At 40.4% G+C, this 64,341-nt stretch overlaps 4 protein-coding genes across 6 annotated transcripts in view; 2 read left to right on the top strand and 2 right to left on the bottom strand.

The window, feature by feature from the left end:
- Positions 1-4,716: 4,716 nt before the first annotated feature.
- On the bottom strand, positions 4,717-14,813 carry cwc22 (CWC22 spliceosome associated protein homolog). Its single transcript, XM_062402836.1, has 20 exons — positions 14,697-14,813; positions 13,563-13,619; positions 13,243-13,466; positions 12,758-13,014; positions 12,022-12,276; positions 11,729-11,857; positions 11,389-11,557; positions 11,096-11,149; positions 10,869-11,004; positions 10,482-10,688; positions 10,339-10,401; positions 10,153-10,248; positions 9,742-9,823; positions 9,229-9,289; positions 7,228-7,305; positions 6,678-6,830; positions 6,418-6,545; positions 6,211-6,312; positions 5,739-5,911; positions 4,717-5,449 (listed from the first exon to the last, which is right to left on the bottom strand). Exons 2-20 carry the CDS (start codon positions 13,615-13,617, stop codon positions 4,965-4,967), a joined length of 2,907 nt encoding a protein of 968 aa, XP_062258820.1. The 5' UTR covers positions 13,618-13,619; positions 14,697-14,813; the 3' UTR covers positions 4,717-4,964.
- An 896-nt stretch (positions 14,814-15,709) lies between these two features.
- Positions 15,710-47,953, bottom strand: itprid2 (ITPR interacting domain containing 2). 3 transcript variants are annotated; one of them, XM_062402390.1, is made up of 23 exons: positions 47,855-47,953; positions 41,948-42,075; positions 40,794-40,958; positions 39,697-39,739; positions 37,595-37,644; positions 37,321-37,374; positions 34,273-34,315; positions 33,672-33,767; positions 30,878-31,025; positions 30,620-30,680; positions 24,521-24,628; positions 23,907-24,354; positions 23,601-23,817; positions 22,935-22,986; positions 22,203-22,285; positions 20,533-22,105; positions 20,267-20,427; positions 19,700-19,759; positions 19,276-19,400; positions 19,059-19,155; positions 18,690-18,755; positions 18,270-18,578; positions 15,710-18,161 (listed from the first exon to the last, which is right to left on the bottom strand). In XM_062402390.1, the coding sequence occupies exons 2-23, from the start codon at positions 41,988-41,990 to the stop codon at positions 18,054-18,056; spliced, it is 4,110 nt and encodes a 1,369-aa protein (XP_062258374.1). In that variant the 5' UTR covers positions 41,991-42,075; positions 47,855-47,953; the 3' UTR covers positions 15,710-18,053. The 3 variants fall into 3 exon arrangements, with proteins under 3 accessions (XP_062258374.1, XP_062258373.1, XP_062258375.1); XM_062402389.1 differs by having other exon boundaries at positions 20,267-22,105; XM_062402391.1 differs by lacking the exon at positions 40,794-40,958 and having other exon boundaries at positions 20,267-22,105.
- A 5,139-nt stretch (positions 47,954-53,092) lies between these two features.
- Positions 53,093-57,466, top strand: neurod1 (neuronal differentiation 1). Its single transcript, XM_062402060.1, has 4 exons — positions 53,093-53,222; positions 54,865-55,115; positions 55,922-56,151; positions 56,359-57,466. Exons 2-4 carry the CDS (start codon positions 54,877-54,879, stop codon positions 56,913-56,915), a joined length of 1,026 nt encoding a protein of 341 aa, XP_062258044.1. The 5' UTR covers positions 53,093-53,222; positions 54,865-54,876; the 3' UTR covers positions 56,916-57,466.
- Positions 57,467-60,568: 3,102 nt separating this feature from the next.
- The window catches only part of cerkl (ceramide kinase-like), a gene marked incomplete in the record, with an annotated part of 27,269 nt that continues 23,496 nt past the window's right edge, over positions 60,569-64,341 (top strand). The window contains 2 exon segments of the mRNA XM_062402058.1: positions 60,569-60,918; positions 61,463-61,572. Coding sequence (XP_062258042.1) covers positions 60,746-60,918; positions 61,463-61,572 — 283 coding nt within the window.

Here is a 64,341-nt window from a genome sequence, read left to right as displayed (position 1 = left end):
AGGACTAATCTGCAAACTGAAAATATTCTCCCCAACAAATGCAGCCATGCAGTCACCCAGCTGTTTCAGGAAATCATCAGGAAATAATAACTGGAATGAATCTGCAGGATGATATATCAATGAAAGTTAGTTTGTTTGTTGAAAACTTTTGAAAACTCTTATTTTACTCTTAAAATCTTATTTTATATGTAGAAAATACATTTTGCAGCTATAGCATTGTTGAAATGTTTTATTTTTAAACGCTGAAATACAGACTTGTATACTACTTCAAAAATCCAGTTCCAGTCAGGCCTTGGCAAAACAAATACAGAATTTTATGTTTCTGACTCAAGACAATTTCAGATTTATTTACGAACCTACGGAGAGTAATCTGAATTTAATGTTTTTCAGTTTATGGATTTTTGGCCACAACTCTATTGCCCTGGATAACTCATCGCTCTCATAGCAACACTTTTGTCTGCAGTAGAAAAACGAGCTGCTGTGGACGAGCTGCTCAGCACCAAACAGCAGACAGACACAACAGGGAAGGTGGAGACCAAACTGGAGCCAAAAAAGGGAGAATTTTGGGCCTTAGATTCATCACATGGACACAGACACAACTCCATACGTCCAAATGAATATAAGTTAATCACGTCCTATAATTTACAACACTTCTCATTGTCTGACACTTTTATATACTGTACATTGACAGTACTGAAGTTGTTGTTTACACTGCTGGAAATATTCAAGTCCAAAGGTAAGAAAAATAACTAAACTCAGGATTAGTTCAAAAGAAAATATGAATTATTGATATCATGGTATTGATGCCTATATATACAGTCTATGATTGATACCTAGGTGTATTCAACAGTATGTTTCCAACAATAAAGCCAATCTTACAGGGTGCCGCATGGCCCATGTGTTAGATGTGAGCATTTTACTTAACGGACATACAGCCCCACCCCCATCCTCTATTTGGGCCTTGCTGCGGTTTCCCAGAGTTCCTTGCAGCTCCAAGGTCCCAATGGGTCTATTCCTCCATTTCTGCTGCAGCAGACCAATTGGACTCCTTTGCTCCTCAGGACATCCAACCAATCAGAGTTGAGTACTGCAGCGCCCCACTTACACTCACACATGCCCGTAACGTACACTAACACACACACAGGCATCTCCCCCTCTCACCTTGAACATCATATCAAGGTTGTACAAGGATACAGCCATGAGAGTGTGTGTGTGTGTGAGTGGGTGTGATCAGGTGGGTGTGTGGGTGGGTGTATGCTGGGAGCTTGAAGACAGGAATAACCAGGACAAACATACACACAGTGAATAAATAAACAAGTTTGGTGCACACTTACAGTGGAAGGAATGAGAGAAGGATGATGGATGGATGGAAGGAAGAATAGGTGGAAGGACAGATGATGACTGGATGGATGGAAGGATGGATGATGGATGATGGATGATGGATAGATGGTTAGATGGATGGATGGATAGATGGATGTTAACCAAATTTGTATATTTATTGAACGTGTAACTCATTAATATTTTACATGACATATACATACATAGGGGAATTAAATATTGTATATAGCTGCACAAACATCAACCGATCAGATCAATCTGATAAACAAGATGTGAACATGTAATAAATTAAAGTTGAGCAGTCCTTCACTCTCCTGTGTCATCGTAAAGAACTGATCAGTTTGATGCTACAGCCAAGGTCAATTCGCTTAGATTAGCATAATGACAGGAAACGGTTTGGCTATGTCCAGAATAACCTTCTCTGAATTTCAATTATCACACGTTAAACCTCCTTTGTTTAATTTATACAACCAGCGGGGGCTCCATTGAGTCGCTGAAAGGCCAAGAAACAGTGATGAGTGTGTGAGGACAAGTTACGGTTCAGGTCACTTTGAAACAGTGATACCTCCAGTAAGAAGGTTCACCCAATCTTTGTTGGTTGGTTTACACGAAAACAATTGAATCTATTTCCACAAAACTTGTTGTAAGGAAGGGACATGGGCAGAGAAAGAAACCGTTCCATTTTGGCATGGATCAGGACAAAGGGGAGGATTTTCTCAGATAATACTTAGATTAATCTTGATGGAAAACTTCAGATCTGTTTAGCGGACCGATATCTTCAAGTCTTTACAATTTGGTGCAGAACCAAATAAAAACATGGATCTCGCAGATTTACATGTGGTTTCCAACGGGGTAGACATTTCATTCAGCTGCTGTACAATAACAATTTGAGGTACAAACCTGTGACTACCAATGTGTAGCTGAAATAATGTGGATTCAGTTGGGAATAAACAGTTTATATATTTCCAGCATGACGGATTTGAAGCTAAATTTAGTGGGACTGTTGGGCCCAGGTGGAGGAACTATACATCTATTATTATATGCATGTCTTGTTACAGTTAAAGACACAAATCCCTTGTTCTTACAGTCGAAACACCACAAAACACTGTGTGTCACAGCGGAGACTCACAACATTAATAGTTGTTCTTTCAGGTCATAGTGTGCGGTGAAGCAACCTCATGATAATGTAGGAGAGAGAGATGGAGCCAAAGTTAACTTCAACCTCACTAATCACAGGAGCACGTGGAGAAAACCAGGCAGGTGAGAAAGTTCAGACACGGAGGAGACGTCAGTGAAGTGCACATGTCAGCAGATTCCGAGGCGACACCATCACAGAGACGTTTACTGTCAACAAAACACAACCTGGGTTTTTCAGTTCAAAGGGATAAAACCTGAAACTGAGGAGACATTACAAGCACAACATAAATGCTCAGTACACACCTGCGGTATGCAGCAGGGTGGAAAGTAACACAGTACATGAGTTAATTATTTACTATACTTCAAAGATTATACGTTTTACTTCTGATGGTAAGATGCTAAACAGTTTATTAGATTAAAGAGTTTAAATAGGTAAAGTGGCATTGTGAGGGAGGAGTTTCCAGAAGCTCGTAAACGCTGTTCTTAACACACTGATAAATAAGAAATTTATTAACCAGTAATAAAGTAATCTGCTCCTAAAATAAAACACATGATCCAGTGCACAAAATCAAGTTTTTAAAGTCGTATGGTCTTAACAGTATGTAGAAAAACTCTCCCAGTCTTTGTGCAGAAACCTGCCTCATATAGTTTATTAATCAGCTTAATCCAACAGTAGACACTTGTTGAATGATATCCTTCCAAAAATTTGTTTGGGGTTGTTGCAGCCAAACAGTAAATATAAAACTGATTAAACTTACTTAGCAAAGCCACTAATTACACATGTAAGAATCTGTAATAAAAGTTGTGAATGTATGTGTCATGCAACATCATCAAAGTAGCTTTTTCTGCAGGATGAGTACATTCACATTTGGTACCTTTAGTACATTTAGTTGAAGGTCTTGCTATTTTTTATGATATAACTTATACTTGTAGTTCATGAACTAGTGTTGTATTAACTAATTTTAATGAAGTTAAGAGCCAGAGGTCTTCTTCCATCTATGGTACCAGAGGTTCTTCTGGTCGACACTGTGAACTGGTTCTGTTGGTTTCACTGCTGTTTCTAGATATGAACTCACATCTGCTTTAATACTAAAGGTTATGCTACTGAAGCTTCATGTGCTGAAACAGGACAAATGTGTGTCAGTGTGTGAGGGAGAGTTTCATCTCAAGGATATTTTGAACAGCTGCTTCCATCTGTTCAGGAGCCCAATGTCCAAAGGAAATTATGTTTTTATAAATCAATCCTGAGGAAAACATTAACATCTTGACCACGACGAGGAAAACTTTATAATAGATGTCAAGATATTTGAAACCCATAAATAACGTCTTAATGATTATTAAAGCTATTATTAGCGCTTTTGATCAGTAGAAGTATTAGTGGAAACAGAATATTAGCTGGCAACTATTTGGATGACTGATAAATAGGTCAAGCTTTCATCGGACACGGTCTCAGGTTTTCATTCTTTTATGTTATGTATGAAAATAAATGGAATAAAACATACATTTTGCCTCTAGTGGTTGGCAAACTGAATTAAGATTCGTTTATTTATACCAAACACATGCACAGAGCAGTGAGCAGCCATGTACAGTGCCCAGGGATCAGATGTTGGGGGAGTAAGGTGCCTTGCTCAGGGGCACTAGACAGGGTTGGGAGACTCTTGGATTTTTGGACAGATCAATCCAGGTTCGTCTTTTGTTGTCTCTCCGTGGAGTCGAACCAGAGACGAACCAGAGACCTTTTCTGCCCATAGTCCAAGTTTCTACCACTAGACCACCGCATGCTTCTCACTTTTGCTTGTGTTTGCCATTTTTTGTATTCTTTGAATGTTTTGTTTATTTTCAGTACAGTAAATGATGTCTCTACCTTGATATAGTTCAATTAAAGGTTGAATAAATGAATGAATCCAGTTTTTAGGGTTTGGGGTTATCAACACAGTTAATTTTCAGTTTACTGTTGTTTCATTAGCCAAACTATTTAATGTTTTATCATGACAGTAATCATTAGCTGCATATTATTAGTATTCATAAAACAAAGGTGGTTATATTTCACTGGAGTGAAGAGAAGTGACATAAGCAGGAGCAGCATCTATAAGTAGAGGAGGAGGCAGAGGTGAAGTTTGTATGAATCATATCTCACTAGAATATAAATATAAACTCAAACTCTCTGCCTGCTTTTACAACATTCACCAATATTATTGTTCCACTTCTTGGGATAAAAAAGAACAAACAGAAGTCACAAGATTAAAAAACATCTAAAGCAACTTTAATGTTTTTTTCCTTATTTCATCAACAACAAAAATTAACAATAGAAAATACAGACTGACAGAAAGACGGGTAGTGAAATGTAGAGAGAGAGATGGTACCGGAAACTTAAACAGCAGAGGAGATAGGAGAGGTCGAAGGAGAGAGGAACGACAGGGGGAAAAGATTCACTTGTCTGTCAGTTATCAGTCCATCACTGCTGCTTCAGGATGGAGGGATGAAGAGTTCTATCTCCTCCTCCTCTCCTCTCTCTCTCTGTTCTTGTCCCTGTTCTCTTTATTCCTCTCTCGCTCCCTCTCCCTCTTCTCCTCGGGCTCTCTCTCCCTCCCTCTTTCCCTCTCTCTCTCCCTATCCCTCCCTCTGTCTCCCTCTCGCTCCCTTTCACCATCTCTTTGCCTGCCTTGAAAGTCCATTTTCCGACTTCTGTCCTCTTCTTTTCGCTGCGGCTCCTCTTCCTCTGGTCTTTCGTCTCGTCTGCTCTGGTGTGTGCCCTCACGTGCACGCTCGTGTTCCTCCATCTCACGTGCACGGCCTTTCCCGTGCTTCATTGCCTGCTTCTCATCGTTACTGTCATCCTCAGCTATCTTGTGTCTGCTTTGCTTCTTGTCAGAGCTTTTGTCCTTCTTTTTCTTCTTGTCCTTCTCTTTCTTTTTCTTCTGCTCAATTGGTTCATTTCTCTTCTTCTTCTTCTTCCTGTGTTTGGCATCTGAGTCTGGAGAAGAAAAGGAATAAATAATAACTGTTAATCTGTCACTCTCTGACTTTCCTGTCCATTTCTCTGTAACCAGGGTTTCTTCAGATTCACTAAATTAAATTTAAGAGCATTTTAATATCACTCAAAAAACAACAAAAGTATGAAATACTAGGAAAATTATTATAAGATCTACCTTCAGAACTTTTTCAAACACATTTTGGATAAGCACAGGATTTTATTACCCAGAATTCCTTAGCGTCTTGCACACCAGGACACAATGAAATACAGAAAAAAAATACAGACGTACCTGAGCTGCTGCTGCTGGAGGAGGAGTCTGAATCGCTGGAGGAGTCTGATGAGGAGGAGTCAGATGAGGAGGAAGAGGATGAGGAGGAGGAGTCAGAGTCTGAGGATTCCACTTCCTGTCTCTGTGTCATGATTATCTTTGGAGCGTTCTTCAGGTGTTCCCTCAACTCGTCCCTGAGAGAGAGAGAGAGAGAATTATGTAAATATAAACTGAGACGATACAGTGATGTTGATCAATGACTGTAACTGTAGACTTAAATTATAGCACAATAGAGACATGAACTCTGCAGTTTAGAAACCCTGTCACCTTACACCAGCGTTCAAAGCTCTTTGTGGATAAATTAGAGAAAATCTCTCTAACGAGTTTCAGAAACCTGACTAATGCACATGGAATCAAATATTAAAACTATCATCTTTGTGTCCATATACTTTTGGCACAATTGTTCAACACTGTGTGTGTTTGTGTCTCTTACGTGAGTCCTCCCAGTCCGATGGAGGTGAAGAAGTTTATGGCGAAGCGAGTGTTCCTGGGATTATCACGAGGAAACAGACCTTCAAAGAAAGGCTGCAGAGTCCTGGAACACACAGACGTTACAAATTAACACAATTTCGTTTTGTTTGTTTAATTCTTCATAACCAACGGGAAACCCTCTGCAATCATCATGTGAGTGCGTTCGTACTGGTCTTTGAGCCTTTGGTTGAGTCTGGGGAGGCCCATGTAGGCACAGAGCTCCTGGAAAAGGATCTTCACAAAGATCCTGCTGGACGAAGTCGTGGTTTCCTCACTCATCCTGACACACTCCAACACCTGGAGAGAGACATCCGCCGGACACAGCAGAGAGAGAGAATAAGAAAATTCAACTAGAGAGAAAAATGTGTTTTAACCGTAGATTGGTTAGACTCTATTGAATTTAATGTGAGTAAGTGTGTGTACGCTTACACTCCAGGGAACAGAGTCTGTGTAGAGCAGGTGAGCGAACAGTCGGGCCACGTTCCTTAATTTGTTGGTCTCCAGTCGATGAATCGTGTCATACTGCTCCGCAAAAATACCCTCAAAACTTTCCATGTACTCTTTCTTTAGCAGACAGAACCTCTGCAAACACACACACAAACAAACACAGAGAAAGTGTTATTTTTACATTTTGCTTAACATCAACATCGGAACTTGACAGTAAGTTTTTGAAAATTTCAAAAATAAAACTCTTTTGCAGACTTTACATAGAAACAGACAAATTGTGTTTCAGCAGAATTTCTAAAATGTAAATACAAATTACGGAAAGCACCACAAACTAAGACTCTGACTATGTTACCACAATATCCGGACATATAAAACAAAAACTATCTGACAGATACTAGAAGTGCAAAGAGAGAAAACGTGCTTTAAAAATAGGGTGAACAGACCCTTGGAAATGCCCCTCAGATTAATGTATGAGAATACCAGCAGAGGTGAGTGTGATTGGTGTGTGAGTGTGTGTGTTTGTGTGCCTCACCCCGGCCAGCAGACCAAAGAACTTCTCATAGGTCCTCTGTTGAGCGCAGCAGTCCAGGATCATGTTACACAACTCTTTCTGTTAACACACACACAAACATCTTATTAATACAGAGGGTTATACATTTCTACTTGTCACAAATGTAAGTCAGTGTGGATCTTAACCACGATCTTAGATCGTGGTTAAGGTTTGAAGTTACTGTTATGACTTCAAATTTTGGTCCAGATTGTGCAGTAAGAACCTAAAACTAAACAAACACACTTTATATTTGTGCAGCTGTCGGTTTCTGTTGCCACCTTCCTCCTCTTTCACCTCTTCTCGATTCATATTTTTTGGCAGACAAGGTCTTTGTCGTCATTCTTTTTGTTATGATTAGTGAACATGAGATACTTCAGAAAAGTGTTGTCATTTGTGCAAGTGCGGCTGTTCAGTACGTCTGAGAGAAAAATATGTTCAAAGGCAACCATCTTAAAAGGTTGTGTGTGTGTGTGTGTGTTGGTTATCCAGCTGTTATGCTGAGTGATTCAGTCCTGATGCTGATGAAACTATGTCTGGCAAGGTCATCACCTCTGACCTAACACACATTCTCACACCACTTTCACATGAATCTTTAGAGAAGGAAGAGGTGTACATCGTGTGACTGACCCACAAGTTATTGAAGTTGGGAGATTTTCATCCTCATTGCTAATAGACCGAAAATAAAAGTGTTTTTGCTCCACTTTCAAAGACGGTGAATGATTTACAGCATTTCAATACCACGAAGAACAAGAAGAGGGAAGGCGACTACTTTAACAAGTAAACAGTAACAAGCTTAGTGATGAGTTTAAACCGTTTAAGAAAAACAAACTGCATTGTTATTAGTTTTAAATTCTTACAGCAGTAACACAGTTACTTCAAAACACGCTGAGCTTAATTTACTGACTACATCGCTCCTCCCCCTATCTCTCTCTCTTTTCCAACAATCTCTCCTCCCCTCCCCATTTTTCCCGCTCACCCCAACCGGTCGAGGCAGATGATTGCCCACGTCTGGTTCTAGTGGTTTCTTCCAGTTAATGAGGGAGTTTTTTCTCTCCACAGTCACCAAAGTGCTGCTCATTGTGGGTACTGTTGAGTTTGTCTAAAAACTTAAATAACTTGACCCTCTATGGAAAGAGCCTTGAGATAATGTATATTATGATTTGGCACCAAAAAAATTTAATTGAATTATTTTAAGGGGTTTTGGGCTACATAACATTACTGTTCACGTCATGTCCTAGATACTAGTGAATGTTAGCAGCTCCATCCTGCTCCTAATTGGTCTCCTGAGTCACTGAGCTGGCACAGACACGCGTAAGAGCCTCTGTTTGAAAAGGCTGTTGAAATTTCGTCAAAAAACGAATCGAAAGACACAAAATGGCCATAAAGACTTAAAATCAAAACTACAATTACTTGATGACCTTGATGTCCATCGTCTCTGGGGAGGGTGAGAGGCCTTTTATGAGACTGTGCTACGGGGCCCATCTTGTCCGAACTTGTCTGAGTTTTGACTGACTCTAGAAACACAGAGCTGATTGTCCTCTGACACATGATGTTTCTCAAAGCTTTTTTTCTCCACAGGCTCACACACAGCTGACCTGCAACTGTCAGCGTGGGAAACCAGCTATTATTGTAACATAACCTGACCTTAAGACCACATGAACACACACACACAAACTTGAGCTATGAACAAGCAACAAACACACACAACCCACAGCAGCATGTTCACACTGATCTGGAAATAACCTTTTTCTAATGCTAATCTTTATCACCTCAAACTAAAATAAATCTGGAAAAATCTTAATTTGGGTATCAGCGCCACCTTCTGATCAGAAATGTGTTTGGATGACACAGAGATGTGCTATTAAGGAATAACTTGGTAAGTACCTTACATGTAGATATATATTATTCTAACAACACAATCATTCATGTGATTGTATCAGTGTGTGTGTGTGTGTGTGTTTGTGTGTGTGTATGTACACTCACCGTCTGGCTATCAGGAAAGTCCATCTTGATCAGTTTGTGGGCACACTCCTCAAAGTCCAAACTACAGAAACAACCAGTCAGTCAGTTACTTTGAAATCCCTTCAATTAAAGCATGGTAAGTAGGCCACTCACACATAGACACATATTTAAATATTAGTCCAAGTTCATCAAATTTAGCAGGAGCTGTAAATAACTGCAAACACCCTCAGAGACAACTGAGTCACTGATCACTGTGTAATTTCAAGTGTGTTAGTGTGTGTGCGCATGTCTATTCATATTTATGAGGGCCCATTTTGGTTCAATACCATCATTATGAGGACATTTTGAGTGGTCCTCACAAATTCAATGTGCTGTTGGAGGGTAAAGACTTTGTTTTAGGGTTAGGCTCAGAATTAGTTAGGGTAAGGCATTTTAGTTGTGATGGTTAAGGTTATGGTAAAGGACTAGGGAATGCATTACATCAATTAGTGTCCTCACAACTAGAGGCGTGAATGTGTGTGTGCACGTCTGTACCTGGACTGTATAGCGAGGTAGATGGTTCTTCTGAAAGCAACCAGGTTGACTTCAGTCTTATCGAAGATGGTGACCTTCTCATCTGAGACAAACAGAGACAGAGAAGACGATGGAAGATGTTGTTTGGCATTTTGTGTATCATGTAAAAAATATTAGATGATTATTATGACAATATATCACAAATATGTAATATCACAAAATTAAAGTGATGCAACTACGGTAGCATTTTTTTGTTCCTGCCTTGTACACTTTAACCCTTCAAACACCTCAGGTCAAGCAACACAGACTTAATGTATAACATTTAAAACCCAGATGACATCACAAAAACATCAGTGTTTACATTACACAGCTTTGGCAGAGACGACATTGTGCATCTGTTTTTATAAGCTGAGAAGTAAAAACCTGTCTAACCTTCTCCAACTTCCTCATTCTCTTCTTCCTCATCTTCATCTTCGTCGCTGCCGTCTCCCTCCTCTCCTGAATCGCTGCTGCCCTCGTCCAGGATGTCTGTAAGGAGGAGGTTGCGGCGGATTGGTTAAGATTGTGAAGGCGATGACAGCTTATTGGGCAAAGTGCAATGTTTAAGCAAGTTCTGACCTCTTTTGATGGTTTTGTATTTCTCCTCATTCTCCAGGAAGTCCGGGTCCAGCTTGAACACATCTGAGTGAACACAAACACACATGTTAGGATTAACATGTATACACTTATTTGTGAAGATGGTTGTAGTCTCCAGCGCTTACTGATGATTTCCTCCAGGTTGTACTCATCGTCCAGTGGCAGCATGTGGGTGAACTGGTCGTCCTCCTCCACCAAGTCCAGGCCATCTGGGATCACTGGGTGATCTTTGAAACCGTCCTTCCTGATTGCAAACATCACCTCAATCATGTACTGAACCCTCTTATCGATGGCCGACTCGTGGAGGACGTTCCTGAGACGCTCAAATATGGCTGAAAAAAAGAGAAAAACAATTTTATTTGATTTTTTTCCTGATCAATTGTGCCAACTTGCGATATATGTAGAATTTTTTTGCCTCTTAAATAGAAAACTGATTGGTAGAAATAAAGATACCACTATAACAAAGAAAAAAGTAGAAGATCCTCCAGTTTAATGTTGTAGCTGCTGTTTACCATTGATTCCTCTGGGGGAGACCTCGGTCAGTTTAAGTCCACATTCTTTCAGGAAGGAGATGGTGACCTCGACGCTGTCGTCTGTCGGACGCTCCAACAGCAGAGTGAGCATCTCCAGACACAAAACCTCATGGGCCTGAGGGCGAGACAGAGAGAGAGAAAGGTAAAAACACTTCATAAGAGCTGCGCATCAACACTCAGACCGTCCATCAATGTTGGGAACTTACCACATTCTGGTTGATGAGGTGAGCCACAAACTTTGAGGCTGTCAGGCACTGAAGCTGGAAAACAAAACAGACGGATGTTAATACATCACTGATACTAATGCGACTACTTTTGTAACCTTCAGTCATAATACATCTTAAGATGAAGACATGTCAGAGGTTAAAAATAATTGGAAGCATGTATCGCCTCAACTGTGAATTTTACATTTTGAGCATGAATCCATTAATATTGTGTATTATCTCCAGGAGGTTCATTCTCGACAGTCACAGAGTTGAACGTGCACTCAGACATGTACCTTGATGTTGCGGCGGTAGCTCCTCCTGAAAGCTAAGATGAGACGCTTGAGGATCAGCTCTCCAATCTGAGGGAACTTGGAGTTGATAATGGCAACGACAGCGGCGTAAACATGGGTGAAGGTGGGAGACGCTGCCTGAGCCTGCAGGATCGAGCGAGCCAAGAGACCCCTGTGGGGAGGGGGGAGTCAGTCAGACAAAACATGGCCTCCATTGTGTAACATAAAATATAACAATTTATAAAAAATTAACCCTCAAATGTTACTGATGTTATATTAGTGATTCTTCTATTTGATTATTGAGTGTAGACATGCCGTTGTTTATGAGTATGTGATTATTCACCTCCCCCTGATGATGTTCTCCTGTAGCAGCTCCTGGATGATGTTGACAATGTTTGACACGTTGACTTTGTTGATCAACCCGTTGATGGACTTCTTTAGAGCCTCCCAGCTCATCCTCTGATAGGCCAGGCTGCACAGGAGGCGGGGCATCAGTGACAACACAAATTATAAATATCCGATTACATTAAGATTAAGTCTAGACTGTGGTAGCACATCTCAGATCAAGCATCAGAACAGAGTCGATCCGAGCTGAGCAGAATGAGTTCGGTAAAAATGAAACAAACTCGCTCGTACCTGCTCTTGTCAGTGATTTGCTGCTGCATCATACGCAGCTTGGCGGGGGGAATGTAAGCGCCACCGGTCCTCGTCAGGATTGGGTCAATCTCCTCCTTCTTCTTTTTGACCGGCGGCTCATTTGCCGCCAACGGCTCCTTGTCAGTCGGAGAATCAGCAGAGCGGCCACGCCTCCTGTGATCCGACTCTGCATCTCGATTGGGCCCCCGTTGAAAACGCCCGTTCCTGTCATCACGACGATCATCATAGCGATCTCTGCGTGGAACCGAAGGGGACAAGGATAATAGCAGATAAAATATTTTGAAAACACGTGTTACTACTTTCAAAATCATGATTCACTTAGGCAACCGTATTTTGCGTGAAAGGTAAAACTGAATCATCATCAAGCCCTACTCATAATTATCTCGTAGTGTTTGTCTTCTTCGAAATGAAATGTTTCATATCAGTGTTGTTAATTACACTCTGACACTCGGCCTGTGTCAGTTTTATTTTACGTTAATTTAATATTCATTATGTTTTGTATTCATGCATTTACACGTTTGATGTTGAATTGAGTGTGTATTTTTTTTTTTATAAATATATATGGACAAGTATGTGTAGGGTTTTTATTGAGAAAGGGGTTTTTATGAGCCAGTTTCACTACAACATTATGAGATATTTATCCACTAAATCACAAAATGATTAGAAGCCAATCGCCAGCTATGAGGCTCGGTGTGTGTGTGTATGTGTGTGTTACCTAGCATAGCGTCCTCTGTCGTAGCGCTCCCGGTCTCTCTCCCTCTCTCTGGACCTGGATCTGTCTCGTCCCCTGGAACCAGATCTGTCTCTTCCTCTGGACCTTGACCTGGATCTGTCTCTGGACCTTGACCTGGATCTGGATCTGTCTCTTTCTCTGGACCTTGACCTGGATCTGTCTCGTTCTCTGGATTTGGACCTGGATCCGTGGGATCTAGATCTGGATCGATCTTGTTCTTTGGACCTGGATCTGGATCTCTGAAACAAACAAACAAACAAAACGAGTGTGAGTAATATGTCTCTCGATATTCCTGTTAAAATGATCTGGATCAATCTGAATGCAGGAAGAATTGGACATGTCACTCTGTAAATCAAGAACAATTTTGTACCCAGAGTAAAAATACACTTCAAAACGTCACAGTTGTTGGTAGTAACCAGTGCATTTAAATACATAAAATTACAGTAATAACCTTAGTCTGAACTTACTTTGATCTGGGCCACGCTGCTCCTGAGCCTCCTCAGCGCCCCATTATGTTGATCATCTTCATCACTGCTGGTGCTGTCGTCTGAGCTGCTGGAGGCCGGGCTCCCAGAGCGGCTGCGGCCTGCAGGACTGGCCTGCGGGGAGGGCCCGTCTTTGGGGCTCCTCTCCACCAAGTCGGCCTGTTGGGGCTTCACTGCTGCTGGACTGGACTCATCTTCTGAAGATCCTGAAGACAAGACATGAAGATGAATCTTAAAACTACACCTACTAAGTAGTACTTATACTGCAATAACAAAAATTAATGACAGCAGGTTTTACTCACCACTGTGTTCCTGCTGTGCAGGACTGGGACTTTGACTTTTGCCTGGAGAGTCCATACCTTAAATACACACACGGTCTCATTATGACAGAAAGGCATAATAGTCACTTAGGGCTGCAGAGAAGGACTATTTCCATTAGAAGTTTCCAGATTAATTAATTGAACCATAACAGAAAAATATACTCACAAAAAAAAAGTTGACATTACAATCTATTGAATTATCTACTTCGTTTTCCATCATTGGATAACAACAGCAACCATTCAAACTTGTGGAGCAGGAAACTTCTTTTACAAAGTGATTCAATTGAATGGTAATTAAAAAGGTACATTATTGTGGATCTGCTAATTTCATCCCTACACCCATCATATGTCAAATCATACATAAAGAGAAACATGATTCTGATGATAATAAAATGGAGTCATCTTCTACACTCTACAAAATCTGAGATATCTTTAAAAAAAAAATCTAATTGACCATTAATCCTATGAAAACCTGAATTTGAGTTGTACGTTGTAAGTCTGTGTCTCAGTATTTCGATATCTTACCATGTCTGTGATCGTGACGATCATTTAAAATAAACAACATACTAACATTTATTAAAGCAGAACATCATCCAAATGAAATGCTTGAAATTCATCTGCTATCTGTCGTTCAAATGAGAATCTGCTCTGTTTAAACTCTGGTTGTTTAACATTTTCACGGTGTTGGTCTGAACCTCATCTCAGAAACGGTAATATGATACGTCTACAAATATTATACAGACGATCTAAGCTCTTGTTTCAAACTTTAAAAGACAGTTTTTGTTTCACTGTAGCAAACCTCCAGCAACACGTATCACAACATTAAGAAACCGGAAGCGGCTCCTACGGGTACATTTTTAATTAAGAAGTTATCTTAGAGAAGTTAGGTAGGTAATAATATGACTTGAGAGAACAAAACCATTTCCACAAATCGACAAACGTCTCAGTCGCATCGCCATGTGTGTTTGGATGTTGTAGTTAGCTAACCTGCTAATGCTACATAGACTCTGCCCAGTTAAAGTGTTCAAAAGCAGGAAGTGAAAGACATCAACCGTGTTTTTCATCGATAATATAGTACTGCTACATTCAGTTTTTTACGTTTTAATCTTCTCTTACCGTTTTGTTCCCGGACTTTTTGTCCCTACGTCAAATCAGAGTATTTTTAGTGGCGGCGATATCCCGAGAAATGCTGCCGGGTCAGGTGCAGCTTCCGGATTTCACAATAAAAGTTTGAAAGGTGATCTCGTTCGCTACCGCTCTCTAGCGGTGATGATAATAACCCTAGATATATATCTATGATGATAACTACCTCCTCACTCCCGAGCTTCTTTATGATCCGCTTGTTTATCAGTTGCGGAGAGAAAAACATATGATGTTATTTCATCATATATATACAAGCAGTGCCCCACAGGAACTATCTTCAGAGAAAATAAGAAGAGATGGTCGAAGTAGGGGTGCCTCAAAAAGCCCTGATCCAAAAAAGCATTCATGACATGATTGCTTTGGCATTAAATGCAGACATACAGACAGAAACAGCCTCGATTTGCCGAGACACTATGGAGAAAACAGATTACACCTGTTCTAAAGATGTTCTGTCAGTTTCTGTATTGATTCAATTTTTTTAAAGCATGTCATGGTCTTGCAGCAGCGTGTCTAGGGTACTTTGGGTCATCTTTATTCACTCTTTATTTTATTTCTCCTTATGTTTTTTCTAGTTTTTGTCTTATTTTGACCTACTTTATCCACTTTCTTAGTTTTAATCATATTTTCTCCTACATTTTAACCTTTTTATATGCGTATATGTGAGATCATTTTCATTTTTCACATTTTGTATTTTATTATCTGCTTGTTGGTCAGCTGTATAGTTTTTAAGATGGCATGAACCATTAGTTACTGAGCTCTAGTACTGCAGCGCTTGCAAGGGAATTGATCTCTGATTACTATCTCCGACTTTGAGCTCAGGTTTAGGTTGGAAAGTGCTGCAAAACCAAGTAGTGTTTTACCATTACACACACACACACACAAACACACACGCACACGCACACACACACGCACACGCACGCACGCACGCACGCACGCACGCACGCACGCACACACGCACACACAGGAGGTAAGCACTAGCACACATCTTTACTGAAAATAAATACATCTTTATTATTCTTATCTCTACAGAGTGATCCCTCCCTGCATCCCACAGACAATACATCAGTACAAAATACACATTATTATTAATAGACATCAATAGAAAGAGGCATCAATGGAAAGTAATCAACACCAACAGTGAGATAGTAAAGTGTAATTAGACGTGTGTGATGATTGATCAGTGGAAAAAAAGACAGAAGTAAAAAGCATGAAGAGCTCACAGTGAGTGTTTGTCCAGCAGAGCAGTTTGTGATCAGAGAAATAAAAGTTTTTTTTACAAACACAAAGTCAATCAACGATGAAGAGAATCGATGATCAAAGGTCCAGTAAATAACGATCTGGAGAGTTCACATGATTGAAAGTTCACAATAAGGTGGTGACACCTACAACACCTGCTAAATAAGGACTCCATTTTGTTGGTAAGTCGAACTTTGAGTCTGATTCTCTTTCTATTGCTCCCAAAGATCAAGAACGAATGTCAAAGTACACAAAGTTCAGCTATCAGTAGATCATATCAAAACATCTAATGTGAGTCTTGGTGGAATTTTTCGCAACTATTACAAAGATTTAAAAAAAGGCACATGGGGTGTGTTTGCCCTGATTGACTAGTCTTACAGCAAATCCCGCTCAGCCATGGAGGTTGCTGAGAGCTTGTTTCACCTCAGCTAGGAAGATTTTTTTGACCTTCGGTAACTGATAATAATAAACTTTGAGTAAACACGAAGACAATACACAGAAAACAGATGTTCATGAGTGGTTATCAATTAATCAGCGATCAATCAATTCTGTGGATTCTGTGTGAAGAGACAGAAAATCAGTTTCTCCTGATAAAAAACGTCAAGTTTAAGATTAACTTGTGTTAAAGGTGCAGGTAGACAGTTTGTGCTGCGGGATGTCTGATCACATCTGAAATGTTCGCAGTGAATTCTTGGTCATTTATTCACAATATCTGAGGAATCAGATTATAGTGTATGTTCATATTATTGCACAGATTTGTCATCAGAAGCCTGAAGCTAAAATGCTAGCACCGCTAAAGTTTGGGCTATACTTGCCGGCTCACTAAGCCCCTCCCCCAACCTGTCAGTACATCATCATCACCACTGTTACCATGACAACTTACCAAAACCTGCTGCAACCAAAGAGCAACCTTTGACCTCTGAGCCTGACCTCTACAGGACCTCACACACTAACCTCATAACTTGCTCATCAACAGCCAATGAGAGTTAACGGAACAGCCAGAAATATCCTCAAAGACTGGAAATGGGGGTAAATTCCTAGCCTAGGTCCATCAAGACAGAATAACCCAAGCTCCAATCAAAAACAGTATGCATCAGGACTTTTAGTTTCAAAAACCTAAACTCCATTTAAAATGTTGAAAAAGTTACCATGACAAAGATATGTGGGATTCTATGATCTAATCTGCCAGGGACACCATGGAAATGAACAGAATCAGCTGTGAAGGAGGCCAGAGGAAGATAAGCACTGATGACTTTGACGACAATGATGATGATGAGGATGGGGATGATGAGAAAATGTTGACAGCTGCAGCATCATAATCTTTGAGTGATATACCTTAAATCCCTTTTAAACCCTTGATAAGCTGAAATGTGCATGGAATGAGTAACTTTAGGGTATAAAAGAGTTTGAACCTCAGCAGACTCTTTAAAAAAAAAATTCTCTCTTACTTGAAGACAGATTTAGAGACGATTCTTGCATTTAAAGTATTTCTCAGGGAGGGTGATTTCCTGTGTGCAACATATTTACATACTTACTACTAGCTTCTTGCTATATTTAGTAGGAAAACAGAAATATCAGAACATAAATTCTGTTAATATCCTGATCCAATCTCCGACTGTGATGATGAACTCAATCAGGACGCAGGTTAGTGGTGGTGGAGATGGTTGCAGTACTGTCAGCAGTACTCGCAGTTGTAGTTATACTATTAGTGGTTGTAGTTCTAAACCTGGCATTTGATCATATCAGGATAGAGAAAGTAAACAGGGTGGTGGGCAAAATAAAAAAACAAATGAATGATGGCTCACAGGGAAATGTATGCTGGAGGACGCTGTGTGAACAGGCTGGTCCAGATTGGCGTTCCCAGAATGCATCAGACCACTTTCGTCAAACCAACTGAGGCACTGGAAGCCGGGGCGGGTCACGAGTGAGGTGGGTTCATCATCAGTGTTACAGACATACAGTGTTAGAGACACATAGTGTTCCACACAGACAGTGTTACTCAGCTATACAGTGATACAGACAGACAGTGGTGCTGCTCAGACTGTGGCTACTAAGGCTGAAGGTCAACGTGGCGGTGCTCTCCTGTCGCCATGGCTACAGGTGGTGTTGTCTGGACGGCAGGGGCGATTGCCGTGGCGACACGGCAGACAGCAACTCGCTGTAGATCTCCCGTCGGACCTCCTGCGCCACACTCTCTCGAATCTGGAAAAAGCATTATGTTAAATTGTGTTTGAAAATAAAAATAAAATTGATACATGTAAGTGTCTCTGGAAATGTCACCAAACATGTATCAGTAAATCAGACAGTTACCTCTCTGATGAGCTGCTGCAGGTTCTCCACTCTGACTGCTCCTGCTGAGCCATCCTCTGGTGCTTCTCCAACTCCCTCTCCTCCTCCTGCAATCTTTCCCTCCTCTTCCTCCGCTTCTCGTGTGTTGGGTCGAGGAGGAAGGACAGGGGTTATGTTGATGGATGCCCGGTAAACACCTTGGCTCTGTTCCTGGTCTCTTCCTCCTCGGCCTGGACTGGACGATCGGGAGGAGGGATTGGTGGTAGGGGTGTGGCCGTCATAGCTGAGCTCTGATTGGAGGTAAAGCTGCTCTCTGAGGAGATCTGACACCTGGGGGGGATAGTAAAGGTTGTACATTAAGGGTGAAAAAAACTTTATCTGAAAAATATTATTAGCTTTATATTACTAATGTGAAAGTGTGTGTGCGGATTGTACACTGACCGGATCCATGGCTCTAAGCACGGAGGCGGTGGACAGACTGTCAAAGCTGTTGTCTCTATGGAGACCCTGAGGGGAAGAGATTTTGCAGTTGAAAAAATCCACAGTGTAATTTTGTTATCATGACAACAAGTTTTAAACCTCACAATTTTCACTGGGTAGTATTAAAAACGAGTTGGAGTCCGATTTGGTGATGATGCAGAGTTGGATATATCACAGTATCATCTGCGTCAAAGTGGAGTTTGCATTGGAAACCATTGGATGGAGAAAGTTGTATATATAGCTGTATGTTGTGCGTATATACTCTTTAATGAAGTTTGTATTGTATTCACTATGCGTTGTGTATTTTGTATATATAAATATATACTGTACCCTTTGTTGTGTCAGTCTGTCTTCCAGCTGTTGTTCCAACTCCTGCAGTTCCTCTCTGACTGCTGATCTTAGAGACTGAAGCTGCTCTACCTCCAACCTACACACACGCACACACAAACACACACACAAAGTTTGCTCTGTACCATATTCTCACATATACATTACACAGTTAAAGTTCAGTTAACTGTGAAACAACTAGTTAGTTGTTGTGAGTCACCTGTCAGAAGGGCTCAGGTGTTTGAAGACCGGAGCTTGCTGTCGCATGATTGACTGCTCCAGATCCATCATCTGACTGCGGAACAAGTTCAGACTCCGCCTCTTCTGCTGAAACTCTGTCAAAGACTGAAAAAAAAAGAGAAGGCGGGGATAAAGTGAAACTGAGTTTATTGATAACGACGACAGCAACGGCCTGTTGCCTACAGGATGGAAACAGTCTAACATTGTGTAAATGTTATGCAAAGCAACACTGTCTATTTATTATATAACTATGAAAACAGAATGGTGGCATGTATGTTAATATGGAGCCCATGGTCCTGACATTTGATTCAGTTTCGTCAGTCCAAATTTAACTAATGCATTAACAGCATACATGAAAACCAGAGGAGTGCAACTGATGTAGATTACTGGGGTGTTGACAGTACCTGCTGGCTGCGTAGAGATGTTGTGTGATCACTGAAAGCGTCTGGAGTGTGGGCTCGGTTCTACATGAAGAGGACAGTGATGTCACAGAAGGAAGTTGAACACAACAAGATGACAAATGAACAAGCAGGAGTACTCAGCTCAGACCATAATTAAAAGTAAATGCCAACGTTAAATAGGTTTTTCTCAAAGATAGTTTCTTTCATTTTACGTAGTCCTTTTCTGTTTAGTTTTAATTAGTTATTCAATGCGATAAGAACAGGGTGAAACGGCATGATTGACAGCTGACACTGACTGGTGTCAGCCATGTATGTTAGCAACATTACAGGTATGTTCACCCTCATTTTTACCAGCATATACAGTGGTGCCTAATCTGGCAAAACTATCCACTTTGTTTTAAACCTGAATCAATTGTAACCGCTGGTGTTTGGATTTATTATTGTAGCAAGATAGCAAGAACAATCAAATAAGATGAAATCACCCAGGTGGATTACAACCACAGACAGATTAAAAAGCTACAGTGACCTAAGTAACGAGAGCTTGAAGGACAGGGGCTGAGAAGGACTAACCTGGGTCAGACTCTGAACTGTCCCTCTGATATCATGCAGAACTCTCCTCAGCTGCATCTCGGTGCTGGATGGACCCTGGCTGTATCCAGAACCGGGCTGATGGAGCCCTGTGTAGAGGCTGTGACCCTGGTTGAAGGTAGAGGCCATGCCGGGGAGGAAGCCTGGAACAGTAGGAGCAAAACCCAGATTGAGGCTGTGCTCTGGAGGACACCGAGGGACCTGATGAGAGAATTCCATATGCGGGTTTGTGCTGTAGCCATGGTAACCTGGGTAAGTTGAGGAAAACGGTGAGCCGTGAGGAGCAGCATGATAAGGGGACTGATGGCCGTATGGATGGTTGCAGCCCTGGTGGTGCATAAAGGGAGTTCCGGGATACAGGTTACCCAGACTGGCGTAATGAGGATCTATCGAAGTAGAAGGCTGATGCAAATTGGAGATGCTGCCAAAAGGGGGGACTGTGGGAGTTGCAGGCTGATGGAGACTGGTCATACTAGAATGGGGGTTCAAGGATTGATTGTTGTGGTAGAGGAGGTTGGGAAGACTGGCATATGGATGGAGAGGAGCGGGGTACTGTGGAGGAGGGTTCATAGTGAAGGGGACTTGGCTATGAATGAGACTTGGACTAGGATTTGGACAAGGGTTTATGTATTGAGATGTGGGATTAGGATAATTGGACATCATCTGCCCTGGATTCCAACTTTGCTGGTTTTGATGGAAGTGACCTGAAAGGTGCTGGTTAGAGGAGAGGTCAGGGATGCTCTGGGAGCTCCAAGAGTGGGTTTGGCCTCCTGGTGACCAATCAGGAGGAGGGCTGGAGCTTTTCAGCGAGCAGGACGACTTCATCATGTAGCGTGGGATGGGTTTCGGTGGGATGGAAGCATCTGTGGGAAGCCTTGGTGGCTGGTTCGAAGCAGGGTTTATTATCAGAGTAGATAAACAGTTAGTTTGTCCTTCCACCTCATCCTCATCCCATTCTTTGTCCTCTCCCTCCTCTGGGGTGTATTTGAAGGAGTACCTGGGTTGGGTGCAGGACGACTGTCCTCGCCCAAACTGGATCCTGACAGAGGACACGACCCTGGAGGGGGAGAGGAGCGAGGAGGGCAGAGAGGAGGACCTCTGCATGGGGAAGCCACGCCTTGCTCGTCCTCTCGGTGGAGTTAGCGGCGGCTCACCGGGCATGAGTTCGACGTGTGGCCCAGCTCCTCTCAGGTGGTTGTGTTTGGCTCGGAGTAGAGCATTGACAACCGCAGAGGATGGAGCAGGAGGAAAATATACATCAGAAAGGTCCAAGGAAGAGTTCTCTTCCTGGGCTTCGTTTTCAGCTTCTACCCTCTCTGTGGGTGGCTCTGTGGCTGTCTCAGGCTGATTCTGCACGAGTTGTGGCTCTTCTGCAGCAGACAAGCTATGAGGAAGCTCTGGTTCCAGTTCTGGTTCAGACTCCAGATCAGTTCTGTGCCCTCTCTCTGCTGAGGCTACCTCCTTCTCCTTCTCCTTCTCCTTCTCCTTCTCCTCCTCCTCCTCCTCCTCTTCCTCTTCCTCTTCCTCTTCCTCTTCCTCCTCCTCCCCTTGGGTCTCAACCGGCTGCGTTCCCACTGTGTTCCTAGGGAAATAGTGAGCTGTATACTGAGGAACCTCCTCTTGAATCCCATCATTCTCATCTTCTTCCCTGGAGCTATTCCGCCCATCAGCCTCCCCAGAACCACCAGGAGTAGACTCCTCCTCTCTGGCATCTGGCAAATCGAACGCAGGTTGGTCCAGTGCGAGGGGCGTCGCCACATCTTGGGACGGGTGCGATGTCACCGTCATCTCGCTGTCACAGCTGTCACTACTTTCCTGCACCTAATTAAAATGAATTAAACATTAATCACTCAACGTAGATGGGGTGAAAGCTTAAATTGTACATCATTGAAGTGTAAAATACAACACTCCAACATACCTTGAGGTAGCTGTTGGACTCGGCTGAGGGCTCCTCAGCAAAACCGCTGCTGTCCGACTGCTGACTGACTGTCCTCAACAGATCTAAGAGAAACATTCAAAAACATAATGATCAGTCTGGCAGTATCTCATCTGTCCAGCAGATGGCTGCGTAGACTCATGCATACTGATCATAAAGAGACAGGACATGCACAAACACATTCAGATCCTATAGATAAATTCAAAAGAAGGAAGTTACGGCATTTAATTCTGGTTAAAAATATCTGAATGATTTAAGATTTAGGCCAGAGTTTGAGTTGCCAAATCAACAAAGTAATTTAATTAGGTACTTTAGCTCTTAAAATATTAAAGAGCTAAAGAATATTTTCTTTTCACAAAGCTAAAAAAAAATCTGTAAGACATTTACAGTTGATTTAAAAATGTTGAAGCCACGACAGAAAGGATATGACAGGAGCCAAGTAAAATGGATTAAATCTGGGGAACTTGGGGAGCTCTAGGAGTCTGTGGTCTTTGGGCTGTCTCTACTTATTCCAAAATTGGGCCCCTTCTCTAAAATGCACATATTTCTCTCTGTGGTTTGACGCTATCACTATGATTTACAGGTGGTGCAGATGCAACAATACACACAGCATTTCCCCAACAAAGGTAAGGAAAAAGACGACTACAAGTAAAGATGTAAAAAATGCTGGATTAAAAACTTTGAGGTTGAAATCAGAGGTTACTGTAAACTCACCCCTGGCTCTGGAGGTTCTGAATGGAAGACCCTCATCTTCGTTACTCTGGATCTGAACACACGAACAACAGACAGAATCTTTAAAATAGAGAAACAAAGTGATGCTGAGAGTCAGCACCTTCACTAACAGAAGAATCTGACACCCTTCACTAACTGGTCAGCCTGTTACCAGCATGAGGGCTTACTGCAGATAAACTGGCTGGTTTCATTTATCTAATAATTAAAGTTAAAACAAAATCAACTAAACTGGTCTCAGTTCAGCTCAAACCAGTTTCTTCTATTTATCTAAATGGTTTATAATATCATTGAGTCGTGCCCAGTCTACATCCAGGACACGTTTAATCCTTAGACCCCAGCCTGTCCACCCCGCTCTGCATCGGCCAATCAACTTGCTGCTCCCTCGCTGCGAGGGACCACTAGCTACTCAACTAAATCATGACTGCTTGCTGTCCTGGCTTTGACACCCGAGGTTAAACGCCACTTGTTACTGTAGGACTGTGAGAATGTCACAAGTCCTTGCATAGAAGCAGATTTACACAATTGGATCAGATCACATCAGAATCCTTGAGATGACTACATCTCTGCGTTGGAGGAGGATGGAGAACCCAAAGATTACCAAATCACAGTACAATGAACACAAAAGAACCACCACTTAAAACTCTGTACCTCCTCCATATCGAAGGAGTCTGCGTTTTCAGTGCGAAGCAGCACCAGGTGAGGGGGGACCAGGCTGTGAGGAGTTTTCACCGGGGTGGAGGTCAGGCTTTTCTCCTCTTTGACCTCCTGAGGGCCCTCCCCTGTTCCTTGATTGGCTGACTGAACAACAGCCGGCTCTAGTTGATGGTCTCCATTGGCTGGTGATCCACTGCCGCTCTCTTCAGATCTGATGGTTAGTCAAATGTTAGTCAGCAAAAATGGTTTAAATATTAGCTACTTAACATTAGCAGCCATTACCAGTGAGTGCAGCAGTACCTGTTGTCCGTGAACGAATCTGTCTCGGCATCCCCGTTAGTTTCCTCGGTAACCGTAGCCAGGGGACAGCTGTCTTTCTTGCGGGAAGACGGCTGTTTCTGTGGACTTTCTTGTTGTTTCTGACTGACTGTCTCCACCTGCTGGTCAGGACTGGTCCTGATAAAGTCCTGCTCTGGAGCAGCGGCTCCGTGACCGTTGGTGTGCGTGTTATCGGAGGGGGCGTGTCCGTTCAGCCGTGTGTGTTGGTTAGGTGTTTGTGCTTCAGGCGACTCTGAGGCGGCCGCGAGCAGGTTGTGTTTGCTGATGGTCTTCTTGAGGAGTTTGGCGACATTCAGGGCCGAGTTGCTCCTCTTCAGAGGAGGAGGCACCTTATCAATTCTTCCTCCTGCTCCTCCTCCTCCTTCTCCTTCTACTCCTGCTCCTGCTGCGCCTGCTGCTGCTCCTCCTCCTGAGAGTGATACAGGAAGAACAGATCAGAAAAATAACACTCACATTAACTGGAAAATAGGACAAAGTTGGATTATGAGCCTTTTCCAAATAATATTGTCTCTGCAATTAAGGTTAACATATAATAAATTCCCAGTTTGAGAATTTGCAGTAGCAGCCGTTTTTACCTTGGTCCCTGGAGTTGATGCGTTGGACAGGTTGACCAGAGACCTGACTGTAGAGCTGGAAGAACTCGTTAGCTACTGTGGTTAAGACCTCGATCTGACGGAATCGACCTGAGCGTGACAAAACGTTAAATAAAATGAACATGGAAGCAAATGATACTCACTGCGTTATGGTTGCTTACAGTTGGGGGACTTGAAACGGAGCTCACAGGATTTCACACAATTTTAAGAAGACTGTTCCTTTAAGTATAAGAAGTGGGTTCAGAGAGGCTAAACATGTCAACTGCCAGGAAGACACTGGATGTTTCCTGGTGTCGCTCAAACTCCCCCAAAAAACATCCACTTTACACACTTTACGTCACTCTCATCCTCAACTAATTAATGTGCATTTAAATCCACAACTGCTTTTAGTGCCAACCACTGCTTAAGAAAAGGGCAACATTTTAATGGAATCAGAATCAAGAGTCTTTGAGTCTCGCATGGGGGTTAATGAACGAGGGAGCGATTTCAGATACAACATAAGGTACGTAACTGCACCATAGTGAAGAAGTGTATTCTGTACAGATGAAATACCTGCCATCCTACCGACCAACTTTTATTCTTGTTTTAAATTAAGAGTTGGTGGAAGTTTCTGCATTAAAAGACTGAAAAACAAAAAGTTCCATGTTGGGACTGAATGCAGCCATTAGAGTCACTCCACCCTGCTCCCTTCTTCTTCTTCTATGGTTATGAAAGTCAAGCTGTCACTCTCATCTTTAACAGGATGATGACTTGCATACTTTCCTTCCTTCCTCCCCTCCTCCCCCCAATCGCTCGCTGTCTAAATACTTGTCAGTCTGTTATGAAACACAGAGTTCTGTCTTCTGTCTGTCGCTCTGTAAACGCCTCATAACTCACTCTGATGTTATACAGCAACCCACAGGCCTGCTATCGCTTACGGACTGACCTCTGACCCCATCCCTACCTCGAGCTGTAGATCTTTTGGTTGATAAATGTCCTGGGTGGCATTCGGTTACATCACTGTTGTCATGTGAAAATATTAACCAAAATGGAAGAAAACGGCTCTAACTGATTTTACAGGGATTTTAAACTTACATATATTTGTAAGTGTATATACACAAAAAAACAGGGGGAATGAGTGTTACACACAACATAGACCCTCAGGTAGAAATACAACGCAGATATTGCACTTGGAAACTTCACAATTTAACCACCTAATAAAAACCTGATCTGAAAGATATTTAAAAATATCTTATCCTTAAATATCCAGCTGCCACAAAAACACACTCCTTGAAATCATAACTCAGTCAAATCAGTCTGTACAGTTTTTTCTGCTCCCCAAAAAACGACTGCACCTTTAAAGAAGCTTAAACAAGCAACAAAAACTTTAGTATAGAAAACCCTTAAGTTAACAAACTACATATCAGTCAGTCAAACAGTCGCACCATTATTTCAGGCACATCTGCAGACGACTTCAGAACATGAACCTCTTATTACAGCAGCCATGTGCGACAATATTAATACTGTGTGTGTGTGTTTCCTGCCGACTGCTGACTCTGCACTAACACTCATTCTTAGGATCCTCAAACAGGAAGTGAGGAATAAGAGAGAACGACACGTACGCTCTCTTTTTACTACTCATCATCCCAAGAGATTCTTTCTCATGGTGAGAACAGAGCTTACATAACAAACAACAACACACAAACACACACACAGACACACGTGCCTGGGATCCAGGGAAACGATGGGACAATATGAGAATGTTCTGGAAAAGCAGAAAGCTTCCAGGAACCACAGACAGAACAGAGACCGTTAAAGAAGCAGTTCACTTAAAAAAAAGCAGATCCGGTACTAATCTGAGTCAACACCGTTTTTCATATCCTTAGTTTTAACCAAGCAACTAACAACACTGCTCAAGTCTTCGGTAATAAACTGTACAGAATTCCTCTTGCTTCAAAAAAAATCACCTGACCAATCATCCAAAAACACACTCAAACAGAGACGCTATTGGTATATGTACTGGAGTTTTAAGCCTCGAGTTTCATATTTTGTCTAGGCCATCTTGGTCTTTTTAAACCACAAGCAAACATATTTGGAGAAGTGAGTGGTGGAGCCTGACTGAAAGCTTGAGGATACTGCACGCCCACCTACACCTGGACCTATTGGACAGTGCTAGCTGTATATTACACGGTATCCACGCCCCTATACAGTGCTTTATTGTCTATTTAACCCTAAATGTGACCATAATTTACAAAAGAACATTATGCTGTATTGAAGATGTAAAACTAACAATTAAGATGATAAAGTCTGTATGAAAATGTTCACCGACATCAAGTGAGAAGTAGGGTCAATTTCTTATTTTATAGAAACAGATTTCTTTTTTGCAACTAGTGGCATCGCTGTCTGTAGGTCATTCGAGAGAAAACCGGTTTCAGGCACTTCAGCATTGTCTTCACTTTCAGGACCGTTTATGTTCTGTAAGAAAATATTACATTATTACTGACAATAATCCATCAATTCATCTTACTGATGTTCTCCTTTACACTTGACATCTATTGCACTTTCATCCTGTTAAAGGGATCCCTCACATGTGGCTCCCTCTGAGGTTTCTACATCTGAGGTTTTTAGTAGTTTTTTCTTACTCTTGTTGAGGGTTAAGGACAGAGGATGTCACACCATGTTAAAGCCCTATGAGACAAATTGTGATTTGTGAATATGGGCTATAAAAATAAAATTTGATTGATGATTGATTTGTCCAGAAGTGAGAAAGTTAGAGGATTTGAACTTCCTTCACAAAGTTTCATCACTCTCCAAAATTATGCACCATTATCCTCATCATGTTTCGCTCTTGTCTATGAAAAGTGAGGTCATTCAGATGAGCTATAAACCCTTTTGCCATGTAGAGATGGTTTGATTCTATACTGGTATCTTTATTAATATATTAAGTAAAGAAACAAACTTTTCAGTAGCTAGATGTTTAAATTCTTATTCATCACACAGTCTCACCAAGGAGGAATCTGAATCAGTCCCAAAATATTCTAGCAGCATGACAATGACCTTTAACCTGCAGCCAGACTCATAAAGATCTGCAGAGACATGGGGAACAATGAGTCCTGGAACATCGTCTGACCCCACAGAGCCCTGATCTCAACATCGTAGAGTCGGCCTGGGATCACACAGAGACATAAAACACTGACACTAAATCCACAAAAGTCTGCAAGTTCTTTAAGATGTTTGTAATAACCTGAGCCAACTGACTGCAAGTGTACAGAGGAAAAATGCAGAGGAGAATTTTCATTTTGCCTCTGGCACCAAATCTTTTCCACACATGTGCAGAGGGGTAGGATCGAACCAGAAATCAGTCTATGATAAATCCTATCATTCCTCTGGCAGATCTTTAATTGTAAGAAAGAGGAAACAATGCAATTGAAAACTGGGTGAGTCTGAGGATGTGTTTACACCTGAACTCAGCGGATGTTTTCAAACAAACTCTGGAGCATTTTTTATGTTTACTACTGTTTGTTTTGGTTCTTGTGGAAACTGTAAAACCACTGGACAAGAGCTAATTAGCACAATATCAAACATATTAATTAATACTTCTTAGAAAGTATTCCCAAAATAAGAAAGCTGCAACAATGATCTATAAGCTTATACAAATAGTTTTCTAACCGCAATAGAATGAAACCCCATCAGATCAAAGATCAAATGCTGGGACCTTGACACAGCGGTTCCATCCTCTGATCACTATCACACGGACTCTGGCTACAAATGTGCACTGCTCATATCTAGAATATTTTGGCTTGATTTTTGGATACGAGGAAGTAGAGTTATTTGAAAACTGTAATTATTCAGTTACACGTCAGTAAATGAAAGAGTTATGGTTTATATTACTCCTTCCTTTCATGACTCTGCTGCCAGCTCCGTCAAAGGTGCTTTTAAACAGCTCTAGATTCAACCACAGTGGAGTCCACGTTAAATCAGACCAACGCTTTTCTTTCTAGACATTCTTCCCTGGTTTTGCTTCATCACCCTTCAAAGCCGACAACAAATAAACAAACAACTGACTCAGCTGCATGTGCTGCTACACAGTTCCCTCCCTGACCTTGCTCCTCTTCAGCTTGTTCCTTTTCTCTAAGCAGGTCTTTTGATGTGAACTTACTCACTTGTTTTTCTACCTATCAGACAGAGCAGTCCTCTCCTCTCCTGTCCTGACTCAGACAGGAACCTCTTGTGGCTCATTTAGTTGTTATCTCAAGATAACAAAGAAATTAGGTTATGATCTTGAGATAAGCAGCTGGAAACAATATGCCACTTTCAGTGGCCGTGACGCATTCCATCAGACCAAATCTTATTCAGAGAATAAAATCTGCAGCCAGGCTACCAGCAGCATGTTTCAGTCACGAGGAAGTTCAATGGCTCCGATGCTTTGTATATGATCTTCCTGTCTACACTAGAGGTGGGATTGTATTGCTTTGTGTAGCTGAACATCTGCTGCTTGTGATAACAATCCAGTGTAGGAATAGTTTCACAATGAAACATATAGAGTGAGGGCAAGCTAGAGCTGGAAGTTCATTCCCAGTCTGACAAACAATGACCACATTAGGGCTTTCATCTTCCTCTTTAATCCCATAATAATTTCATTCTAAATGAATTATAAGGTTCAAACTCTTAATGAAGTGTGTATATAACTTGTTGCCTATCAAACTTTGTATCATGTTTCCAGCTGCAGGTTGTATGCGCTGCTTGTAGTTTAAGATTAGGTGTCTTGTCTATTTTCTCTGCAAGCGGTTCACAACTGGATAGAGAGTAGAATAGAATATATATTACAGTTTTCTAATCTTAACTACTTCTGAAAGAGTATTTTTAAGGTCCTTTTTGCCACATGTGGAGGAGGAGCCAGGGATCAAATCACTGACCTTTCGATTAATGAATCACACGGTGAGTCACAGCGGCCTACAACTTCCAAAAAAAGTGGATTCGTGAAAAAAGTTTAGGAGTCTTTGTGAAACCATCTGATCTTTCACATGTGTTTACTTAAGACAGCAATAGTGACCACAAGTTGAAATACAAAAACAGAAATGGAACAAACTGCAAAAGGGATGGGTCACGTAAGGTTATCTAGGCTCAACAGTCCCAAATTCAAATCAAGCTGCACCAAATTGCACAAACTAATAGATATCAGTGTCCTGAATATGTCCACCAAGTTTCAGGAAAATTTGTGGCTATACTTTTTGTGTAAACCTGCAAACTACCAAACAACAACTGCTGACCTGCATAACCTCCTTGGCAGCAGTAATACAAAAAAAGGAAACTTATCAACCAGAACAGCAGTGATACCACTTTTAGTTAAAACAAATAACTTCCAGGAGGAAGTTAAAGTGTTCAAACTGTTCAAACATTCAAAGCGACAAATCGATCTTTTGAAGAACCTAGGTACTTTCAACTATGGAGTGATTCATCTTCTCACACACAGAGGATCTTTGGTTGAACCTTCTTTTTTACAGAACCAAGGCAATTAAACTGCCATGAGGAAGAAAATCTGCTTTGTGTGTGTGTGTTTGTGTGTGTGTGTGTGTGTTTGTGTTTAATTAGCAAGCCATTACATTCATGCAAACACAAGTTTGAAAACAAAAAGAGGCCAGGATGTTAGCAAAGCAGGTCTGTGTGTGTGTATGTATGTATGTATGCATGTATGCATGTGTGTGTGTGTGAGTGTCCGGGACAAACAGATCTTTGTCCTTTCTGCCGGTGTTGTCCAGGCAATTGGCAGAACAGCTAAAAGGGCTGAAAGACCCCACAAAACAGCACAATAATTCTGGGAACAGGACACACACACACACACACGCACGCACGCACACGCACACGCACATGCACACTCACACACGCACACTTCTAACTTCACTTCCTCTGTCTACAGTCTCAGGATGTGAACCTCTGAGCCTCATCAATAGCACTGTGAACCCTTCACTGCAGTAACTATGTTTTGGTTGTATCAGACAACAGAAAAAAAGAGTAGGACACACAGTAGAAAACAGTAGAGGCTGTGGACAGTAGACTCATTAACAAAAGAACCCCTGCAGCAGACATTATAAATGTACATACTAGTCAAAGCGTAGTTGGGGTTCTCCAGCTCCATGCGCTGCATCTGGGCTCCCAAGTAGACCTGTAAGTGAGCCACAGAAAGTGATGTAATTGTAGAACAGCATCGAAAGGTACCTCCGACCTAATGCAGCGAGCCTAGCACTGACTTATAATGTATCATGTAGTGCAACCTGTAGGTCTACAAACGTTTAAACAGACTTTCATGGCTCCCAGAGGATAAATAATAATGTCATTGGTTCAGGTTGCTGTCATTAGTACCTTGATGTCAATGCCTCGTGCTGACGAGGAGCTGTTGAAAAACCTGGAGGGAACCTTCGAGGAAAGGTCGGGTTCTTCACGACCAAAACCAAGATTCAACAAGACTTCTTCAGGATCCTCCTCGTACAGGTCTAAAAGCTCTGACACACTATGGGGACACACACAAACACATAAAGTTAGTCAGTCTCTCGGCCAATGAGTCAGTTAACCGCTCAGTCATTTGGCTGGTGAGTTAGTCTGCTGGTTAGTTTAGTCAGTCTAACCGCAGGTTAAGTAGGACCTCCTCTGGGTGCTCGTCTGTTTGCTCCAACACCTCTGAAACTCTATGAAAACACAGACAGTTAGTAATTCTCACACAGAGACTGCTGTTAATGGGTTATTAGGTTAGTGAGAAAGTTAGAGTATTGTTTATAGTTATTTAAGAAGTTAGTAAGTGTGATGGCTCAGCTTCCCCTCCTCAGCTCCTCAAGAGACCCACCCAGCAGCAGAGGATCAGTCCCTCCAGGAACTCACTTTGCTTTTACATAGTTGTCAAATGTAAACATAGATAGACATGTTTTCTGTATTGCTTAATCTTCAGAATACAAAAATGTCATATCAGTCCACATATGCACATATAAATGCCTATAACATAATCAATATGTCTTTGAAAGGCTGATATCGGCTTACTTTTAAATGGTTAACCAATGAATGGTCAGAATCCAATAAAATGTTATGCAATTGATCATTAATTGCATTTGAATGTGCAAAGGTAAAGTGTTTGTGGTATAATTGGTGAGCAATTTTGAGTTTGGCCACTTTTCTGCATACATTTTTGCAGATTTACAAACAGTGAAAATTGTTGAACAAATTACAAGGACTGATTAATACATTTTTGTGACTAGGGGATCATAGATTCCTGGAGAGACTGTACGATGAAGTGAACCTGGGTTCGCATTCAGCGTTGCCACAATAACGGATGCCACAAATGATGAGCTGCTGCTACTCATATTTAATGGGCAGTTTGAACAGGAGGAACAATTACAGCAAGCAAGAACTATTTCCATGTTGATACGGGCACCGGAATATATGTTCTTAAGACTTGATAAGTTGTGAACAAATCCTTCAGTGCAAGTGGCGCCCTTAAGTTTGTAACTTGTGGGGTTTCTCTACGTCAGCACTGTTGTCTGAATGTTTTTCATTCTTTAGCGCCCAGAAAGCAAAAAATGCCCTTAAAGGTTCAGTGTGTAAAATTTTGTGAAATCTAGTCGGGAAATTGCTTTTTTGCAGCTAAACACCCCTCACCCTCCCTTTCAAAAAATGAAAGAGAACCTTGAGTAGCCTTCAGTTGTCATAAACACTGTCAATAAAAAATGTTTAATATAAAAAGACTTATTCTAGGGTAAAGAAAAGATTTGTACGATTTAGATGGAACACAATAGTAAAACATCACCAGGATTATTTCATATTCTGTTTCTGCCAATAGATCCATTTAACCTAAATCTTACATACTAAACCTTTGATCTGCTGCTAATGTTGTCACACTGAACGCAGCCCAGGAGTATCTCAAACCTTGTTACCAATGATACAGCATCCACATCCCCTTACACAAAATAGAGCACTGCACAAACCTCAGCACCATCACCCACACTCCCCGCCCACGAATAATACACCTCCTGAAACACTGTTATCTGCCACAGAATGTTAGCTGAACCAAAACTTCTTCTGAGGCTCCAATTTTTAAGATGTTAGCTTATTGTCAAAACCTGCTTCAAATGAGAATAACTGCAAAAAATTATACACATTTCTGATAGAGCAGTGACAATGTGAGCTGTTCAAACCAGTCAAATGAGATCTGAGGAACATCTGCTGTTGTATGAAGTACCCAATAATGAAGTAGCTCTTCATCTAACGTATTAGTTTGGCTTCTTGGTCCAATATTTCCTGGAACATTTTAAACTATTCCAATGACAAAACAGTGTTACTAAAATCAACACGGTATTTCGCACCTTTTTTACAAATGATTACAGTAGAGACGACCCTTCATGACAATCTGCATTTCCTGTGGCTCCTTCACAATAAGAACCATGACATATATTACCAATTAATGTGGAAAAAGTACCAGTAGGAAATATAAGGTTAGCATTAGCAGTTGAATTAGCTACAGCCAAACATGATTCGGCTGTTGAGAGTATTTTGATTTAATGACAAACCATAAAAATAGCAGAGTTCCGGTTGGTTGCAGTGTTCACCAAATAGTTATATTAATAAATATATATTTTTTTTTTCAATACAATTCACGGTCACATCATTTGGCTTTTATTCAGTACTTTTGAAGACTTTCTAAGACCTGCAGAAACCCTGTGGATTACAAGCTGTATATTTCAACTTCTGTACAAATTAAACCATTCAATTACAATTAAACAGAATATTGAGTCTTATTTAATGTAAATCCTACAGATTTGGAAAGAGCATGTTTCTTATTTAAGGTTGTTTAATTTGAAGGATTTTGATGGACCCGAAGAGGGGTAAATCTGTTAAATTACAGGACAATATTAATTTGTAGATAATCTGAAATAAAAGACTTTTAATCATGCTTAAATAAAAAAAAATTATAATCTTAAATTAGAACCACTGCTTTACATCCCTGAGCATCAATAACAACACATGTGGTTGCGTTTGTTGTGTATCTCTCATATTACCATTTAATTGGTTTGAAGCTTAAGAACAGCCCGTGTCTCCGCCCCTCTCCACCTTAGATTACTGCATTACTTTCTGTACTGGGTGAGACTGAAGCCCGGCGAGGTGGACTGACCTGGACACGGTGCTGCTCTTCCCAGATCCTGTAGAGTTCATACTTCTTCCCTTCTCTTTATACTGACTCCTCTTCTGTTCAGCAGCAAGACCAAAACTGCACACAACACATTACAATACACAACCACAGAAACAGAAACACAGACACAGACGCAAACACAAACACAATCACACACACACACACAGGGTAGACAGGGGAGATTCTATGTTAGCAAAACCAGCTGATTTACGTAATAAATATAAGTCCCAAGTTCAATCAATACCATTTGGGTCTTTTTTATTTGTTTAATCACAAATTTGTCAGAAATGCAAAACTATGATGTCTCCTCCATCCCACATTTTATTGCCCAGTGCCCAGACCATACATTTTTCATCAATAACTGTGTAAAATGTCATTATTTCCTAAAGCCCAAGTTTAACATATTCAAATAACTGCTGTTTCGTATGTGTGTCAATGTCATGTCAATTAACTGATCCGTTTATCAGTTTATCATCTCAGCTCCTGAGCACTTAAAACAAAAAGAATGTTAAAAAATGCTAAAACTTTCCCATTAAAGCCATGACTGGCTGAATGTAGAGAGAAAGCATAGAAGTGAACTCACCAGGAATCTGTTTTATTGTTGTTACTGGACTGAAGATGGTTGGCTGCAGAGAAAAACAAGAAAATTAAGACTTAACACCACTTCCTGTGAATAAGACAAAATATAATTATTACAATTATTATCATTATCCAACACAACAGTCAAACTGGGGTATGGATACATTTTTGCTAATCATATCTAATAACTAGCTCTACACTGCAGTAGAAAAACAATGCTATTATGCTATTATTAAGGTCTTAACATAACATAAAACATTGACTAGCGAAAAAACTTTGCCTGGAACCTGTTATTTTAAGTCACAGTTTTATTAGCATGTCATGTAGCCTACAAAGGAACACTTTCAGGACCCCTATAACTTTAAAACAAGTCACCTATAGAAGCATATCTGCTTTGGCAGATAAAATCGAATCATTTCGGTGTGTATAATAAAACAGTTTTTGGCTAAATGTGAGGAGCTGCAAAACCATCGTTATAAAATGTACTTGTATTGTAATTTTTTTATGTTAAATACTTTTTCATTCTGACTTCATAGATAAAGCTGAAGCAGATTTACCTTCACTCAGTCAAAGCAGTGAAAGTCACCAGCACCTGCAGGTGTGACAGTTGTTTTCTTTTCCAGGGAAGAAGAACCTGTCAAGACCTGTCGCCCTGCCAATGTCTGTCCGAGAACGCGTCTCTCTTTCCACTTAATGTCAGCTGAATTTCTTCTTCCCCCTTTGAACCCACAGTGCTTTCTTCTCTGATGGACAGCTGGATTAATGAACCCAAACATGACAGTGACTCGCCTCCTTACACTAATTCACTTATTCACTCCTTTAATTTGGTAATTCACTTCCACCTTTTTCCCGCATGAACACTTTAATCCCCTCCCATCCTGTCCTGATAACATTTGACATCATTACAGTCCATCAGGATCTGCCCATACATGACATCTTCAAACAGGACAAAAAGACATTCTAACAAATATCACTGTCAAGGTGATTAAGGCTTTGACTGTGGGGACAACCGCATGAGGGGAGATTTAGGCAGGATGTCGACAGAAGAGGTTAACAACTAATACTTCAGATCTGCAGGCTGTACATTCTACTCATCCTAATGTATTGAGAAAAATGCAGGTTTGGCTCTGCTGTCCCTAACCTCTCAGCATCAACTCATTAGCGTCTATTCAGTCCCAGATTCCATCAGCTGACCCTTCGACCACACACACACACAACCGCACTCCATGGCCGTGTTTAGCAACAAGTCATTACAGTCTATTGTTCACTCAATAACAAATACACCCTCATGCTATCAGAGCCATTACTGTGGTATTCATTCACAGCAGATCAGAGTGATGATGACAGCACACCCACATATGCCAAGGACTGTCAATCACTGTCAATCATGCATGCATCATGTCTCCACACCTCTGCGACTGTTTGTTTTTCTTCCATAAAGAAACAGCATTAAGGAATGAAAATGACTCAGTTTAGAAACCCTCACAGAAACACAGGGTGAGTCAGTCCTGACTATACCACTTTGACATGTTTTTTGTCAATTAGTTGCATAAAAAATATAATTTAACTAATTTATTTTAATGAATTAAGATTTAATCATCTCACATCTATCTATATATCTATCTATCTCTCTATCTCATGGCCTGTTCTTTCAATGCACAAACATACTGTACATCCAGGGATATGTATCCAACTCTACCCTCTGTTCACTTCTTTGCTGACACTTGCTTCTGTTTTCAAAAGCCCCACCTCGAGACTTTAGGTCCATGATCCCCCCCCTACATGGTGAGGTTTTATTGTCACTCCTTCCTCTCTGCTGTGCTGAGTTTGGCATTTCCATGTGGGGAGTGATGAGCTCAGAGCCAACACAATGCGAGCAGGCTGGCAGAAGTTTTGTATTAGGCATGTTGTTTCTACTTGTTCTTATTTGTAGTATGCATGTAATGTCTACAATGTTCCGGGCACTTTACATGATTAGATCCTGTTACATCAGGCAGGTGTCGTTCCCAAAGTCATTCTGCAGCATCACAATGATACCAAACATGCACTCATTAAGCATCTAAGAAACAGAAGTACAAGATGTCCTGCAAAAGATCATGTGATGTCTTTTTTAGTGTCTTTATTCTTCGTGCCTATAACCTCTGAGCAAAACTAAATATGTTTCATATTCACTGATGCTTATTCATTAATACACCTTTTCATTGTGGCCAGTTACACAAAGCGTTAGAGCAGTCACCTCAGACTTGGCTCATGTAATCTACAAGGAAAGTCTCAGAATAACACATCTTGTGTAAATGGGCTATTCAGTTTGTCCCGAGCTAAACTTGAACCCAGCCTTGTTCAAGCTAATTGTAGCACCTAAAAAACAACAGATGTGTGGCTACAACAAACTGGGCCTGCAAACAGGACGCACAATTATTGCGAGGCGATGCAAATCAGTCACACCTTCTTCATTTGAACACTGAGTCACTCTCAGAGCACAAGACCTGGGGCTGGTTGGATATGAATATCTCAAAAAAAGATACTGACTTTTCCTGAGCCCTGAAGTAATGAGGCCTGGCACATTAAAGGTTTACTTATGCTTAACTCTACTTATATAGAAACAGACAGAGCCTTCTGTACGTACTCTATGTTTCTTTCGTCTGTTTTTGTGCATGTATTGCTTCACAACCAGTGAGCACAATCACAAGATACCAACATATTAGCTCTACTATTGGTATAAAAAATTGTTATAAATGTTGAATTCTTACTGAAGGAAAAGGTTGACAAGTATGTATTGTCATGTTCTGCCCTTTGTTTTAGTGATATTTCTATATTTCCATTTCAGCCAGGTTTGTAGTAAATGAGTTGACTGACAATATGAGGGTGAGATTGATCTAAATCTTCAAAATCGACATTCTTGATGAAGCAGAAAATTTACCAAAATGTCAAAATGTCTCTTAAGTTGGCAGCGCCCGTTAAGACACACAATTAGCAGAACATGAGGGGAAACTGTTAACAATGAGCAGAAATATCTAATCTTGCTTGTATTGTGAATTTTCTCTGCACTAACCTTCAGCTCCCAGTGAAAGGTCATCTTCAAAGCTGCAGCCGTTCCTCAGCACTCCTGTTCTCACACATGCACAGAACACACAAAGCAGGGAGGTTGTGAAATCCTCTCAGTTACATATCCATATCTGTTATATGGAGCAAGTACATTACACTACGAGGCAAACCTAGCTTTAAAAGAAATAACTATTGTGATGACAGTCTGCATTCGTAAATTTAAGTGTCCTGACAGGCTCTCACAACATAATTAAAAAACGCACAGAGAAAAGTTTGGTTACCTCTGTTCGGTGGAGCCGTCTGATCATCTAGAGACGCCCCAAGAGGAGTCCTGGAAATGAGACGTTGGAGACGGAGTTATACATCAACCCAGACCATAAACAAACCATTTTAAGAAGTACAGATCAACAGACCACATTATCAGTGGGTTCAAGTCGGCTTCTTTTAGCAGACAGTCGTAAAAAAATAAATACTGGGACAAGGTATTTGTTGGGTAGTCCTGGTTTAAAAGTGGGGGACACAAATCCCCAAAAGCATCCCTGTAAAAAAAAAAGTCCTGGTTTTCAAAATGACTATATTTTATAAAGTGCTTAAATAGATTTTGATATTTCATAATGTTTTGTCACACACATGAATACCTAATCCAATACAAAAACATAAACAAAGCACCACATGGTTGAATCAATGCTGATTGGTCTGTATATTGATAAGCTAGTTGATGCTATCTTATAAGTCATAAACTAGCATCACAGCCTACAATGTTGTAGGCACTTTCAAACAGAGCCAGTTATGTTAAGACTATGTAACCAGGCTCGCTGGTTGTCAAGTAAGACTTAGACTAATTTTGACTATCCCAGACTAACTCCTGGTCAGGCCAGGCTACTTATTGGCATCAGCTGACATACCCAGACAAATCCCAGGCTAAATCCTGTTCTCCATCCCAGGAGCTCTACTGACCAGTCTAGGTATCCCAGGCTAACTAGCTGGCAGCTCAGGCTAGTAAGCCAGTAGCAGTAAGCTAACGGGTGTGAGCGCCAGCCGGACGCTGGAAACACTGAGCTGTTACACAACCTGCAGCTCTTATCAATGGGACAAACTTCATGCCTTCATTTAAAACTCACACACACACACACACACACACACACACACACACACACACACACACACACACACACACACACACACACACACACACACACACACACACACACACACACACACACACACACACACACACACACACACACACACACACACACACACACACACACACACACACACACACACACACACACACACACACACACACACACACACACACTTGTATAATAGTGTACAGCTGCAATGTTCACAAGTCCTCCCACTTTCTGCTGGCAGCCATGTTCGACACTGGCGCTTTCCCAATGACTGTTGCTGTAGCGACTGGCAATTCTGATTCTGCTGGTCATGTCACCACGGTGATGTTACCAGAGACACGTCAAAATGTGACGGTTTCGCACATGGTGCATGTGACGGATAATACTGTTGACTCAGCAGAAAAAACCCCTCCTCTGTTTGCCCTGTTTTTTTTTCTGTTGTCCTTTCAGTCTCCTGTCACTCCTGTCAGCTCCTTCCTTTCTTTCTTTCTGTCTTTCCCCCTCACTTCTTGTTCACAGCTCTATGTGCCCTATCTCTGGGCGTTGGTCTGCTTTGTGTGTTTGCGTGTTTGCGTGTGCGTGTGCATGAGTGTTTGTTCTGTGTGTCGCAAGTCTAGGCGTTGGCTGCGTGTTGGCTCTACGTCAGCAGCTGATCACACACACACACACACACACACACACACACACACACACACACACACACACACACACACACACACACACACACACACACACACACACACACACACACACACACACACACACACACACACACACACACACACACACACACACACACACACACACACACACACACACACAGTAAAAGTATTAATGAACCGGTCAGCAAAAAAAACTGTTAGAAAGTCTGTCGTTCAACCAGTCAGTCAGGACACAAAAGGCCATGCTACCTGTTTTTCATGCTTTACTTAGCCTAAATACTATACATTCTTGCTTATAATTTTTTAACCATCTGTCAGTTTATATATATTTTTTTTTTATTTTCTTCTCATAACACGAGTTATTTCAGTTCATTACCAAGAACATCTACCTGCAGCGACTTGAAAGTGTCTGCTAGAGACGATCCATCACTGTCAACATTAAGACATCTTTACTTTGATGTATCATCAAGCACAGATTGATGAAAGCTCTGCACTGCCTTTACCGTCTATGATATGTGGTGAACGGGCTACAACAGGACATTAGAAATACATTGGTATGGTCCTTTAAATAGGTGGTGACTGTACCTGCATTCGCTCAGCCAGCTGGTGATATTGTTAGGAACTCGCCCTGACAGAGACAGAAGAGCATGTTACAGCAATAAGTCGGCAGCAATAAGCTCAACGCACAAGTGATTACAACATACTATAAAACCATTACACTGCTGACAAACTCAGAAACATAACTCTCAACTTCTCTGATGATTAAACGTATGATTCCAGCAGGCTGCAATTCTAAAACAGTGACCCACATTCAATTGGTGTTCACTCCTGTGTCTGCAACTAATCATTCATTCATTGTGCATTAATGTTTGAATTTAATTTTCCACTTAGATCTTTCCAAAGTGAATGCAAGGTGACAGCTTCAACTGTCTTGGTTTCTTCAACCAACAGACCCAAAATATGAATAAAGATTAATTTAGAGATGCACTGAACTCTAGAGATTTTTCCTGAAATTCTCTATGCGAGAGTGCAAATTTTGTTGAGCCAGTTGCAGCAGCCAGACATATTCCTGCCAGCACCCCAGTATAAGGTCAGCAAAATGTCAGAATGAGCCCATGTGAGAACACAGCAGGAAAATGAGATGCCATACACTGCCATATAGATTCTTAGAAAGATGTCAACTTAGAAAACAGCAAGATTCCAGAGCTGGTGTTGATGTTCTGTTAACAAAAACAAAATGGAATTTATAAGACATGCCCTCCGTCTGACCGGGACAGTCTCCTGCTGCGTGCTTCATATGTGAAAGGCAAACTCAGAGAATTTCCTGGAGTCCATGTCTGAAAACTGCTCAAGATGTGTGAGTATGATTCCTTGAACAATAAATCAATTAGCAAAATAGTTGCTTAAGAAAAGTTTGGTTCTACGATACAATCAGAGTGTTGTTTGCAGTATTGTAATTTTCCCACCCTCTTTCTAAGATGCCGTAAGGGCACTATACCACTGGCAATTTCATGTTACTTCTCAGCCAGCATATATTGTGATATCGATATAACTGGGAGGAGATAAAACAGTTTAAAAACCTTAAAAATTTGAGTTAATGTGAAATATTCTGCTTTTTAAACACGGTTCACGTTAAAAATATCCACAGTTACAACACTGTTGACAGTTGAGCTCAGTCTAACCTGGTTCTTCTGAGGGTCTCTGCTCATCCCTGTCTCTCTGGCTCTCTTGGGGGCCCTGGGGGCCACAGTGCTCTTGTTGTGAATCGAGCCAGATGGAGTCTCTGGTCTGGGCCCAGGCCCGACGCCTCAGACAGGCTAAACTGCAGTCTGACGGCACTCTGGGATCTAATGATCAATTAAGCAAATGATTTTTCTGTCAGCCTGCCTTGAGTGAAGCCCTCAATCAGGTTTGGCAGGTATTCAACCTGACAAACAGAAACTACGACTGATTCAGTAACAAAACACACTCACACATGAACAAGTTTGTACTTCTATCTTGGTGAGGACACTCATTGACTTAATACATTCCCTAAACCCTAACCCTAACCATCCAAAATAAATGCTTAACCCTAAAACCAAGTCCCAACCCTCAAACAGGGCAGCAACCAGTGGTTATTTGGTTGAGTGGCTAGGTGTCCCTCGCAGTGAGGGAGCAACCAGTCGATTGGCCGATGCAGAGCAGAGTGGTGAAAGGTTAAGCTAATGTCCTGAATGTAGACTGGGCCCAATTCATTTGCAGCATGGTACGTGAAGCTATTACGAGCAGCCACTGGTCACCAGTGAAGGGAGCAGGGTGCTGTAAAAATGTCCTCACTCTGTCGGGTCTTTGCTTTAAATGGTCCTCACAAAGATATAAGTACAGGAACACACACAGCAGGTGACTGGAGCTGAGTGATCAGATGTGACAGTCCTCAGACTGCAAATAGGTCAACTAACTGTTTTTTTTTACCACCAGTTTGAGAAGGAACAGCAAGAACAGGACTGATCAGGTGGGAAACTACATCCATTTGGAAGAGTCACCTGAAGCCCAACTTTGAACTTTGACCCGAATTAACATTTTCAAACAACAATACATCATCACCATCAAAAGCAGTGACTGATAACCCCACATCTCAATCAGCTCAAACTAGTGAACTGTCAATCTTTTTGGATGAATTGGTCAAGTTTGCATTCATGTTTTCCTGCTTGGAATGACAGGAGCTGGATCTTACAATTACTAAAATTATATATGTTGCCATTTAAAGCATTAAACCATTAGATGTAGCCAACTGTTTCAACTGTGTTACTTTTGGCTAAAATACTTCAATTCCAACCATTACAGTAAGACAACCCACCTGGAGCAGTACTGGTGTCCATTTCCAGAGCACCACTCTCCATATCTGCCAGCCTGTGTGTCTGGTCAGGTTTAGTCAGTCAGAGAAGACTGACAACTCTTCAGTTACATCAGCAACAGGTAACACACCTGGAAAGAAAAGAAGAGACTGAAATTCTAATTCAAATTTCTAATTTCACATTGCTATATTTAACAGGTACGTGTACGTGAATAAATGTAATAAACATCAGAGTAAATCTGGCAGAGTTGGTCTTAACTAACTTTTACTTCAGACAGTTTTGACTGCTAATTCCCTCCTTTCTGAACAGCCAAGACATTATTATAAAGGAATTAACCCAAACAGAAACTGTGGTTACAATCAAACACACATGAATAGAAACATGGATGTTGTAGAACTTACTTGTGTAAAGTAGGAATATTGAATTAACATTTAACAGTAATATAAATATATATATATAAATAAAAATATGAGAACAATTCTTCATCAATTCACCAAAAGGGAGTTTCCAAAACAGTCCCATCTTTCAACTGCATTTTCACACAATGAAAACATGACTTGACAAAAAATAATAGTGGTGACTTAATGTTGACTTTAATAAATTACTGTTTCAGGCCTATGCAGGTTGCTTTCACAGAAATTAACAGAAAGCAATGGCTGTCTGGAAGGAAGTCAATCTAAAAATAAATTGGTGATTTGGAGAATTAGTAGAAGTAATGTGCAGTTCATGACAGAACATGTACAGTGGCGCAAAAAAGTATTTAGTCATCCACCAATTGTGCAAGTTCTCCCACTTAAAAAGATGAGAGACAAAATGAGAAACGAAAAATCCAGAAAATCACATGCAGATCTCCTCTAGAGCAGTGATGTTTTGGGGCTGTCGCTGGGCAACACAGACTTTCAACTCCCTCCACAGATTTTTCTTGGGGTTGGGATCTGGAGACTGGCTAGGCCACTCCAGGACCTTGAAATGCTTCTTACGAAGCCACTGCTTCGTTGCCCGGGCGGTGTGTTTGGGATCATTGTCATACTGAAACACCCAGCCACGTTTCATCTTCAATGCCCTTGCTGATGGAAGGAGGTTTTCACTCAAAATCTCACGATACATGGCCCCATTCAGTCTTTACTTTACACGGATCAGTCGCCCTGGTCCCCTTGCAGAAAAACAGCCCCAAAGCATGATGTTTCCACCCCCATCCTTCACAGTAGGTATGGTTTTCCTTGGATGCAACTCGGCATTCTTTCTCCTCCAAACACGACGATTTGAGTTTTCACCAAAAAGTTATATTTTGGTTTCATCTGACCATATGACATTCTCCCAAAACTCTTTTGGATCATCAAAATGCTCTCTAGCAAACTTCAGAGGGGCCTGGACATGTACTGGCTTAAGCAGGTGGACAGGTCTGGCACTGGTACTGATGCTAGCCTTTGTTACTTTGGTCCCAGCTCTCTGCAGGTCATTCACTAGGTCCCCCTGTGTGGTTCTGGGATTTTTGTTCATCGTTCTTGTGATTATTTTGACCCCACGGGGTGAGTTCTTGCGTGGAGCCCCAGATCGAGGGAGATTATCAGTGGTCTTGTATGTCTTCCATTTTCTAATAATTGCTCCCACAGTTGATTTCTTCACACCAAGCTGCTTACCTATTGCAGATTCAGTCTTCCCAGCCTGGTGCAGGTCAACAATTTTGTTTCTGGAGTCCTTTGACAGTTCTTTGCTCTTGGCCATAGTGGAGTTTGGAGTGTGACTGTTTGAGGGTTGTGGACAGGTATCTTTTATACTGATAACGAGTTCAAACAGTTGCCATTAATACATGTAACAAGTGGAGGACAGAGGAGCCTCATAAAGAAGAAGTTACAGGTCTGTGAGAGCCAGAAATCTTGCTTGTTTGTAGGTGACCAAATACTTATTTTACAGAGGAATTTACCAATTAATTCATTAAAAATCCTACAATGTGTTTTCCTGGATTCTTTCCCGCCATGCTGTCTCTAGTAGTTGAAGTGTACTTATGATGACAAGCCTCTCTCATATTTTTAAGTGGGAGAACTTGCACAATTTGTGGCTGACTAAATACTTTTTCACCCCACTGTATTGACATGACTATAGGACCAACCATATCCAACATCTTACTGTTCCCCAAATAATTATTTAACTAATTTGTTACTGGCGGACCCTGTATTAATGCGGATCCTGTATCGTGTTGGCATCTGATAATGGTGGTGCACCACGATCGGGGTGGCAGCTGATGGTGAATCCTGATGGCGGCAGTGGACAGTGACTGTGGACTGTTAAAAGGGTTTTTAGTTGTTTTTCCTTACTCTTGTTTAGGGTTTAGGCCAGAGGATGTCATACCTTGTTAAAGCCCTATGAGACAAATTGTGATTTGTGAATATGGGCTATACAAATAAAATTTGATTGAATTGATTACTAAAACAATGTGAGCAGGGTGCTAATTAGCGACCAGAGTGTTTAGCATGAGCCTGTTAGCACTAGTTCTTCTGACCCAGTTCACAGAGCTGCTAGCATGAGTGTAAACTCACATGTGTTGTTGACTGATAACATGGCACTGAGATATATTTACTGTTGATTGACACTATCTGAAAAAAAAACTCCACATGACTATATGAGCGGTTACAAAATGATACAAACTAAAGCGCAGACGTATGTAGAATAATATGTACTGTATGGAGTCAGTGAGAGATGGAGAAAATGGTGGGACCCGATGGAAGAGGGACAAAAAAGAGGAGAGAGCAACCAAAATGTAAATGGAAACGTGTGAAACAGGAAACAAGTGTTTAGAATAAAGAACACAACAACTTCCTGTCTGCGAGAGCCGGGGGAGTGAAGGAGGGGTCGGACTATTTTTAGATTACTACTGAAAAATGCAAAACAAATTGGAATGTCAGAAAACAACAACAATACACATATGCAGACACACACTTAAAGAAGCAGTGTGCAGGAAGTGAGTCCTCTGCAGCTGTTAGCAACACACACCTGCTAACACATCAGCTAGTCAACATCATGGACCTCTAACTTTATCCTTCATCCCAAATCTGTCTTTGAATATCAACTACTCAGAAATTTGCAATTTTAAAATATTGCTTTATCTAATCTTATACTAGGTTTTATTCAGTTTAAGTTCTCGTAAACAGTGATGAATATATTTGTTTTGTAAAACAGAAATTGACAGTGCAGAAGTGATTTGAGCAAAATGCTGACATGCTAATGTCAAACTGGTATAATGTTTAGAATGTTCACCATCTTAGTGTTTAAGGTGTTGGCACATTTACAGATGCTATTTAGCACTAAACATAAAGCACAGAGGAGGATGATTGGATTAATGACTTCACTCTTGCAGGTATTTTGTCATAAATTAAGGTTTTGAGCCGAATAATGATGAAAAGCTTAAGGGGAACATGAAACTAAAATTATTTGATATCATATATTTTATGTGTTATGCTACATTTATTTTGTAACTGAAGTAACATTTTTTTATGATATATTATGATATTATTTATAACTATCTATTGTCAAAAAATAGTAGCTTCAATTCCCCAGAGACTGAGGTAACATTTTCAGATGTTTTGTCCAACTTTTACATTTATTCTTAAAAATGTATAAAACAATTATTTCATCATCAAAATAGTTGCCAATACATTTTCTGTTAAAGTTAATACATTGACTTATTTTTGCAGCTCTACACTATTTCAGCAAGTGTAAATACAGTCTTGCAATGAAGCAAAAAATAACATGAGATTTTTCTTTCTTTCCTGTTCAGTGTCGTGTAAACTGATTGTCTCAGAGAGACACTGACCTACTGACTGTATGTTAACCTGTTCTAAAACAAACCAGACTCAGAGGTCAAACACGCCATTCGCTCACATTTGAACCCTTCATGTCATCGACAAAGATCACAGCAAACACAGTTGAACAACAGTGTGAAAGTAGGACATACACACACATTAACACACCTACACACATGCACACACACTGGTTACATCACTGTTATTGAAAACTGCCGGACTACCCTGGAAGAACAGAGTGAAACTAAACAAAGGCTTCACTTATTATTATAATTTTTTGTGTCTTTTCTTGATGCATGAGCAGCGGTGATCAATGTTCCCTTCAAACTTTTTAGTTAAAAAAGAAGTGGAACAAAGGCGTTTAGCCTTTGGGAAACGTGTGAAAAGCAGTGGTGGAAAGTAACTTAGTACTAAACTTACTTCATTATAGAATTATGGTACCTCTATGTTACCTGAATATTTTAATTTCTATTTTATTGCTTTACAAAGTTCAAGCTTAATTGTTACTAAATTAGTGGTTGCTAAAATAATGATAAATATAAAAAAACACTAAAGATTATAAAAGGATAAGCAGTCGATATAGTTAATACAGTAGCATTCCTGAAAGCCCACCACTTCACAAAAGGTGTATAAACACTAGCTTCTCTAGCCCCCATCTAGCAATTCTACTATTATTTATTATTATTTGACTTATTATAATTGTATAACTCCAGAAAGAGGCCTTTGGTACCTTGAAAGGCATTATATAAATGTAACTAATATTATTATAAACTCAAAGGGGTCTTTGAATTCAGTAAGTCACTTTTATATTCAATTACATTTTCAGCATAATATTTACATAATATTAAGCACTTTTACTTATAAGGAATTATATTTACATGGTATAAGTGCATTTACTTAAATAAATTGTTTGAATCATCCTGCACAAAATCACATATTTTTGCTCTACAACTTTTTCGGGAAAATTAAGTGAGAATATTTTGTCTTCTCCTAATGGCAAAAACACAAAAACATTATTAACTTAAGAAGCTTGTCGTAAACCACCACTACCTGTTCATGTTGGTATATAAAATATATTTGAGTTTATTCAGTTATTTAAAACTAAGTAGTAGAGGCACAATTGTCAGGTACTTGTACTTGTACTTACAGCCCGCAAGTATTTCCTATATACAGCTACAACATTTCAGAAAGAAACTAAGTGAGATTATTTTGGGTAAACATCAAACTCTCTCTTTTAACAACACAAACTTGTCAAAAACAGCAGCACCTGTTCATATTGGTACATTGAGTATATTTGTGTTATATTAAATTCATATATTAAAGTAAATTGTGCTCCCCCTTTTGTACCTCGACAAGCAAGAAACTAAGTGATTAGGATGGATTAAATATATTTGAGATCATTCACCTAATCACTGGTAAGTAAAAATTACTCAAATACTACATTTAAATAAAACTTTGGGGTGCTTGAATATTTAATTAAACTTCAAATTTCAATTCCACAAAAATTAAGAGAATTAAACAAGGTGAACTTTAGACTTTTTTGTATATTTATTTTTTACACTTAAATTATGACCTACTTAGTGGATACAGCCTATCAATACAAGATACTCACAATAACAACCAGATAAATCAATAATGGTGCACTACATAGATCAAACTACCCAGCAATATAACATAGTATTGAAAAATGAGAAATCTTTAACACTAGAAACACTATGAAAGTATATATGGAGGCTAATATTTTTACCTGTCGTGTCCACACGGTGATACAGCTACATTCGGTAACTACATCATCCACCACTGACCCACTGACAGCAATGAAGTCGAATGTGACTTCAACTTCTGCGGTGGGAACATCACTAACACAAAGTTGAATTCATGTTCTTGTAATAAAAACAAAGTGCTGTTTAAACAATCATGTGACAAGAGAGCAGTTTGGGCTCAGCTTGTCTTGTTGATCCAGTTTAGTTGGACACGCAGGACACCACTGACAGCAGAGGTGGTAAAAGTCAACAGCTCCAAACAGCAGCAGCTCTTTCACCTGCAGCAGTGAAATACACGCCATGACGATCGTTGTTGTGAGAAGAGTCAGAGCTCTGAGACACTCACCGTCATGTTTTCTCCGCTGTTTGAATCCTGGATCCCAACAAAAGTGTGCGGGTGAGTCTCCAAACTTTTCTAAAAACACTCCAACATTCCTGCTTCCGCTTCCTGAAAACCAGCAGCAGAAGCAGCGTGGAGGCGGAGGAGGCGTGTCCTGAGCGACCTGCAGCGGGGAAACGGCGACATCTCTCGGAGGGATTGTGTAATTACACCTGAGTCATTCGGTTATTACTCAACAGCATCCCAGACCCGATTCAGGGGCGAGTCCAGAGGTGGGGCCAAGAGGCATAGTCAAAACGTTTTTTTTGACATAGTAAAAAAAAAAAAAAAAGTCATCTTCATTATTACTACCATCACAATTAACAGTAATACCAATAATAGCAAGTACAATAAATGGTTTGTATTTATATAGCGCTTTACAGAATATGGTTTTGGTATTCACAAACACATTCATACAGTCCATCTATGTGGGGCAATTTGGGGTTCAGTATCTTGCCAAAGGACACTTCGGCATGCAGATGGGGTCAACTGCCGACCTGCTGGTTAGAGGACGACCGCTATACCCCCTCAGCCACAGCCAATAATACTACCAATACAACACACCAATTAAGGCACAATGAAGGGCTAAAGAATAAACCATACAGTATCCATTTGAAGATCACAGATCAACAAAACACAGATACAGATCATTTAAAAAATGCTACATATTAGAAAAGATTAAAAACAAGATTATTTAAAGCATTGATGAAAAATGATTAGAAAAGACGTTCAAATAAGAACTAGGAGAAAGGACGCCTATTAAAATAAAAGAGATTCGAAAAAGGATGAGGAGTTGTCAGACAGATCTCCTCAGGGAGATTGTACCAAAAAGTGGGATCCCTCACAGAAAAGGCCCGTTCACCTTTGGTCCTCAAATATATAAGACTAGTCACTCACTAACAATACTATCAATAAATATAATTGAACATTTAGATTTCCTGAAATTTTTTGAAAGTTCACAATGGGCTTGAACAAGGAAGAATTTTCTAAATAGAATTATTTCTTTGTGGGTTGCACGGCACAGTTCAACCAGGGTCTTGAATGTTCTTTTTGTATTTGTGCATGTTTTCTCCAGGTATCTTCCAACAGTCCGAAGATAAGAGGATTTTAATAGTGTTTCATTAGAGGTTTACAGTAGGAAACGTGAGAGTGAATGGTGATTCCAGTCCTGGGTGTACCCTGTCCTTGCCTCTTATCCAATGGCATCTGGGTTTGGCTCCAGCTCCCCTCGCAACCCTCAAAGAATAAGTGATATAGATAATAGGAGGATGGATTCAATGATGTGTGGCTATGCTCAAAGCTATGGAGCCAACAGTAAACGCGGGATGACTTAAATGTGCATTTTACTCATTCAGGAATTGTGTAAATTGTGACTCCCCGATTTAGGAATACCTTAAATATACCTGCAGTACCTACATTTATCCTTTAGATGGAAACCTAACACCAATAAACTGCTTATCACGGTTTTCCTGTTGGTCCATATGCGGATTATACAAAAGCAGACACTGATCAACATCCACAGACATCAAAACCAAAAGACTGTTTATCATGGACGGCATATAAAAAGCTGTCAATGCATCAAATACTGTGAAACCATTGAACTCCAGCAGAGGTTTGGGGACTGTTAAAGGTTTGTTCAAATTATTAAAAGTTTGGAAACATACATCTCTGATTGAGATCATTCCAGAAAGTTTATCATATTAAAGATTAGGGATTGACTTTCTATTAAAGTACATTGTGTCATAAGTGAAATTATTTTGGCATTAGTGTTCCACAACACCTTTACATATATGACACAGACTTATTTTCAACCACTGCTAAACCATGTTAATAAAAATGCCTCTAATGATATATATTTTGTAATGCCTTTCAATCATCCATTTGCTTAAAACCTTTTTTATATAATTTTTCAATGAGACAGACTCAGCTTTTTTGGTCCTTTTTTTGTCTCTATGGAAATCAGTGTGAGTTTTCAGTGGGCGCACAGTTCTTTGTATGAATAGGGTAATCTGACCTTCTCAACCCACATACACACACACACGCACACACAGACACTCACACACCCACACACACACACACACATACACAGACACTGGCTTCAGTATAGAATAATAATTCCTATTCATCAGCGAGTTGCTTTGCTGCCTCGTCATACTTGTGTCTGTCTGCTCTTTGGTAGAAATATATATTTTTGGGATGTGTTGATGAAGTGAATTTTGTAATTGTAAATGTCTTACTCTTTCTATTCAACTTACAGCTCTGATTGGAAAGCAAAGAAATTCATATTTTCTTTTCTGTATTTTGAACCCAGCTGTCTAGTGACATTAAGTTCTTAATACAAAAAACTGTTTAAATCTTAGATTATGTTACAGGATAAATGTGATTTTACTATTATTCTCATATGAATAACATGCATACAATATACATTTGACATTAAAAAAGCATCAAATTCATTAACATGAATGACTGCGATTTTAACATGGCAATGTTCAATAACAATCCTGCTACAGAAACTGATAAATGGATAGATAACCCCACTTGATATACACTAAAACTCGAAACACAGTACAAAGAAGCATCAAGCAAGTAATACTGTAATAGTTTCTGTAAATCTTAACCGTATGAAAATGTTAATTTAAAAACTTTGAGTATTAATAAGTTCTAGACGACATCAAAGCTGTGTTTAAAAACATTGGTATGTTAGAAAACTATCAAAAAAGAACACTCTGACTATATTATTGCATCAGTTCAGAGTTTTAGTATTTTCTTTACAGCACATTTTCTGTCTGGTTCGGTCTCTGATGTATCTGTTTAATATGAAACAGCTAAAAAAAGCCAGGGAACATCACCTGCTCACCAAAAAAAAGAAAAAAAGTCAGTTAGAGATTAGTAAACTAACAAATATCTAATCTGTTATCTGTGCTTTTATTCTAACAACTGCAAAGAACCTCACACAGACGCATGTATTTAAATAGAAAAAGTTAATTTCCTTCACACACTTCAGTTTTATATTCATCGGTCCTGACTTGAACACCACAGAGATTGATTTTGCGTTAACCATTAGCTGTCACAGGATCCACATTGATGGACAGACACACAGGTCCTCCAATGTTACCTGGTAACATCATAGCAACCGGTTTATTGTCACCATAGCGATCGGTATGGTCTAAAGTCCACAGCGTCTTTCCTGCGGATCAGAGATGGTGCAGTCGACCATGGTGCTGTCGCACTTAAAGCCACCTGGGTAAATCTATTCATGTGATTCGGCCAAAAGAAGGACAGGACAGGAAAAGGTGTTTGTAAGCTTTTAACCATCAATAGTAAGTGGTATGATTAGTGGTGGTCCATGAAGTAACCAATTAAACTTTATTAAAAATTATTCCACAATTATATATTTTACTGACACGCATTAACTGCTCCTAATAAACCTCCTTTCTGCTGAGCCAGCATCACAGGTCATTACTCAGCAAGGTCAGGTAAATGTCATGGGTCATCATCAACATTTGTACCAAACTGGCTGAAACCAAAAGCTCCAGCATGAGCCAGAAATACTTTACTTATAGGATCAGAGGCCTCATCCAGATGAATATTGAAGTAATCATAATGAGACGTTCATCCATTGAGTACCCCTCTATCTTCTCCAAGTTCTTCTAATAACTGTGAGTGAGGGCCAAGAAAGAAGAATGGTCTGAGTCCGGTGCCCCACATATAAGTTATTATAATTTTAAATTTGAATGTTAGATTGAAGATAAACTTGTAAATTAAGGCCACTCTCCAACCATATACACCCAGTTACATGGTTGTTAAAATTACTGTCTTAGCACAATAGTTAGTCCTTTGTGATTAAGGGAACTTCAGCAAGTGAGGGAAACAGTTTGTTAAGGGCTGACAGTGTCCCTGGCTAGATTTATTCACAGTCTCCAAAACCACACCACCCATGAGTTGTCTCTTTATCACCTGCGACCTGTTCATAAGTTTCGGTCATGTCCAATCAGACTGTGTGTCTACAGGCCTATTTCTAGGTTACTTCATTGTCATGGTGTTGGTGCCATTCGTAGACTGTCGATTGACAACATGACCGCTTCCAAAAACAGGAGGCCAAAGTACCTGGTGGCTGGTGGCTGTATAGGTAATAAATCCTGCCTCCTACTTGTTATTGGATGGGATCAAACCAAAGGTACACCATAGACACATATTTAGTTGGTCATTAAAATCCCACTGATGTTTCTCCAAGGGTGATTTTTTTCTCAATTAATTTGTTCTTACTTTTATATGTGATGCCATAGAAAAAAGGTCAAATGTCATGATTGACAGCTGAGACTGACTCTTGATTAGTTGAGTGCATGTATCGACAGGACCTCCCGAGAACAGCTCCATCCTATATGGTTGCTATAACTGGTGGTGGAGTGGGCCTGGATTCTTTGTTTCTACCTATGTGATACCAGCAACCTCAGATTAGCCTTTTTGTCAGTTGATGATGTTGTCGGTAAATGTTATCACTCTGATTTATGGAGTCTGCTCCTGCTGGCACGTATTAACCCTGCTGCCTGAGGAGGAGGAGGCCCACAGGACAACAGGACGACTAAGAGTACGGTTTATCAATCTCATCGTGTGTGTCGTCACCTCGGTGGGGCCCTTGATGCCTCCAGGGGGACAGAGGCGCTTATAGTTTTGAAATGACACGGATCAACAGAATCAGCCGCATCATCAGCATCAGTTCTTCTTCAGCAACATAAGCCTGCTCACACGCACACACACAGGTTTCTCCAAATAGCATCTTATGATCATCACATACAACACACATCATGGTTTTTGAGTGTGTCCATGCGTGTGGACAGATGGTCAACTTTTCTTTCAAAGAGAGAGAGAGGGGGAGAAGGAGAGGGAGAGGGAGAGGGAAAGGAGAGGTAAAGGAAAGGAGAGAGAGAGAGAGAGAGAGAGAGAGAGAGAGAGAGAGAGAGAGAGAGAGAGAAAGAGAGAGAGAGAGAGAGAGAGAGGAAGAGAGACTGTCTGGCTCATACAAATGGAAGATTTGTCACGTGATGCCCGGGACAGTTTTAATGACGTATGCACCATATGGCGCGTGCCGGGGGGGGGGGGGGCGGAGCACCGATATGCTAATTGCCACCCTCCATCCATTGCGTTTATTTGTGTGTGTGTGTGTGATGGAGGAGATGGGGGGGGGTGGGGGGGGGGAGAGATGGGTATAAAAACAGCAGCATCCCATACACACCCCTCAGAAAGCTCAGAGCAGGTCACGCACAATCACGCACGGACACGCGCACAGAGCACACGGGATGCGCGCGATCTAACGGACAGCGACTCATTATAAAAAGTAAGTTATTTTTCATTTCTAACAGAATTATAACAAAGATCTGATTGATCAGTTCCTTCTGTGATTGGCTCCTCGTATCTCTGTGTGACCTGTTCAATTTGATCATTAATGTCAAATTCATGTGTTAAAGCTCTTGTAAAGACTGAATCAGCAGGTGTACGAAATAAACCAAAGCATTTTTTAATTCTATTTAGCATTCTCACTTTGTTTTTAGTTCTTATTATTACTTCAAGGCTTGTAATTTTATATTAAATGGTCCGTGTGCCCTCGGCTGTTAACCAGCAAATATTTGCCATAAAACGTCTTTCTATATATTAAGACAAATACCAATTCCGGGGAATATATCTACTCTGATGTAATTAGATGATGCTGCTTGTTTTATTTAAAGTATTTGTGTCCGTCCTGTTTGTTCGCTCACCTTCACCTGTCTCTCTCTCGTTCGTTTATTTGACGGGACCATTCAGCGGGAAACTGATAACTTAAGGGATTTGATTTGTCAACAAAGAGTCAATTATTCTAACTTTTATTCTTATTCTAACAACCTATAATATGAATAAACCATGCTTCTGTTCTTGTTTTTTCCTTTATCATTAGTCTTTTTGCCTGAGTTGTTATTTCTCTCTGTAAGATATTATCAGAAAAACATTTTGACATTGTGTATGTAAAATCATTTGATATTTCTAGCGGATTTAGAATGAGTCATCGTTTGAATAGATTTTTCTAGATTATACTGTTGAATTTAACCGATTAAAGCTGCACATTTGATTAGTTAACAGCTAAACTGAATGAAAAAATATTCCCGTGTCTGTCCGGACAGACTGAAACTGTTTGACTGGAGTTTTAGTTTTGTCCGACAGTTTTAGTAATTTAAAAATCAATCACTGATTTAAATCAAATTGAATTTACATCTTTCACTAATGTCTGTTCTCCTCGCAAGAAATTGATTAAGATGCGGATATTCAATTTTTCCCGCAAAGACACAAAAGAGGAATCACTCGCATGAACTGATTTGATTAACATTTAATGTTCTCATTTAAGAGAATGGACGAGCCGCGTGAATTAAGATAAACTTAGTGATGTTTTAGTTATTTAAATCAGAACATGCGCCTGCTCATAAATGTTACATAGTGATTGGATTTGAAAGCTTTTTCTTTATTTCTTAAAATTAGCTTATTTCTTCTTCGTCAATCGCTAGATGTTTTGAATTTGTTTCAACTTTTAAGAGCTCAATTCATACACCTGCTGATTCTGGTAAATACAAGTAGAGTCTTATCTCATGGGAATGCATGTTTTAATAATGTAGCTAAATTCAGTACAATGTATTTATGCAAATACACAGACTGAAAAGACAGTTTCTGTTATAACTAAAACAGCCATGCTGTTTTTTTTTATTTATTGCACAATTAAGACGAACAAACGGCTCAAATCCCAAAAAGCTAAATGTTTGGTCTATATAAGTAAATTCAACCTGTCCCTAGAATATGAAAACATTGCAAATTTGGAGAATCACCTTTGAAGCATTTAACAAATTCTTTATAGTCATGAACAGTGCCCAAATTCACAAGCATGTTAGTTTGTATTCACAAACTCTCTCTTTGAGATTTCATTGTTTTCTAATCACCACACTTCTTCTGCTCCTCAGAGAATCAGCATCATGACCAGGTCTGTGCAGGAGGAGCAAGGGTCAGTGGAGACGGAGGAGCAGCAGGAGCTCCGCAGCCCAGAAGGAGGAGAGGAGGAGGAGGAGGAGGAGGATCACCTCAACCATCTGGACGAGGAAGACGATGACGACGATGAGGAGGAAGAGGAGGAGGAGGAGGAGGAAGATGGTGAAAACAAACCCAAGAGGCGAGGGCCAAAGAGGAAGAAGATGACGAAGGCTCGAGTCCAGAGGTGAAGGAGACAGATTGTTCTTTTCTTCTTGTCGTTATGAGTTTTCAGAGCAAATATTCTTCATGTGGGCTCGATAAAATCCATTGTACAAACCTTCCTAATCACTATTATCTATATTTTAATACCAGCAACATAATGTGACTATTGCTTCATTTAGAACAACTCAAAAATAACTAGCTGGTGAACGTTATGGAGCATCTAGCAGCTTAAAAAGCCAGATATTTCCTTCAGGAGTTGGTGGAGACCAAAAATAGAGCAAATATTGGACAAAATTTATGCCAAAAACGTGAGTCAAATTAAATGATCATGTCTCTACAATGTTCAAAATATCAATTTAAACGGTGATGCCATGTCAGTACACATCACCAATTAAGCTTTGTTTTCATAGCGAACAACTTCAAGTATGAGCCACAATGCTTATGGTTTTTAACATCGGCTATAACATTCTTTAAAGACGTTAAACTTAAAAGCTGCTTTCAATGGTTATTATGGACAGAGAACAATAAACTGAACCTGCAGCAGGGATTGCTTTATGGACTTTAATGCCATGGACTCTGTCTCTTCTCCTCCGTACCCTAGAGGAACTTGTGTTGGCCTTTTGGCTGCATTGTTTGGCGAAATGCACAAATGCACTGCATACAGATTTGTATGCTAACGTATTAACTACTTGTGGTTATTTAGCTGCAAACGACAATGTGCAGACTTCCCACAGATGAAACTTGAATAAAGATGATCACTACTAAGATTTTACAGATATGCTAATTGACAAAAAGGGCTAACAATGAATTCACTGTGTGTTTCTGCAGGTTCAAGGTCCGTCGGATGAAAGCTAACGCCCGGGAAAGGAATCGCATGCATGGCCTTAATGACGCTCTGGAGAGCCTGCGAAAGGTCGTCCCATGTTACTCCAAAACTCAGAAACTGTCCAAGATCGAGACCCTCCGCCTCGCCAAGAACTACATCTGGGCCCTGAGCGAGATCCTGCGCTCCGGGAAAGCGCCCGACCTCATGAGCTTTGTCCAGGCGCTCTGCAAAGGTCAGCATCAAATATAAGCAAATGTGTACATGAACGGAAATGACCAGTTGGCCTCGAACCGGTGGAGTGACATTGAAATACCAGCTCACCCCACAGTTCTGACAGTACCCTGTAGTTCCAATGTTGGGAAAATGAATATTAGTTATTAGTGATAAAGTGGTAAATATATTGATCAGCATTGACTGAATATTCTCTCTCTGTTTTCAGGTCTCTCTCAGCCGACCACTAACCTGGTGGCGGGCTGCCTGCAGCTAAACCCTCGGACTTTCCTGCCGGAGCAGACACCAGACCTGCCGGCTCATCTTCCCCCAGCCGGCACAACTGCCTATCCTGGACACTACTCTTACCAGAGCCCAGGGCTGACAGCCGGCCTGCCCAGCCCACCCTATGGCACCATGGATCCCTCCCACATCTTCCACCAGGTTAAAGGTCAGCCGTATGGCCCCTTGGAGCCCTTCTTCGATGGGGTCCTGGTTTCGGATGGGCCGGCATTTGACCCACCCCTCAGCCCACCACTCAGCATCAATGGAAACTTCTCCTCGTCCTTCAAGCATGAGGTCGTCGCGGCTGCCGACTACGACAAGAGTTTCTCCTTCAGCGTACACTATGGGGGAGCTGGGGGACACAATTCCATGTACGGTGGTGGGGGGAACAACCAACGGTGTGGTGAACTGCAGGCGGAGGGGCTGATGGGCTTTGAAGGACACTCGCACCACGAGCGGATGATGAATGCCCAGTTGAACGCCATCTTCCATGACTCCTGAGGAAGAGGAGGACAAAGGACTGAGATACTGATGTACAAAGAGACGGACAGACAGATCATTATATATCTTTCTTTCTGTCCTTTCTGTTCTTCTGCATCAGGCTCTTCAACTCGCTTTGGTCATGAGGATGGTGGTTCGGCGATGATATCACATTTGTTGATGTAACCTTTGTAACGCTTCATACTGCGGAGATGCTCTCTGAATGTCTCATTATTATCCATATTATCACATAAAAATAATCATTAAGCAATAAGCAATAATCTGGAAGAACCTATGCAATTTCGTTAAAACCTGAGCACAGCTCAGCTGATGATTCCAAATGTTGAAAGAATAAAGATTTCTCTATTTTTGGGTCAGTGTATCAGTGAGATGATGTTAAGCCAGTGTTGGGCCGGTTTCCAAGCCGGCAGCGTTCATGTTGTTCCTGTGGTTTTACTTTATGCTTTTTATAACGTTCCTGTAGTGTTCTGTTAACATTTCATGTGACTCCTGTTCATATTTTATAAGATAGATGTTTATAAATGCCTTTTATTAAAAGGAATTTAATGTGATTCAATTGAGAGACTGATTCCTCAGCAATAACACAATAACAAAACATCAAAACAACAAACAACAAACAACAAACAACAAACAACAAAACATCAAAACAACAAAAGACCTCAGTTAAGTCCACTTTGATGAGATAGTTTCCAAGGTCTTGCAGGGTATCCCCAGTTCCCCAGTTCGATTGGTAAATGTTTTTTTGGCACAGAAATGAAATTATAAATCAGATAATCCATCATTGGAAGATTTTCCACACTACTTTAGGTCCCCCTATTCATTTTAGATTCATCAGGATTTTAGACTGGTGGTCAGACAAAATTAATCTCAGGATTCATCGAGCGCTAGGTATTTTTGACAAGTTTTTTCAATGACTGAATGAAGAGGACAGAAAGTAATCAGCATATAAATAGAATAAGGATGTAATAATTTATAGTTGCTACAGCATATCAGGAACCTAAATGGATGCAGGATGTTCTTTTAACATAGTATTGCAATCACTTGCCATGAAAATACAAAATATATAACATAACTCAACATAAATGTGGTTTTCTAGTCAAAGAAGAATTAAAACCAGCTCACAAACCTGCGGACAACCTTAAAAAAGGACAAGTCTGAAAAAGGTAGAATGTTGAAGGTTTCTGTGTGAAGAAAATGCTCTAAAAGTGGATTTGATATCTCCTTACAGAGAAAACCTTGTTAACATGTTAACAGCATTATCACAGTGAGTGAAGGACAAAACCAGGATTACCATGTGTATGTGTGTGTGTGTGTGTGTGTGTGTGTGTGTGTGTGTCTGTGTGTGTGTGTGTGTGTGTGTGTGTGTGAAGGGCACAGATGTTCATTCTGCAGGCAAGACTTTAATTTATGAAAATGATCTTGTTTATGCATGAGAGCCCCCCCCGCCATACATACTGCTGTCCTGCTGAGTGTGTTTGTGTGTGTGTGTTGGTGTGTGTGTGTAAGTCAACAGGGACAATATGGTGGCCATATCCCACCATTTAGCCTCCCGGTTAAAGTGGAATAACAATGAGAGAAAAGTGCGAAGGCAGCATAAAAATTATCAGAGGGGAAACTATTTCCACAATATATTTTAACACCTGTCAGATACAGGTATGTGGAGCAAAAATATCAAAGTACTTAGTGACTACAAATAAAAGCTGCTCTAAAGATATATTACAAGACACCACACATTTGTAAATACATGTCAAGATCTGGAGGAATTCAAGGGAACTTGCGGGAAAAAGCTCTAATTTACTTTTTATTCATAGTTGGAGAAAATGAGGAACACAAACAACATGAAAACATTGCTCATCACACTTGGAAAGCAGCTACAGTAGCAGAGGCAGTATTAGAGGTATTAATGGCATTATTGGCAGCAGCCTTTGTGATCAAGGTTTTGTGTTTCAGACTGTTGGCTGATCATAACACAGATTTAAGCAGCTTAAACTGACGCCATCTGTTTACAACATACACTTGCCGCGGTTGTGGCTCATAATATGGTATTTATACCACAGCCGGGAAACATCCTGCTCTCTGATTGGTTGGCGGGTATCTATTAAAATCATGTACAGTATGATGGCAAATAACCATGACTACAGTATCAACAACTCCGTTGGCACATTATACTTCATTAGGACTTACATTGACAACAAGCAAGTGTGTGCACAATAACTCACGTACTCATGGATGGATTTATAATTATCTTTGGTGGGGATGTAACGTGGGAGGGTATCTGCAGATGGTTAACTTTTTTAGCTGATCAGGTAAAGGTCAACAAAAATATAGTCCATATTTTTCAAAACATTTTCCTAAATATCTTTGCAAATAAAAAGGGTAGCTAGTCAGAATGTCCAAACTATGTAAGGATAGAATGCAGATTTGAACGATAGGACCAGAGACCTAAAGCTTACATAAGAAAGGTAATGTATGATGAAATGGTATGAACTGACATCATCATGTTGCCACAATGAAGTTGAAAGTTTGATCGGTTCATTAGTTTAAGGCACTTTTGTTGGTTTAAATCCTGAAGGCAGTATAATGCACATCAAAGTTCACTGTTAGCAAGAGACTGATTGCATGCAAGGAGAAGATGTGGACTTTTGATGTGAGATAACCTGATTTGTACCCACATGATATATAAGTCCAATGCTTACTCTTTTTTAGCTCTGTTTTGGTCTCCACCATCTCCTGAAGTTGATATCCTACTCTTTAGCTGCTAAATACTCCACCACATTCCCCTGCTAGTTGCTAACATTGTCTGATGTTTGGTAGTGTAAAGTTTTCATCAAATGTTCACAGAAAATTGGTTGCCTAAAAGATTGAACCAAACTCAACATAACCCATGAATAAAAACAAGAAAAATGGTACATTTTAAGAGACAGTTTGAGTTGTTTGATCAAAGGATACAGTATTTTTTAAATCAAGCTTTGACGTTTGGTTGGAATTTCAATGCCAATGTTACTGTTTTAAGATGTTCATGGGTAAAATTAAAGAAAGTTTTATTTAAACTAAATTATTTTATGCTTGATATATTAAAAAAGTGTTCACTGTTTACTCAGCAGAAAAGTTGCATAATATTTGTAAGATTTGTTCAAATAAACATGTAATATAGACAATATTAAAGGCTCAGAGTTATTGTGATGTGAATGACAGTTTTATATGGATTAAGTATAAAATAATTCTTAATTAATGACTTAAGGAGGAGGGCTGAGATTGAATAAATTTGTTCTTCTTTTCGCTCCTTTTCGTATATGTAGATTAAATCATTAAACGTTATCCATTTTTTTAAAAAAAATACTGGTTTTCACTTAAAACAGTATTATTCTCCTTATTACTGCTTACAATAATTAAAAGGGGAAAAAAAGGAAAATTAAATATAGTCAACATGAGGTTTATGGGTTTACTTCAAGTAAATGTTCTGTTGTATGGTCAATGCAGTACTTTTGCCTGTAACATAATATTCACACAGGCTGGTATTAGTAGTTTTACTTTGAGTAAATGATCTGAATACCTCTGTCACCATATTTGATCGATTATCAATCATAATCCGATGGAAGGGTGACTCAAGGTGTGCGCGCGCCCGCATCTTAACGGGAACGCGCCACCCGTCTGCCGCATGCCCGAGCCGTCTCCACGGTCAGGCTGATGCCGCGACGTCTCCATAGCGACCAGACCCCGGAAATAAACCCTAACCTGCCGGGGGATGAGTTTGGTTTATTAGCTCACTGCCCCTTCAGCTGCCGCTTTGTTTACCTGAGGGGAGTTTGTTTGTTTGTTTGTTAACAATCATGTCGGAGCCCGAGGAGAAGCTGAGCCAGCAGAGAGACAGCTCGAAGAAGAAGAAGAAGAAGACAGACAAACGGAGCGAGAAGAAGAAGAAGAAGAAGCCGAGGGAGAGACGGGAAGAAGAGGAAGAGGAAGAGGAGCAGCCGGTGGAGGAAGAGGAAGAAAAAGAGCACAGGTAAGTAAGGTTCTCCTCAGGTTCTCCAAGTTCTACACAGAACCACAGAGGAGGGTCATACAAGTTGTCATGAGCGGCATGAGACTACAACTTCACGACTCCTTCAAAGTAAAAGCATTGAAGTCAGAAGCTATAAGTGACAAGTATTTTCAGTGACTGAATGAAGGTGACAATAAGTAATCAGCAGAAAAATAGAGTGATGGTGAAGTAATGTGTAGTTGCTCTGGTATAACAGGAACCAACATAGTTGTTTTAACAAGTTTGTGTAAGATACTTTCAGAACCTTACCAAAATAACAGCAGTGTTTTATATAGGCAGGATGTTGTTACATTATACGATTGGCCAACAGGTGTTTTAATAAGTGGGATCTTTTATTATCTTCTGACAGTTTATAGACAAAATAAATAATTGGTTATCTGAGAAAATAATGGGTTGTTGAATTTATAATGAAAATCAGTTGCTGCCATCATTTTTAGTATGACTTGCTTAATTGATAAATGTTTGTAAATGACCTCTGATTGGTGTGTGTGTTTGTGTGTGTCAGTGAATGTGTCGTGCTGCGTGGGATCTTCAGACTGGGGAAGAAGAGTCACGACGTCCTGCTCACCCGAACCAGACTGAGCTGGACCCCCATCACGCCTGAGACCCCCACAGGTCAGTACCCACAGCGACGGGTAGTCTTGGTGATCATCGCAAACAGGCAGACAGACTGTGGGTGTGGCAGACTGCGGCAGCTGGTTGTGTAATGGAGAAGTTCTCTCATGTTGAGACCACCTGAAACTTGACATCTGGACGCACACATCCACTGCAGGGGACAGTTTGCCCGCTCCTCATGGCTCTTTATTAGAGGTTGGAAAGATTTAAAAAAAAAAAAAAAAAAAAAAAAAACAGTGTTGGTTCCCTGATGTGATTCTATCACAGTTTCCATGTCAGACCTGCTGTGTTAAAGCAGCCAACACCATATGCACTACACAGAAAAGTGTAGATGTGGAACATTTAAACTCAGTAAAGTGTCATCTGAGGCAGAAGAGATGACAATATTGAGCAAGAAAAGAAACGAGGATTATGATGCTAGAAATTGTCAATTGATGAATTTATTTGTTGTGTCAGTATTTATTTATAGGGTAAGACCCTAACCCTGACAAATTTGGTTTCAATCTATAAGCAAGTTAGCTTACACCGTGCCAGCATCAACAATGTCAATACAGATATTAATACATTCAAACTGGTACTAAACACTGTTAATTTTTCTCTCAAGTTATAGAGATGAATATATCATTTATGACATGAATGCATGATTAACTCCACCAATATAACATCCCTCGAGCAGTATCTCATACATGATCACTTACTACTGCTCCGATCATAGGAAACGTCAGCAGAAAGAATTTTCTACAAAGCGTATTACAGAAGCTTGATTTCATGCTACATCCTCAATAAGCTAAAACAAAACCACAAATGTTTGAAGATGCAAAGATTTAATTTTTAATTTGTAATTGGGTTATAAAGAATCTTTGTACAGTTTAGAATATACAGTGTGACAAATCATGTAAATCTAAATAGTCTTCTGTTCAGTAATGTTGTGGTTATATTATTGTGCGGGTTAGTTTTTGGTTGAAATCCATTCATACAGAACTGGTTGGTGAAGCAGGGTGAAGGTGTAAATACTGTGTGGTTGGAGGGGGCTTGATGGGAAACCATCTCCACTACCTGTGATAGGCAACACTGTGTGTGTGTGTGTGTGTGTGTGTGTGTGTGTGTGTGTGTGTGTGTGTGTGTGTGTGTGTGTGTGTGCGTGTGCGTTTGCGTGTGTGTCCGCGTGCCTCAATCTGTTATGTTGTATTTCATCCAAACTAATGTCATTAAGCCAGAATTGTGTGTGTGTGTGTGTTGGCTGTAGTATAGAGAGCAGTTGGTTCGGCCCGTGGGGGGTTATTAGAGTCTCTCAGTGTGAGGAGATTAACACACACTTGCACAGTCAGCCTGTCAGCATGCTGTGTGTGTGTGTTGATTATATATTTCTATATAAATGGATCAGCTGTTGTTGTTTATTTCTACACATGAATTCACCGTCTCACCCACTGGCCTGTTTGTCTGTCTGAGAGGCGAGACCTGAGCTGTCAGACAGACACAGTATTTTGTAGTACTATAGTACTGAACCTCATTTATTATATAAATTATGGACAAAATATGATTTCAAAGTTGAACTCGTGGCCATTCCATAAGCTGCCAAGCATCTCTAGCTCCTTTGTGCTTTGCATTGTGGAACATCATGTCCAATTAGACTGTATTCTATCTTTCAGCAAATGTAACATCCAGGTTTAGTACAAGTGTGGAACTGACATGCTCTTTTTTTCCTTTGGACATTGAAGGATCTCAGGAATATTTATTACCAGTGAAAAGTGTGAAGGAACGATAACTGATCAGTTTAAAGCCAATACACGATCAGTGAAAATGAAGTGTGTGTGTGTGTGTGTGTGTGTGTGTGTGTGTGTGTGTGTTTGTTTGTGTGTGTGTGTGTGTGTGTGTGTGTGTGTGTGTGTGTGTGTGTGTGTGTGTGTGTGTGTGTGTGTGTGTGTGTGTGTGTGTGTGTGTGTGTGTGTGTGTGTGTGTGTGTGTGTGTGTGTGTGTGTGTGTAAAAAATCGAACTATCCATAACTCCCACAGTCAGCCACATGGCCTGGTCACCATGAGACTTGACTGCCACTGCATGTGGTGTGTTTGTGTACTTGTACTTCTATCCCTGTGAAGACCAGTAATAGCAATAGATCTTACGTAGTGTTGGTATTATTTTGGTCCTCACAACGTTAGTTAGCTGTTTGATGGTTAAAGCTTAGGTTTGAAACTACAGGGTAGTATTGGGGTTAGGCATTTAGTAATGATGGGAAGGTTTAGGCAAAGGGACTGGGAATTAATTATGATGTATTATGAATAATTGTCTCCACACACGTGTGTTGGTGTGTGTGTTTGCATGTGTAGGCACAGTGGGTTGGAGAGGGCTTGATGGGAAACTCATCTCCTATACCTGTGATAGGCAACACTGTGTGTGTGTCTGTGTGTGTCTGTGTGTGTCTGTGTGTGTGTTTCGTGCAGCACTTCTGTAGGTTCTGTCAACTCGGATGAGAGTCATTCTCAATGAGCTTGATGTAACATTTCACATTTCTCTCTCTCTCTTAGCCCCAGATTTTTGGTTTAAAGTCACATTTATTTTTTGGATCTCTTCTGTTACACATGTTTTCATCAGACAAACTCGAATAAACCCACTGTACACTGCCCACTCAGCATAAACAGTGAGATATTTGCATCGAAAATAGAACACGTAGCTGCTAGAGATGTCTTTCTCGGGATCATAATGTGGCTGTTGTTCATCATAATAACATAATAACCAACAGCTTGTGTTGCATTTTTGAACCTATGTTTTTA

This window comes from Platichthys flesus, chromosome 13, assembly GCF_949316205.1.
Source record: "Platichthys flesus chromosome 13, fPlaFle2.1, whole genome shotgun sequence".
NCBI classification, from domain to species: domain Eukaryota; kingdom Metazoa; phylum Chordata; class Actinopteri; order Pleuronectiformes; family Pleuronectidae; genus Platichthys; species Platichthys flesus.
This window is presented reverse-complemented; position numbering and strand designations above follow the sequence as displayed.

Bases quoted from the DNA above. Each gene is read 5' to 3' on its own strand.
- cwc22 (XM_062402836.1), bottom strand. From the start codon at position 13,617: ATGGACTCTCCAGGCAAAAGTCAAAGTCCCAGTCCTGCACAGCAGGAA. The intron at 12,277-12,757 runs GTAACACACACA...GGTTCCACGCAG, and splicing joins GACAGAGGACGCTATGCTAG to AGATCGCTATGATGATCGTC. The intron at 11,005-11,095 runs GTAAGTTCCCAA...TCTCGCCCTCAG, and splicing joins ACCTCATCAACCAGAATGTG to GCCCATGAGGTTTTGTGTCT.
- itprid2 (XM_062402389.1), bottom strand. From the start codon at position 41,990: ATGGAGAGTGGTGCTCTGGAAATGGACACCAGTACTGCTCCAG. The intron at 22,106-22,202 runs GTATGTTGGAGT...CATTTTAATTAG, and splicing joins AGTCCAACAGCTACCTCAAG to GTGCAGGAAAGTAGTGACAG. The intron at 19,401-19,699 runs GTACTGTCAACA...TTTTTTTTTCAG, and splicing joins CATCTCTACGCAGCCAGCAG to TCTTTGACAGAGTTTCAGCA.
- neurod1 (XM_062402060.1), top strand. From the start codon at position 54,877: ATGACCAGGTCTGTGCAGGAGGAGCAAGGGTCAGTGGAGACGGAGGAG. The intron at 55,116-55,921 runs GTGAAGGAGACA...GTGTTTCTGCAG, and splicing joins ACGAAGGCTCGAGTCCAGAG to GTTCAAGGTCCGTCGGATGA. The intron at 56,152-56,358 runs GTCAGCATCAAA...CTCTGTTTTCAG, and splicing joins TGTCCAGGCGCTCTGCAAAG to GTCTCTCTCAGCCGACCACT.